Source organism: Poeciliopsis prolifica, unplaced genomic scaffold, assembly GCF_027474105.1.
Source record: "Poeciliopsis prolifica strain line A6 unplaced genomic scaffold, Auburn_PproV2 SCAFFOLD026, whole genome shotgun sequence".
Taxonomy (NCBI): domain Eukaryota; kingdom Metazoa; phylum Chordata; class Actinopteri; order Cyprinodontiformes; family Poeciliidae; genus Poeciliopsis; species Poeciliopsis prolifica.
The window spans coordinates 2,622,501-2,675,356 of record NW_026562401.1 but is presented as its reverse complement, the minus strand read 5'-3'; the positions used below and the strand labels follow the sequence as shown (position 1 = coordinate 2,675,356).

The 52,856-nt window shown below is 40.6% G+C and overlaps 2 protein-coding genes across 3 annotated transcripts; both read right to left on the bottom strand.

Moving 5' to 3' along the window:
• Positions 1–1,063: 1,063 nt before the first annotated feature.
• Positions 1,064–25,484, bottom strand: nr4a3 (nuclear receptor subfamily 4, group A, member 3). 2 transcript variants are annotated; one of them, XM_055047804.1, is made up of 8 exons: positions 25,064–25,484; positions 24,209–24,379; positions 18,654–19,489; positions 12,059–12,188; positions 10,771–10,934; positions 10,472–10,671; positions 6,036–6,214; positions 1,064–2,878 (listed from the first exon to the last, which is right to left on the bottom strand). In XM_055047804.1, exons 1-8 carry the CDS (start codon positions 25,152–25,154, stop codon positions 2,616–2,618), a joined length of 2,034 nt encoding a protein of 677 aa, XP_054903779.1. In that variant the 5' UTR covers positions 25,155–25,484; the 3' UTR covers positions 1,064–2,615. The 2 variants fall into 2 exon arrangements, with proteins under 2 accessions (XP_054903779.1, XP_054903780.1); XM_055047805.1 differs by lacking the exon at positions 25,064–25,484 and adding an exon at positions 23,380–23,461 and having other exon boundaries at positions 24,209–24,375.
• A 12,317-nt stretch (positions 25,485–37,801) lies between these two features.
• Positions 37,802–42,016, bottom strand: LOC129371275 (uncharacterized). Its single transcript, XM_055047806.1, has 11 exons — positions 41,990–42,016; positions 41,176–41,264; positions 40,804–40,953; positions 40,345–40,490; positions 39,868–40,004; positions 39,666–39,759; positions 39,259–39,376; positions 38,919–39,142; positions 38,641–38,812; positions 38,340–38,467; positions 37,802–38,123 (listed from the first exon to the last, which is right to left on the bottom strand). The coding sequence occupies exons 2-11, from the start codon at positions 41,261–41,263 to the stop codon at positions 37,806–37,808; spliced, it is 1,575 nt and encodes a 524-aa protein (XP_054903781.1). The 5' UTR covers position 41,264; positions 41,990–42,016; the 3' UTR covers positions 37,802–37,805.
• Between the last annotated feature and the right edge of the window lie 10,840 nt (positions 42,017–52,856).

The following is a 52,856-nucleotide window of genomic DNA, read 5'->3' as shown; positions in this document are numbered from 1 at the left end:
AGAAAATTGGAGCTGATTTATCAGTGCACTACACTGATGTTTTTATTTTTCTTCTGTACAGCACAGATTTGTAATCTGTCTTGAAATGTGCTTCATAAATAATAATTCTATTTTTTTTCACTAATATCCCTAAACTTCAATCTAACAAGACACAGCCTTCAACGTTAAAGCAAGGAGGGCATTACAAGAGACCCATGGAGAACTTTGGAGGAGCTGCACAGATTTACAATTAAGTTTGGAAAATTTATTGACAGGACAACCATTCAGTCTAAAAATGGAGAAGTGGTGAAAAGAAATCTATTATGAATTGAAAGCCAATAAAGTCTGCAGGGGAGGAAGTTACTGTGGTCAAATAGGACCAAAAACATTTGGCCAATCTGCAAAATGCCACAAGATGGACATTCTGAATAAACTATCCCAAGGGTGAAACATGGAGGTGGCAGCATAATGCTGTGGAGTTCTTCTCCCTCAACAGAGGCAAGGAAGCCAGTCAGAACTGAATACAGGATGATCTTGCTGGAAGAAAGGACTTTTACAAATTATTGTCTCAGGTGGCCAGTTACAATCACATGCCACAATTTTGTGATAGACTGAACCTCTGTTCCCAAATTAGTTTGTATTTTGCACTGCATCGTTGGGCATTAAGTCTTTTTACACATTGGATCTGGTTTCACCTGGAATAAAGACCTCTGATATTAAAAACACAACAAAGTGCTACTAGAGGGTATATACACTCTTTGAGAAGAAAACAAGTTTGCATTTGTGCCTTGAAATGCAAATGTTAAAATGTTTTTGTATTTCATGAGAAGTTAACAATAAAGAATCACAACACAGGACGCAACAGGTCAGAATAATCAGAACTAGTTTATGATTTCAAAGTGCTGAACAGAAAATCCAGTGAACAAAAGAGAGAGAAAAAAAATTATATATATATATATATATATATATATATATATATATATATATATATATATATATATATATATATATATATATATATATATATATATATATATATATATATATATATATATATATATATATATATATGTAGAACAGGAAACTCAAACCAAAGAATACATTGAAAAAACAGCAAGTTGTTTTCTTTTTCATTTCTCTTCTTTTTAAGAAAAAAGAAAATGCACAAGTTGTACCACAATGTTTGAAAAAGCTAAAAACACTTCAAAATATTAGTTTTTATTTATATATATATACGTATATATATATATATTTATATTATATTTATATATCTATAATTTGCTTCGTTCCTTTTAAAACTGCTGCTGTGAGGGTGTGAGTGGGCGGTGGAGGCCTGGGGAGATCCCCGCGCAGCAAACGCAGCCGGAGCCGTTGTTTTGAAATGCGATGGCAGCTCTCGGCAGCTTGCACCACGATCCTGACCTCTCTCTCAGGCTCAGGGACTCCTGCGCAGCATCCACGACAGAAATGTAAAGAAACAAAAAAAAGAGCACAAACGTGGAATGTTTAACCCGCAACCCCCCCAAAAAACTCCTCTCTCCTCCCTCTGTCCCTCCTGGATCTGTCGAACGCCCCGCGGCCCGGGGGGCCCGGGCGTGTGTCTGCACTCGTAGCCCTTCCTTCTTTGTAAGTGCTTTACAAGCCAATCTGTGACCATGTGCAAACGCTCCTCCACATGTTCAACCCCAACCTGTGATTTTAAAATGAGATAATAATAGAAAACAAGAAAACAAACAAGCAAACAAACAAACAAAAAAAAAAAAAGACAGATGAGAGAGTTCAAGTCTGGGTGACTCAGTCATGGATCGTTTAGTGCACAGTTTGTCCTTTGCTGCGTAAAAAGCCACACGCAGAAACAAAGTCTTTGTATTAAAATAATTTAGAGTTTGAAATTAGACCTTCCCTCCTCCGTGTCTTCCTTTTTGTGGTGAAATTGCACTTTGTAATTAAGAGGCTGCCTCCTTCGCCACTTCCACGTGTTTATGAAATATTTGTATGTGTTTCTGCCCTTCATGTCTGACCTCTGACATTTCTCTACACTTCAGTATGAAAACACGACGCTTCCTCTTATCGACAGGCACAAACTTGAGTCTCACAGGGGCACGAACAGCTCAGCAAACCTTCTGCCCCACAGAGACTTGATCTTTTCTGAAAAGAAGAAGTTCTTGGACAGAATGAGCGAGGCCAAACACAGATTAAAACAGTACTCATAAACCCTTCTTCCTCTTTTTGTTTTTGCAAAAGTGAGCTGCCACCCAGATGGAGAAAGGACAGGAACAAGTCATTCTGATGTGCAACTCAGCTTCATCATCCTCCCCCACAAGACAAAGAGTGGAGGATCAAATAAAAGGTTGCAAAGCGTCTTTGAGTTATTGTCTATTTTTCTTTCTTTCTTTTTATTTTTTTTACAGAAGAAAAGCATTTTTGTTGGTTGTCCGTTTGGTTTTCCTCCCCCACACTGAGCGAGAAGCCTTGGATTTGCTCTCTCAGCTCTGCATCGGCCAGAACAGAGAATCTCTCTTTCTCTCTCTCTCTTTCTCTCTCTGTCTCTCTCTCCCCCTTTTGGGAGTCGTGGGGTCAAAAGGCCTGAACAGGAGGTTGACGTGGGTTTCTTTCACCGCGCTCAGCCCGAGTCCTCAGTAGGGCAGGGTGTCCAGGAATCTGTCGATTGACGGCGGCGGCGGTACGAGGTCCTCCAGCTTCAGGTAGAAGATCCGCTGCAGGCCCTGGGTCCTCTGCGAGCGGAGCTCTGCCCTCAGGCCCAGCACACGGCTCAGAGGAGGCGTGGTCTTGGTGGAGGAGGAGGACGCCCCGCAGCCCAGGTGGTCCCTGAGACAGCAGATGACTTTGTTCTGCAGCTCCTCCACGCGCTTGGAGTCCTTCAGACCCGGGACTTGATCTGCAGTAAGAAAACAGAAAACATTAGAGCTCCAATTTAAACCGCAGAAGCAAACTTTTTCAGTTTTTTGCCTGCAACTTGCAAATATTTTATTAGATTTTTCATGAAGATGCGTTGTTGTGATGCATGGTTTTCTAAGATCTTTTGGAAATAATAATCAACACACTAATAAAGATATGATACAGACATACAGAAAATATAATACAGAGGAAGCTTTATCTCATTAGGAAACTTTGAAGCTGTTTTGTACTGCAGATTTGTTTCGGTCAGGTCATTACCAACTTTTGCAGAAGAGATCAACCGCAGCATCTCGCAAAAGTATCCATTCCCTTGAGCGTCGCTGTTTTCTTTTTTTTCTTTTTTTTACCCGGGTTGAACCACAACGAGCCTCTACATCCAGCCTTTAACACCTACAGGCTTGCCATGCCTGTCACTCTCTCTATTTCCCATCAAGCATCTTCTGCAGAACAGTAAGTATTCCCGCATTATGAATACTACCCTGCTTCAATGTGGAGGCAGTTTGCTCGCTGTCAAAAAGTTTAGTTTTGGTCTCATTTTCCACATGTTTTTTGTGTCCTCCTGTGCCACACTTTCCAGATTTTTATTTGTAGATGGATGTTGAAAAGCATCTATATATTTTTTCCTCCTCATAATTTTGAACTACTCTCTGATGGTCCTTTACAAACAGCCATTTTTATTCCTAAAGTCACTTTCTGTTTCTGTAAAAGAGTTAAAATGGTACAAAGAAACTGTATTTTGAATGACAAAAACAAAACCCACACATGTATACATCAGAGCTCATTCAGGTAAAACAGCATTAGCCTCATTTTGTTTTATATTGAATTGTACCTCATTAGCCTGTATGGCTCATGTTCTTAACAGCTTTACGTTGTCTCATTCACTGCAGATCAATACGTCGTCTAATCTAATAAGCCTCCTCCACATTGTGTAGACAAACACACACACATGGTGACATGGCATAGAAAAATAGCACAAACATGGAAATAAACGCATGCTGCGCATTTACCGCTCATAAATATTTCAAATGAACGCATACAGATGCTCAAATAGGCCCTGCAGTTTGGCAATTTAAGACACAACAATGCTCAACAATTAGCTGATTATTTGGCCTTGTGAACAGCCAAATTCAATTAGGGATACACATAAACACACACACACGCACACGGGCTGCAGACTGCTGCCCATAGCAACTCCAGTGGCACTCGTATCAGACTTAATGTGACACTAACTCATTCTGCTGAGAACAGGGTGTCCACCCCCCCACCAACATACACACTCACACACACACACACACACACACACACACACACACACACACACACACACACACACACACACACACACACACACACACAAGACAGTGTATGCTGCGGGGAGGCTGCCTCTGAGACCAGTCTCACTTTGAGGTATCCATTATTGGAAGTGTATTTATTGTTTGTTTATGTGACCCTTTTGTTTGCAGTGTTTGCGGCTGCAGAGTTACTCCAGCCCTCCTTCCACTGTGCCTTTCAGACCTCTTGCACTCCTTTTTTCTCTCTTTATTTTGCTTCTCTGCTTTTCTCCCTGCTCTCTTTCCCCCATTCCTTGTTTCTCTCTGTGCGGCACTTCCTGGGGAGAAATCGATGAGGGCCCTTTCTGCACTGGCCACTCTGAAGCGGTCGATCGGCTGGTGGCCCCGGTGGCTCTGCCGCGGCCGTGCGCTGTGTGCTTTGCCGAGGTGGCGGAGTGCCACTGCGAGAGCCGCGGACGCCGTTCCAGAGCCTTGCCCCATGGCGGGCGGGTCGATGGAGAACAGAGTTAAGTGCTCCCCCAGAGAGAGAGAGAAGGAGTGAGGGAGGACGGGGTTGTAAGGTGGAGGTGGAGGGGGGGCTTTTACCCGCTGCACATTAATGTCTCACTGCAAAATTGAGCTTTAAAGAATAAAAACTCAGTATATAATTTCGCTGCATCGTTTGTTGAATGAAGCTACATTTCTAATGCATTCTGCAGACGGCACGACTGCTGCATCTTCCCGAAGTCCGCCCGTGGATAAAGTGTCGATTTTTCAGCCATGGCTACTGATTAAAGGGGCCAGGTGTGTGGCAGGTGCAGCAGGTGCTTCTGGGTATCGGGTTCTTGTTTCAAGCAGAGGTGCGTGACAAGACGCGCTGACGTGTGTCTCTGAACGTTCGTGTGACATCAACGGATGTAAAAAAAACCCCAAAAAACCCACAACCAAAGCTTCTAACAAATTGAAAAAAATATATTTAGATATACATATAAACAAGCACTTTCGTGGTGGATATAAAAAGATTTAGCACCCCTGTTTAAATGTCAGATGTTTTAGATTTAAAAAAAGGAAAACATTTAACCAGCCTAGTTTAACTGAAAAGCACAAATCTGTTCGCACAATGAATGTAAAATTAAAATGTATAATAAACTGGATTTATATGTGTAAAATAATTAATTACAGAACTTTGTGACTAAATTTCCACATAAAAGTTTATTATTTGGAAATCTATCAACATCCCACTTCTTAACTTGCAAATATTACTTTGGTAAAGTTCTCCATATCAATCAGATTTTGCCCAAAGTCTTTTTCAGCTGAACCCACAAGTTTACCATCAAGTCTATTTTGAAAAGTCTGTTTTGCTTTTTAATCGGATGTGTACTTGGACTCGCTGTGATGTAGAAAAATTTAACTCCTATTCATTATTCAACTTCATTTTAATTTCATTCACCAAGAGAAAAAGTCCAGTTCTGAAGAAAAGTATCCCCAGAGTATGATGTTGCCAGCACCATGCATGAAAATGAGGTTTATTTTATTTCTTGAACCCAAGTCTAGATGTCTTCTTAAAGAGAAAAAAAAAACTTCCCTCTCTCTAACTCCTACTTTTTACTCCAGACATATGGCAAATACAGATATTTTATGACACCTTTTATTATAGATTTATGTCCAGGTGAGTTTGTTTTGTAGGATTTGCTCTAGATAAACCTGATTTAAAGTGAGAAACTATTAAAAAATTATTTCTAAATGTCTTACTTGTTACATCACTAAATGTAATCTTCGAGATCCTGAGCGATTGATAGGAAGTTGTATGGATCAGGTAACTGTTTACGTATTTGTTCCTGCAGATGATTCGGGGGTTTTGGTTACCTGTGAGCAGAACGAGGGCAGACAGGCAAGCGAAGGCAGACGCATCGAGGTTGAGGGTCTGAAGGTGAGAAGAGAAATCCCGGATGGAGTCCAGCCACTCTCCAAACCCACGAAGGCACTGGAATCTGTGCAGCACCAAGCCGTTGCAGAACACCAGCTTGTCCTCCGACAGCATAGACCTGAGAGACAAAAAAAATATATAATAATTATTAAATTTTTCATAAAAATGCTGTATTTTTCTCTGATGCATTCAGACATACGAAGAAGGAAACAATTACACCAGCAAGCCAGAAACAAGACACACATCAAACAGAGGCATGAAGCTGATTAAGCTTGTGTGTTTTTTAAATTACAGCATTTAAAACCACTCTTGCATTTCCTTGTGGCAGGGTGGGGTGAAGGGTTAGGGCAGAGGCCTGCTCTGTGTATGTGTGTGTGCAGATAGGTAAACTGTTACAGCTTTAATGCTCCCAGGCTGTGGAGTGCAGTGGAAACACAAAGCTTTAATGAGGAAATGAAAAGGCCTCTCGGATGCATTTAACCATCAGTTACTCACGGCACACAACATCCCGCTTTTATTTTTTTTTAACTATCCAGCAGAGCAGGGAAAGGGGGGGAGCAGACAATGAATGACGCATAGGACAGATGGGAGGTTGGAGGAGAAAAAAAAAGAGCGAGAGGAAAACAAATAATTGTGCAGATAGAAAGAAAAAAAATGAGGATTAGGGAAAAGACCTGGAAGCCACTAATTACAGTCTATACAAACATTGGTTTAAAAGTTATGAGACTAAGAAGCAGCAACATTTGTGTCTAATTATCCTCACTACAGATTAAAAGATTTACCCCCTCAAAGTTTTAGCCCAATGCACATAATTCAGGCTTTTAAACATGCATTAAAAAAATGTTTTATCACTTTGCAAGCTTTGCAAAACATGGATGTATGGATTCAAGAAACAGCATGTGAAAAACAGTTTGCGTTGTTTCCAAACATTGTTTTTCTGTGTTAGCATTGCACTTTCACCCTTATCCCTCCACTCACTGTAATAATATTTTGTTTTTTTAATTCTTTTAAAACAGTGTGCATTTTCAACAAAAACTTGCAAGTCACCAAATAAATACAGGTATCAAGAGATGCGACGCGAGGAGCTTTCAGCTTGTTTTTGACTTCATCCCTTCTCACCATCTAGTCGAGATGAAAGATCTCAACAGGAAACTTCAATTAGAAACCTTGAGAGGAACCTTTGAAAAGCATTTCATAGCTTTCATTCCTCCTGGTGGTTTCTAAAATACAGAGTGCTCAGAAGGACTAACACCTGCTTTTGGATCATAATTAAGCACCGGCCAGTCATCAGGTTAAGCTGATGTTCTATAAAAGTTACTGCTTTTAAAATCACATTTTAAAAGTGATCCTGGAGAAGCGCAGCTTCACTTTGTACTCACTGCAATGAGCACAAAGTGACCCACTTCTCCCCCTTTCCAAATTGTTGCTGCACAACAATTTTCCTCATTTACAAGAAAAAACAAATTTGGCTGACAAATAAACAACAAAATAATCACGGCTTGTTAAAATCGTGTTGCGTTATTCAAAATTTACAAAATCGCAACTGGCTTTGCAATACCATGATGTGCAACATCACAGTTGCAAAAGGACTGACTGGATGCTGGGATGACATTTTAACTTTTAGAGTTTCATTCAAACTCTATATTCTAGGCTGTCCTTTATGTCCACAGCTAGTTTAAATCTTGGAGACCAAGCTGTTAAAGATCAGGGATGATCAATGTTGTAATTGCAACACCTGCTGCTCTAAAAGATAAAATATCCTGCACAATAAGATTTCTAAAACTAACCTGGATAAGTAATATATTTTTGTTCTTTTTTCCAAAAACTCCCAAAACTTGCTTGTCTGTTTTAAAACCAGACAAGCAAGTGACAAATGGAAACAAGCTAAGAATAATTCAAAGAAAATGAAGTCTGTTCTTCTTTCTGATCTGATTATTAAGTCGATGCCCCTCAGCTAAATGCTCAGCTTCATTTCATAACACCGCTTGGCCTTCGTCTGGTAGTGGCACATGATCAGCACTACACCGACGGGCTGGCAGACAAGCAGCCGGGCAGATGCACACTCACGCTCACGCCTACACACACACGTACACACACGTACACGCACGCAACGCCGCTGGATGTCTGCCACACATTCCACTCCCCCCTGACTACGCTGTCACCATGGTTATCAGCCAATAACCACAGAAACTGTTTGGTGACGGAGGGGATCACAGGGATGTGGATCTCACAAGAGCGAAGCAAATTTGCTCTGTGCACGCTGAACACACACACACACACACACACACACACACACACACCCACATGCACTCAGGGTTTAGACACACGCTTGTGAGTGCAGGAAAGCGTTTTGGTTCAGCACAGGGTCAAGCAGAGCTGAAGCGATGGGATCTCAGTGTAGCACGGAAAGTTAGACAGGGCCAGATTTGTGTGGTTTCCTCTATGTTGTGGGAGTTAGGTTGATAGGAACATGAGAAGCGCATGCATGGGTGTGTGCGTGCGTGTCTGTGTCCGCCCTTTGACGTGACTCAGAGTCACCCGTCCTGCTGGGACTGTGATGCCACCATCCATCCTCTTCCCACCCTGCACCTGGACCTCCATCGGGAGGAGAGAAACTTCGACATCGTCAGAGAGTCTGAGTAAGCGCTCCTGTGTTGCCTGACTGTGTTGGTCCTCTGCCCTAGACGACAGCTCAGACAAAAGGACGAGCTTGTAGCGCCATCTCCCCTCCTCCTCCCGTCCATAAATTTAACCAGCAGCATGCCTCGCAGGAGTGGACCGGTAACCCAGGATAACTGAGGCTGAGTCGGGCCGGGCCAGCAGTAAAGGCATGGCGTAGTGTTTCTGCGCGTTCTCTATCTTGCAAAGGTATTCTGCACCTTTTTTTCCACATTACAATCACAAATTTCTGTGTATTTTGTATTGATTTCACATGATAGGACAGCACTGGATTTGGGTGCACTTCTATTGTTCCCTCCTGTTGCAAAGTAGAACCAACTTTCACTGCAAGTACAGCTTGGGTTTAGGTCTGGGCTTTGACTGGGCCTTTCTAGCAGATGGATATTGTTTGATCTAAGCCACATGTGTCAAACTCAAAACGCTCCATAGCTTTTTATGTGGCCCTCATGGCTCTGGAGGGCCACATAAAAACACAACCTTCAAGATAAGAGCTGTGTGCTTGACTTTTATTCTGTTGAGAAAATCAAATCTGTTTTTATTTATATTCTGCAAAATTAACTCATTGTGAAAAGACACTTGTACAAGAAGTACTCATGAATTGCAGGTGAATCTAGAAAAGCATCCCTCCATCATGATGCTTCCATCGCAGTTTTTAAAGTTGGGATGTCTTTGGAGTGATTTGCAGTGTCACACTTCGTCCACACTCAATGTTCTGTTTATGCGTCAATTTTGGACTCTTCTGACCAAATCACTTTCTTCCCCACACTGCAAACCACAAAATCTTACCAAGTATTTGTTTCTAGTTTCCAGTTAAACTTGGTACATTTGAATTAAGAGAAAATTAGCTCAAAAGTGCTTTTGAGTTAATTTTTAAATAAATAATTTCTTAATATTGATGGAAAAGTTCTAGTTAAAAGTGAAATACGGTGGAACTATCACTTTTTAATAAATATGAAGGAATGATAGACCTAAAACAAGCTCCTGTCTTGTTGAAAAATAAGTTAGTTTTGTCTTATTTCGAGTGTCGTGATTTACTTGCACAAGAAACAAAACGAAAATACTAGTTTGCTATTTTGTTCTTTATTGCCATTCTTCAACAAAGCCAGATTTTCGCCCCCCTATAATTATCTTGTCAACAGGTCCTTCCACCTGAGCTGTGGATCTGTGCAGCTCCTCCAGCTACCTCTGCTAACCCTCCAAAAACTCATTGAAGTTTTTGGTTGTAATGTTACCAATGGTGGTAAAAAATTCCAGCGGTATGAGCCCTTGTACAAGACTCTTTGTGATCCAGCTCTTTCCTTTCAGTCAGCTGATCTCAACACGCATTTCCTCCCATAGCAACCCTCTCCAGCCTCTCAGCTGACCAGCGTTTCGATGGAATCAATGCTGTCAGTTCATAGCGTTTACACAGTTTTAGCCTGCAGAACACACACACACACGCGCGCACACAGGGCTCTCTGTGCGTCAGATATCAGACGAGCGGAGAGGAACTCTGTGGGCGTCGCCACTGTCATAGCTAAAGTCTCCATTCATAATTCGCTTCATATGGTGACTACTCAGCTGCACTCCTCCTACTCTGGAGATACACCAACACAGCGGCGCACCGGCTTTACAAGAACATTTGCTCACTATAATCCATTATGTTTATAAAATGATGAAAGATTTTTAAAATTAAAAACACATACATCTGTCTTACCTGTATGCAAGTCGCAGGACAAACAGCTCCAAAAAGGCTGAGTCTATGAGCAGGTTCTGATCGTCACGCTGGAGCTCAGTGAAGCCCGGCAGCCGCTCGGCCCAGCACCTGGTGGTCTCCATCGAGATTGTGAGCAGCCTGTAGAAGAGCTGGATGTGTTCCGCGTCTGAGGTGGAGGTCGGAGGGTCGGCGGCGCTGAACTGTTTGGGTGCAGGGAGAGGAAAGAAGTTGTAAAACAAGACCCAGCGCGAAACAGACTGAGCTTTTCGGTCCGATGGGGACAGCTGGGAGTGGGGTACCTGGCTGTAGTCAAGGTCTCGCGGTGTGCAGTGGGAGTAAGCCCTGAGCAGAGCAGAGAGCAGGCTGAGCGGGGGCGACGGAGGGGAAGCCTCTGTCTGCAGGGGGCTCTTTGGTTTGGAGGGCAGCCGTCCTCTGCGGCCCTTCAAGCTGTCAGTACGGACCACTGTGAAGCAAAGAAAGACGAGGAGAAAATTAGAATCTTTTTTTTTCCTCCAACTTAGTGACCCGAACTCATCAGGAGCTGTCCAGCGTTCCCACCTTTCCCACACAGCAGGCCAGCAGGTGGCAGCGGAGCTGCTCTGCTGGCACATGCATTAGTGTGGCAGGGGAACATGAGCGCTCTGGGTGTATTTGCATTGATGTGCTGTGTGTATGTGGGTGGGGGTATTACAGGACGTCTGAGACAGGTGAGAAACCTCAGGGGAACGAGGACAGTATGAGTGTCACACCGATTTTTCACATTAGAGAAACATAGCGCAAAGAAAAACAGAAAGGATGCATGATTCTGATGGCCAGACTTAACGCTGTTGTGGTTTATTTTGTAAGGTTGGATTTTGTCCACAGCGTGAATATGTGTGGTTTGGGTCATCACTGGCCTCCTGAACACCAGCAGGAGGGGAAAATCACAAAAATTGTTACATTGTTGGACATTTTTCACATTTTGTGACAATTTAAACACAAACTTTAATATATTTTCTAGGCATTTTATGTGTTCATTACAGTTCATTTATATCTTTTGTGAAGGCCTTGAAGGTTTAGTGAACAAACAGAATCACAGCTCAGGATGGAGAATCTGTCGCCACAACAACTATCAGTGGACCAGTTAAAACTGGACTTAAAGAAGAAAACCATGAGAAAACCACCATCTTTACCCTAACCTACTTTTCTTGCAACGGGTAAGGGAAGCTGATTAAATCAAAGCCTATACTGGTGAGAATGGCCTAGACAAAGTCCAGATCTAAATCCAATTGAGAATCTGGGAAAAGACTAAAAACGTATGCTCACAGATGCTTTCTGTCCATTATCCCGAAAAAACTAGCAGCTGCTGCAACAAAGCACTGACCCAGGAGGGGTAAATGCAAATGCATGCCACACTTTTCAGATTTTAAATAGTAATAAATCTCAATCCATTTATTTCCATTTTACAATCATGCACCACTTTGTTGGTCTACCACACAAAATCCCATTGAAACCCACCGACAACTGGGGAAAAGAAAGTTGTGAACACTTTAGAAATCAGGATGATGTTTTATGTGAGCAGTTTCTTTCATGTGGGATGCTCCTTACCTTCTTTCACCATGCCCACGCTTAGGCACTTCTGAAAGCGGCAATACTGGCAGCGGTTGCGCCTCCTTTTGTCCACAGGACAGTTCTTGCTGGCCAGACACACATACTTGGCGTTTTTCTGCACGGTGCGCTGGAATAACAATAAAAAAAAAAACAAGACATGCCGATGATCAGCCTCCAAACACAATCAGCACCTAATATTTGATTTGTTTAATTCAATTTTTCCTCCCCTATCGAAGAGCAGGAAGCAGAAGCTCGCAGGTCAGATTTTAATTACGCGCTGAAAGGCGACGGTGACATCAGTATAATTAGATCAAATTAATTTCCCAACAAGCGTCGCCTGCAGCAGGGACAATTTTATTACAGCCGGAGCCGACAATGGGGGGCCGGAGCGCGTGGCGTAAGGACCCAGGTCCCGCGAGAGGAGGCTGGGAGGGTGCGCGCGGGGAGGGGGTGGGGGGGAGTTTTTGTGTGTGTGTGGGGGGGGGGGCGGGGAGCGGGGAGTGGGGGGATCTGCGTCATCAGATTGTCCGTGAAGGCTCCCGGGTCAGCTCCTTTTCGGAGCAACGCGCATAGCTTCGCGCTTCTCTCAGTGGGCCCCGTGGGTGCCGTGTTCTCCTCTGCTGCGTGGCCCGCGCTGCTATCGCTGACCTTATTAAAATGAAAAGCAAAACCAGCCACATGGGAGAACCGAATGAACCCGGAGTTTTCATGAATCAAAGGCAATTTATAATATCTGAGAAGACAACAGGCATGCGCCAGCTTCTAATATCAGGAACAGGTGGCAGGTTCTGAGGTACGTGGCTCCCCGCCCAGGGTGCTTTTGTTTTACAGAGCGGCAGTTTTCTGAGGCTTATTTCATGTCCAGTGTGAGTATGTGTTCACAATTTGATAATAGTTATTGGAGACTATGCAGCAATACTTACAATGACGGGTAGGCTGATGTCACACCCTCTTAGCAGAGGTGCAAGTAATAGCAAAGTAGTTAAAAGTAGCTGGAAGGTTGGACATTCAGTCCTTTTTTTATTATTATTAGTTCAAACAAAGGATGGTGGAGGTGGAGTGAGAAAGCCAAGTTTACTGACTGTTTTTCCATTTAGATTTTTACAGAGCAGAGTGACAATTTGAAGCACTTTTGTTTAAAGTGCTCAGTAATTATTTGTTGGTGCAAACAAGCCACAAAGCAACATGAGATTGTTAACTTTCAGTAAAACCTTCAGGGGGGGATCTTTACAGAAGTCTTTGACACATGGGATTAAAACTCATTAAACTCCCTTTTGAGTTTTTCTTTCTTTCTTTTTTCTTTGGCCTGAGGTGCAGATATGATAGAGCAAAGAGGTTCCATTGAGAAAAAATAAAAAAATAAGGGCAGGATCAGACCAGCCCCGATCATCAGCATGCCCGACTGTGAAGAGCAGCCCTCGTTTCTAACCGAGAGCTTTAACTCTTTTCTTCATTCTGATGTTAAACGCACACATGTGTTTAGTACAGGCATCAAGCAATTACCAGAGACACTCAAAACATCCCCTGTGGTAATTCCTGACTTCACATGATCGCAGAGGCGCTTGTTAAGTGCAAATGCTTTTATTTGCAGACTGTTTACATTTTACACGTTGTCAAGCTGTGCCTCCAGAACAAGCCGTAAATTAAACAAACGGAACACACGGAAAGTGCCGCAGCCTCCCATTCTTCTCTCAAACGCCTCGAGAATGTATCAAAACAAATAAATCCAATTAGGAGACCCTCGCGCCACACATGCCCGCGTCCCCAGAGAGACCAATCACGCACCAATTACACCGGTGCGCTGCGCTGCGCGCGGCTGCGGAGCCGCGGCGCGTCCAAGGAGCCGCCGCGGCCGGATGAGAGCGGTCGCCATGGCACCGCGGCGGATCACGGTCTCAATGGCCGCTGACCTCGTGTGCGTCGGGGATGAGGTAGTTATGGCTATTAACGGAGCTTATAGGGAAATCAGCATCCGCTCAGTGAGGAGGAAGAGCGGCCGGGGTGACGCAGGAAGCCTCTGCGTGTCAACATGGGTTCACACCCCTAACAGGTTGCACCGCAGGGTCAGCGGGAAACGGTGGCGCCACCGAAACGGGTTTGGAGGTGGGGCTTGGGAGTGTCATGCGTTTTTATTGCATAAATATTTATTATTTTGGTACTCTTGCCTCAGTACATATACGTTTTGAGTTGCTTTGTTATTGTTAATAATAATAATAATAATAATAATAATAATAATAATAATAATAATAATAATAATAATAATAATAATAATAATAATAATAAAGTACTGAACGTCCAGCCTTCCAGCTACTATTAACTACTTTCCTGTTATTTCACCTCTGCTAAGAGGGTGTGACATCAGCGCATTTTGATTCATGTCTGTCACTCACTGAAACCTCCTGATCACTGAGGAGAAAGGCTGTGGGATGCACTCACAGTATTCCTGCTGCGGGAAATGACATCACTGAGATTCAGGGCTGCTCGACTTAAGATATGTGTGGATTTGATTTGTTTCCCTGCAGTGGATTGAGAGCAACAGGTTTAAAGAGGCGCCTTAAAGGCTGAGTTAAGTCTGGCTGTTTGACAATAAAGTCTGCAATGTTTGACTGCAAAGTTTAATGTATAAAACTTCGAAGAAAATCTTGAGTTTGTCGAAATCTCAATAAATTAACATCTTGTAACACAGGTCTGGTCTGTCTTTAACCTGTGATATGCGTTGCAGATCAGCATATCTGCAACGCATATCACCTTGTTTCCTATACTTGCAGGTTAATGCTCACCAGACCAGTAGGGGGCTCTCAAAAGCAGAATTTGTTTTGTTGTTTGTTTTCAACTTCATCAAGAATGAACAAACTTTTGAATTTCTTCCATAGTTTTCAACAGAGTAGGAAAAACACCACTTAGTTAAATTATTTAACATTTAAATTCCTGGGACAAGTTCACAACCTGTGACTGGCTTAACAGCAATGTTTGGTGGGAGGTAATTTATGCTGCTGCTTTAGTTTCATATTGCGTTTGAGTCACAATTTATGCACACTGCAGGTGTCAGACAATAAGTTTCTACAAGTACTTGAAAAAAGATGTAAATCCAAGCACAACTAATTAAACCTGCCTGCCAGTACAGACTGTGTAGTCTGCATTAAAGTGTTGTACAAATAAAGAAGAAAAGAGGAGAAAAAAAGTCCTCATTTTAGAGATTTAACCAATTTAACCAATTTGCTGCTTCTATCTTTAGATTTATTCAGTAAATATTCTCTAAGGTGAGTGACAAACTGTGAATGTGGGAAAAAAATTAGTCAGTTCACTAGTTAGAGAGTGTGCATGAAAACAAAGAGGGTGAATCTGTGGGGGCTCTTAACTGCCCTCACAAATCAAATTCTGGTCGAAGCCTCATTCAAGCTGGGGACGGCCCTGACTCTGTTTTCCATTTATGTGACCAAGAGGATGATGCCATGCAAACTGTAGGTTACATTCAATCTGCCATGTTTTACTCAAATTCCAACTAAGTTCTAGTGAATTCACACTCTGAACCTTTGTAGCCCCAAATCGTCTCTGGGAACTAAACGCGCTTCAAGCTGAAAACGGTTCAGGTGAAAAATCAACCTCTCAAATGAGCACAAATGTAAAAAAAAAACAGCACACTGTGGGTGTTGTGGGCCCTTGATGGAGCAAGCAGAGGCAGATTCTTGACATGTAACATATTTGGTTTAAATTAAAGCCCTGTAGGGACTTTTTTTTTTTTTGCCACTCTCAACTTAAATTCTTATTAGTGTCTTTGTGGATGAACAAACAACGTTGATCTAAACTTACAAAACAGCAGCTTATTCCTGTGCATGTTGACTAACTTGTATTTCGCATTAATGCATTTAAAAACACACTTTTACGCAGCTGCTTTGTCCCATTCGGCCACATAACTAGGTCTGACTAACTTGCTTTCCAAAAGATGGAACATGCAATTTCTGTGCAGGAAGCTCAGCTGATGAGCAGAGCAACACCGTTGTGCATAAAAACATATTTTTAATGCGCTGCTCCTTGCAACAAAATGCGTTACAAAAACAGGTGAGATGGAGTCAAATTTTAAAAACACAAGCTGAATAGATTCACTTCATTACTGAAAACACACACACACACACACACACACACACCCATACACACCCACACATACACACACAGTGAATGGCACACATTATTCAGCCAAAAATAATAGAATGAGGGACAGAAAAAGTTGCTTAACATCTGAAATTAATTCATGAGGAAATGTGCTCCGAATTGCATTAATAAACTAGCAATAATTTACAGCTTGCCTGCTCTGTGGATTAATGTGTCATAACTACTCGGAGATAATTAAATATAATCAGGGAAGTATTTCAGGGTACAATAAAACCATCACGATAATGGAGGTAATGTGCATAAAAATATGTAAAAAAAAATACATGTATATATACACACACACACACACACACACACACACACACACACACACACACACACACACACACACACACAATATATATATATATATATATATATATAATATATATATATATATATATATATATAAATAAAATGTATTATATATACATTATATCACAATATGAAAACCTCCTGTTTTTCTTGCATATGAAGAAAAACAGGAGGTTTTTCTTATTAGTGCTACAACCTAGAGTCAAAGTGAACAAAGGAATTTTAACATATATGTTTCTCTTTAAATGTGGTTGCATGCATGTCGCTTGCACATGTTTGCATCTGCATGTGTGTGTGTAGAGGAAGCACAGCGAACGTAGACAGACTCTGTGGGTGCTGAGTTCTTTAACAAGCACACACACACACACACACGCATGCATGCACGCACACAGACACCGACACAAACCCTGCAGCCTGCTGCCGTCAGACACTGTTTTCATTAATTACTAAATAAAAACAAATTGTCAACCTAATTGAAAAGAAGGATAATTCATTTCCACCTACCAGAGGCATTATTCAATTACCTCTGCACCCTCTGTCTTGCTGCCACTTCATTTTTGCTCCTGCAGAAAGCCCTAACAAAGTGTGCTGGGATTTTTTTAATGCAGAGATATATAAATTAAAAATACATATAATGCAAAAGAATTACACTACCTGAATTTAATGTCTTTCTACTTGGAGCTCTTGTGCCACTCACTTATTTAAAGAAAACCCACCTCGCAACTAATAGAAAAATGTAAAGGTCTGGTGCATTTTTATCACTTGCGCGTTGGACTTGAAACCGTATCTTGCATTAGCACGTGTGCGGTGATTTGTGATGTCTGGCAGCCAGAGCGAAACGCGCACGACTGAATCATTTGCGGAGCCCGAATTTCAACCTGACTCATGTTGGACGTGGTATTGTGTCAGTGAAATGTGGTCAATTTCACTGCTGCAATCCTGACAAGCAGAAAGGAAACTTTGATTTCAAGTAGGAGACCTTTTTCCACTGCACACTCGCTGCGCTGTGTTGCAGACAGAGAATAAGGGCTGTTATCATCCTGTGTTCTCAAATAAGACAAGCCACCACACACTCCTGGGGAAATGCAGACACTTTGCCCACTTGGTTGCTGGGAGAGATGACCCCCTGTGGGTGTGCTGAGCTTTCACTATGACTGTGAGGATGATTTAGAGAGCGGAGAGGAAGGTGTGAGAGTGGGAGCAAGGCAAGAGCAAGAAAATAGTTTCAAGAGAAACACGTCAGTTTGATGTAAGTTTGGAGGAGGTGACTGTGCGCGTTTGGTGGGATGGGGTCAAAGACGATGGCAACAGGAGAGGATAATGAGAAAGAGAACAATTCAAAACACAGAAAAGCTAAGGTGATCAGAGATTTTCTGTAGCGTTATCCCTACATTTAAAGTAATATTTTTGATATATGCTGCTTCTTCCCCTCTTGTTGTTACACACTGCCTGTCAGCTGGCTGCAAGACAGCTGCTGCACTTTTGCTTTTCTTGAAAAAAAAAAAAAACATCAACAAACTAATTTCTTTGAAAAAATACCCAATTTTTAAAAACAATTAGTGCAATAACAATTGAGGCAACTCCATCGATGGCTTTTAGGAAGGTAAATCAGTGGATTTAGTTAGCTTTGTGTAAAATGTGCAAAAAGAAGGACATAAAAGAAACAAGGCAAGGTCAAATATGTTCATACTTCTTCTTATCTCCTTTTCACACAAATAGTTACCTAAATACATATCATTGTAATGTGAATATGTTTGAAATAAATAACTAAATTAACTAACTTGCTGCTGCATGGTGCCAGTCAAAAACTCTGGTTTTTATATTAGCTTTTAATACCATCTGAGACTTTAATGGATTTTTAATGTATCTTTATCACAGCTTTTAATTTGGGCTTATTGTTTTGTTATTTATCTATTTTATCACAGCAGTGACTCACTTCGGCTGTTTTTACATGTTCTTTATAAATAAACCAAGCAGTAATGCTTGGTTTATTTATGTCTGTGTGATTGAGGGCTTACAGATAGGACATATATGTCCCACATCCATGACATGCAGCAGTGAAATTGACCACATTTCACTCCCACACTGTTGACTCACAGGTTGTATTTAAAAACTTTAGAGTTTTTACCTTGAAGAAGCCCTTGCAGCCCTCGCAGGTGCGTACGCCGTAGTGCTGGCATGCTGCGTTGTCCCCACACACCGCGCAGGTCCCCTCCCCCTGTGGACCCCGAGGGGGCGGCGAGGGCAGGCTGTCCCCTAGCAGGGGGCCACATGGTCCCAGAGCCAGAGAGCGGAAGGCGAGGCTGCTGCCCCCAGCCCCGCGGTGCAGCTGGTACATGGGTTGCTCCAGATGCTGGCCGTGCGGGTGGGACACTGACGAAGAAGATGAGGACGAAGAGGATGAGGTGCGAACTAGCCCCCCTCCGAGGCTCTCGTAGCCGCCAACGCTGCCGCCGCTGTGAGGCGGAGAGTGCTGGTAAAAGTGCGAAAAGCGAGGGGACTTGAGGGGTCCCGACTCGAGGCCCGACCCCATGGAGTGAGGGTGAGACTGTGGGCCCAAGGAGTGTTCATCCCACATGAAGGAGGTCCCAGGCTGCTGTGTCATGGATGGGGTGGTGGGGGTGGATGGAGGGGACTGCTTAAAGTACATGGTGGTGGAGGTCATGGCCTCCATGGGCGGGGCAGTTGGGTAACTGTCCTCCTCCTTCTTAATGGTAGGCCTGTGGGGGGGCATCTGGTAGAGGCAGGAGGACTTGGGCTCGTAGCTGCCCTCCACAAAGACGTTGAAGCTCGGGAGGGAGGTGGTGGCAGCAGCAGAGATCTCACCCCCACCCAGGTCCAGCTTGGTGTAGTCCGGGGTCATAAGGTCAGAACTGTAGCTGTCACCCTGGTAGCCAAAGGACTGGCCGGAGTAAGCAGAGCCTGGAGGGGCCGGCCCGTACTGAGCCTGCACACAGGGCATGTCTGCGGGGGGGCAAAGGGCATACAGACAGGTTAGAGCTACATGATACAACTCAGTCACGGGATTTTTATTCAAAAAGCATATTATTGGGTTAGTGGAGTACAGTAGAAGCCTATAGCAACAATTGTTAAATAGATATGCAACATAGGGGTGGGATTTTGAGACAGATGCTACAATAAGTCTAGAGGAAAGAGCAGAATCTATTAGAGGCTCGTGCACATCAGCCTACCAGTCAAACAATGACTGAAAAAAACTTCTGCACAGCTCTATTGGAACAGGCAGTTTTTAACTGGATGCACCTTTTCCCTGCCTACATCCTGCCACGCAGTGTCATTCATTTCATGTCATGCTTTTACACGCCTTGCACTTGTGTTGAACAATTATTCAGCAGGAATATGTGAAGCCCCAATAGGCGCAACTTCAAACCTAAGTGATTTGATCCACGCGGTTAGTCAAGTAAGGAAGGGGGAAGAAGCAGCTAGATTCAGATCCAGTTATTTGTGTGTGTGTGTGGGGTGTGTGTGTGTGTGTTTTGTAGGTTGGGTGAGCACACTCTGGTTAGTCAGATGGCAAAGCAGATGAGATAACATTAAATAATAATGGAACCCTATGGTGGTGTTGGAGAAGTCCCACATACACATTCACACACATGGATACACTGATAAACACAGACAAAAACAGATATTTGCCCTAACTGAGGCAGACGCCAGCCGGCAGGTCTTGAGTTATCCTCTGATTTAATTCAGCTGCTGTCACAAAAACAGGCCACCTTTTGAACTTGGGTTGGCCATCACATTTATCACTGCCACTCTGGCTGTGCGATTCTGTTGACATTGATATCTATTGATATTAGAGTTACTGCCATCACTATCTACAATAACTCTTTAAAGAATTTGAACATTCAATTTACCTTTGAGATCGATAAAGGATTTTTGAATTGAATTAAAATGAATAGCACGCATGTTGCGCTGTTCAGCCTGGGAAATGTACAAACTCTGAAATGAAATGTTAAATGTTCAATTTTTGTATATAAGAAAATAACCAATAAAAAAAACTCGCTAAAAAAATGATTTCAGTTTATTTCACAACAAATATTGTCTCGAGGCACATCCACAAAAAAAAAAAAAAGAAAAGAAAAATTAATTTCAATTAAATCACATAATCCAGTTGATTCTAGGTGCATCAAGTTCAGCTCGTGATTCAAATAAGTAGTTTTTGTACTCTGATGTCAAATTTTCCACGTTTCTAGTTGGAAGTACAGAAAGAACTCAAAATCTCTCTAATTTACCCAACTGGGAAACCTCAGTGCTCACTGACTCGTAGCATGTCTCATATGACTGAGCGTAAAATGGAAAGTATACACCATGTATCTCATTCAGCCAGTGGCACAAGGAGAGCTGAGAAACATTCTTGTGAACACGTTCCTTTTGTTTGTGAACAGATCTGGAGAAAAACACTATTTGTTGTCTGACATTGCGAATGCTAGTGTGAAATTCCTGCTGGCAAAGCTGGAGGCTGTAAGGGAAGCCATCCAATATGGCTGCCATACTTATTAAAATATAGTCTTTTTTTTTAATGAGCTCTTATGACTGTTTGGACGCTGTTAAACCAGTGGCACACTTTAGCAGGCCACTGAGCATCTATTTGCAGACATGTTTCTTTATCTGCTGTTGTCTTGTGCTGCTGGCACAGAATCTGTTTGCAAACCTGACGTGACGTGATTCTCCGATCTTAAAACAAATGGAAAGCGACACGAGGACGCGCTCAGCTCGGGGGTGACGTCATTTCCAGGTCCCAAAGCGCAGCTTTTGCTTTCAGTCCTGGAATGTGGAATCTGTTCTGGTGGGTTTAAATAAAGGCGCCGCCATCAAATCAGTGTCAGCTATTTAACTCCACTGCTCAGACACTGAATAATTCGGAATATTCACACAAATCGCATTGTCTTCTTTCCATAAATAATGTAAAAAATTAGGAAATAATTTTTCTTCTTTACTTTTTATTTCAAACTAAGGCTCTCCAAGGACGCCTGTGGAACTGATTCCCACTAACTCCTCTGTTGTGCGAAAGGAAAAACTGAGACGGCCAACCCCGATCGACCCCCTTTTTTTCTTCTTTTTTTTTTTTTTTTTTTTTTTTTTTAATCAAAAGACGTAGTATTCAGAGTTCATTTTCCGTCCTGTCGGGACTGAATGCCAGCTCAGCCGGAGGCTTGTTGCGTTCGCTCCTTTTGTCAACACATCGGCTGCTCCCAATTGACGCCCAGCGCGCACGGACGCACGCACTCTGCCGTAATCACCACGGTTCCCCGCGCGTCACTCTTCCACCCAGTCAGGCGCGGGACACGCAGGTCCGAGGGCGCTAAACCAACCCCCCATCTCCTCCCCACCTCTTCCAGTCCGTCCGAGCGGCATCCTTACTCCGACTCGGTCTGGGGAATTAAAGCCAATTAACTTCATTTGCAGCAAAAACTGAAAGTCCGGTAACTCCATAAAAACAACAACAACAACAACAACAACAACAACAACAACAACAACAACAACAACAACAAAACACTGTTTCTTCTCATCAGGTGGCTGCAGACTTCGCCAGAAAGTAATAATAAGACAATCTGAAAGCCGCCTGAGTGTTTAAATTTGCGGTCGTAAAAGCTCATATAAACCGCTGACGACAGACAGACTGACAGACAGACAGACAGACAGACAGACAGACAGACAGACAGACAGACTGATTGATTTAGAGGCTCTGGCGCAATTAAAATGTACCTGAAGGGTTCTGCCTGAAAGACGGATATAAAGGATTAATTAAGAAAGATCCATACATGTATTTATTTACTCTGCGTTTTATATTAAAAATAAGAATTTGAATATTTAGCAGGATTTTACATTTCTTTTTAAAACTTTTTTTTTATCTCAAGTTATTTAAGTATCTACACACAAAGCGCTAAGGCAAGCCTATAAACCAATATAACAGGCTTTTATATATACATATATATCCAGGATATGAGTCAAGCTCTATGCCTACGTGTCCCTGACGTCATCGTTTTTTTTTCTTCTACGCCACGAGTGACCATCTCTCCAACCCACGTGGAAAACCACGCTTTGAGCAATAAGGGCGTCACGGGGCCTTTCGGTGCAAAACCTACAAAGTTTTATTTCTCTCTGCTGCATCAGAGGAAGAGTGAGGGGCGGTAAAGTCTGAGGCTGTGCTGTGTCAGTAGGTCAAACCCCAGATAAGTGGTGTGAGTGCAAGTGTGTGTGAAAGACTCCCAGCACCTGCCATGTCCTGACACACCTTGCAGCAGCTCATTAGGCTGTCAGGAGTGTTTAAGTTGAAAGGTTTTGTCGAGCTGACTTTGCCTCAGGTGAGCTCCAGAAGAAGTGAGAAATATTAAAGATGAAACATTTTCACGTTTGTCTCTGTGAGTCATATTAGTAGCTAATGCTTTGGAGGAGCATTGATTATTATTATTATTGTTGTTGTTATTATTATTGTTATTTCTTTTCAAATAAAGGCATGCACCCACATTTTTCTTTTCTCCACCATTGACGTTCAGGATGTCTGTGTGAGCTCATTGTGATAATAACACGGTTCTCCTCATCCTGAGCAGAACCTGTAGAACCACTTCTGTCAAAACTCAACCCTCACCAACACACACCCAGCTTCACAGACTGAGATCCTCCTCCAGACACATGAGATTTTTTTTCATAGGTGAAATTTAGATTTTCTGTAGACTTCATCAAATCTCCCTCCACTTCATAAAATACACCCGTGTGCGTGTGTGTGTGTGTGTGTGTGTGCGTGTGCATATGCAAGCAAAAGGACAGACAACCCAAGCAGAATCAGACAAAAGGGGGTGCAGCGTACAGTGAGGCAAAGGGAAACAGTCTCTAACCTCGAGATGTGCATTTCAACTGGACAAACTGCAGCTGTTCCAATAACTGAGCGCGCCTGTTCATTGTCAGAATGCCATAGATCTAACAAATAAAAACATGAAGTTGCACACATCAATTAGAAAGCATTTTTTTCTTCTTCTTCTTCTTAATACTGTCAAATAAATAAAACAAAATCAAATTCAGAGGCCTCTTTACACACACGGAGAATAAAGTTATAGATGTGTTGTGAAAATACACAAAAGCAGACAGACGCATTTACATGACAAGCCTTCAGTTTGAGGGGCTCATTGTAAAGTGCTGAAACGAGAGTGTGTGAGGTTCTCAAAAGAATACTGAAACACACCACAGAGCACCAATGTCTCATCTTAATGACTGAAATGTCACTGACAGCAATCCTCCAACGCACACACACACACACACACACACACACACACACACACACACACACACACACACACACACACACACACACACACACACACACACACACACACACAAATCTTACAACTCTTAATTCTTTATTTGAAGGGGGGAAAAAACCAGGAGAATTTACTCAAGTCGTGTTTGATTAAATTCAGATTTAAATTATGATAAAGCTTCTGAAATGTGAAATTCACTATATCTGCCATCAAACACACCGCAAAAAAGGGCGCAGGGAGAGCTGTCACTGCAGAAAGCATCAACTGAAAGAGAGAAAGAAAGAAAAAGAAAGAGAAAGACAGAGAGAAAGACAGAGAGAAAGGAAGAAAAGAAAGAGAAAGAGAGAGAGAGAGAAAGGAAGGAGGATAAAGAGAGAAATAGAAAGAAAGACGAGTCCAAGTCTTGTACCTGGTGAAAGAGCTTCGCGCTGAATGGTGCTGGGTGTCCGGGGTTTAGGGGTGTCGTGGCTGCGGCCGGGGCAAGGCTGCTGGAGCGGGGAGGACTCGGCGGACGTGGCACAGGAGGGATCCGAAAGCCGGGGCTCCGAGCTCGGCTGGGCGCGCTCTTCCGAACCTGTGCCTGCAGGACCACATGTGTGGGTTAGAAGAAGGGAACTGAAAGAAAAGGTGGGTGATGAGTCCCCTGTGCAAGCAGCGATCAACAAAATCCAAACACACACATACAAACAAGGATTGATACTATTATTGCCACAATTTTTGTAAACTTGCAAAAGTCTGTTTAGCAAATTCCAAGAACCCAATTAACTCTCTTAAAATGTAAACTGGGAAAATCTGCATATCAAAAACTATAATAAAAAAAAATCAACTCAGTTAATCGTTGATTACGAAATTATTTTTGAAAAATCAATTCCAGCAGATAAAGTGCAACAAATCACCTAAAAAGACGCGGAGAGACATAATAGAGCATGAAAGGAGCTGCAAGGTAATAAAACAATAAATTACAACCGGAATAAATGGAAATCCTCTTGGATGTGATGGCAGACAAATATTCACATCCCATTATCAAACACTGATTGATTTTAAGACTAAAATCTATGCTGCAAAGTAAATATTAGGAACCACAACTAAGGTCTATCGGCTCATTTCAGAAGTTGCACTTACGTGGGCGACAGGTTTCATTCTAACGCACAAAAAAAGAAGAAGAAAAAAAAAGAGCCCTCAAGAGTTATTATAAGATAACCAGAATGTGCGCACCAAAGAATTAATTCAACAAGAATAAGTTGTAAAAGGAACATCTACACACCTATACAGGTGAATATTTTTAAAAACAGCGCGTCCGGGCCATCAGTTCTGCTGCCTCTGATCTCGGCTGTACCGGTCCGCTCAAGGTTCATCCAGAGCGGCAGACTTAATAAACTGGAAGCGCTGGGAGAGTCGGACCTGAAACCTTCTCAACCAGCGGGGCTCCTGTGTGCTGTGCGCCTCCAGCTCCCTGTCAACTGCAAGAGGACGCTCGGATGCCGGCGGATTTCAAGACCCAGAGCGCCCCCTTTCTGTCAAACACTGTCCTGTATGCACTGTCCTGTCTCTCTCTCTCTCTCTCTCTCTCTCTCTCTCTCTCTCTCTCTCTCTCTCTCTCTCTCTCTCTCTCTCTCTCTCTGTCTCTCTCTCCACAAGCAGAGGAAATCAGTGGCACGGTTTAAGTTGTAAGACCACTTACTGTCGTCCAGCGGCTTTATTTGCGCAAGTCACAACAATCGTGACAGGGGGCAATAATCGGACCATCATTCGGGTATTAGTGTCAGCAATATTAATAATCTCCGTGACAACCGTTCTTTTTTTTTTACTAGCACTTTCTCCCAAACTAATTCCAGTTTTTATTAAAAAAAAAAAAAAAAAAACATCACAAATTTGCAACTATTTTGTGCTTCTGTTGGTCAAGATGTTCTTTTTATAGTCCAGAAACCTAATGCATCGTATCAAATTATACAGAAACAAACAAAAATAGTTGTATAACGTTTATTTGATTAGAGCTGATGTGGAACAATTAAGTCATTATTCAATTAGGCGTATAGCCATTTGAGTGGGCTTTGGGGGGAAAGAGAGAGAAAAAAACCCATTCATGTTTGATAAGAGCAGGAAAAAGATGCTGCTGTTCTTACATAACTTCTTGAGGTAAAGATGGAAAAGTGCGTAATTTACGCTCTTATCTCGGGCTTTTAAATGTTCATCAGCACATTTTCGAAACTACGACAGGGTCTGTTTCTCAAACTCGTCTCCTCTCGCTTGTGCCTCGTCCTCAAAAGAACACCGCGAAGGAGGGGATCTGGCCCCAATAACGCGCTCACCCACCAGTAACCAAGAGAACGACACAAGAGCCGCAAAACACGCGCCCCGGAGCGCCGGTGTAGGCCCCGGTAGCCCCTCACACCAATAACCCCGGACAGACAGGGGGCAAGAGAAGGCTTCCAGCAAACAGAGGGAATATAAAGGCGAAAGAGAGAGAGAGAGGAGAAATATATGAGTACTGTAAATCAGCCCTGAGAGGGGAGGCTGTCAGAAGTGGCTGCCTCTGTGCGTAAAGTGTGCTCAAGCTTGGTGAGTTTTGCCCAGAAATGTCCCAAAAGCGCAGAAGATATAGATTACAACGTGCTGTCAACACATGTCTTCAAGGGAAATATTACTTCAGGAGCCAGAAATGTAGAAATGCCCGTGGCTGTGTGTTTTTTTCTTTTTCTTCCCTCTTAGACCATTTGGAATAATGTGACTGAATCCTACTTTAAATCATTTGACCGAATTAGAAAGTCTTCATGTTTTTTCCATGTACAAAGATAAAATAGATACATAGACAAAACTAATACGGCAACATTATTTTCCACGAGAAACCAGCATCCACTCACACTACAGCCAGATTAATAATAATGATAAATAATAATAAAAACACCATTAGCGACACATTTCCTTCATAAAACCCTGAGAGTCTAATCTAAAAATGGAGAAGGGGATGAAATCAAAGAGTATTAAGTCTACTCTCCCAGACCCTGCGTGAATGCAGGCTGGACTATTCTCCACTCAGACCCATTTGTGCGTCTGACTCCTCTCCTCATTGTGCCAGTGAGTGAGAGGCATCTCATTTCCATGACAACCAGAAAGGATATGATACCTTCCCGGCGCAAATTAAAATCGAGTTGAGCCTCACTTGGAAACAACACACAAAGACAGAGAGAGCCTGGCTGCAGCGGGGCGCGTTCATATAGCAACAGGTCAGCGGCGCAGCGCACGAAAAGTTGAGGGAAAGCAAAACAGGATGCTGGGGTTTAAGTTTAGTGTGACATGTGGTCGAGTTAATGTGCAAACAGCTGCTGGGGGTTTGTTATCTGTCAGCCTAATAGTCCATAGAAGTCAGAATACGAGACGATTCATTCATTCATTCATTCATTCATTCATTCATTCATTCATTCATTCATTCATTCATTCATTCATTCATTCACTTACTGGTTTGCTGTAGCGGTTCCGTCTTTACATGTGGTTATAACCTCGCATGAAGTATCCCCGTTTCCATCCAGGATAATCACAAGAAGTTACAATAAAGTGGGAGGAAAAAAAGGTTTGAAAAATAAAAAAAAAACAATATTCAGAAGAGGCGCAAAGTCACCGGAGGTGAACTTTCGCGATCGTCTCAATTTTCCGAAGCACGCAAAAGAAGTTTGTACTAAAAACAATAAAAAAAATAGGCTAATAATAAAAACAAAAAACAAAAACCAGAATCAATAATAATTAAAAAAATAATAAATAAAAGCTCAAACTCTTGCGTCCGCTCCTGGCAGCTGCGTGTTGTCGGAGCTGCTGCTGGGAGCTTTTCGGAGTTGTAACGCGGCTTTGTTTATGTGCGCCGTCTGAGGGGAGAAAGTCAAATACTGCATTTATGAGCGCTCTGCCTCCACATTAGAGCTCCTGGTATGCGCTACGTCAATGTGACGCCATGGGAGAGGTGACGTCACTCCCTCTCGCGCTCTCCGTACTGTACGAGACACATAAGCCCCGAGCGCGTGTGCCAGAGAGAGAGAGGGAGAGAGAGAGAGGGTGGAGAGAGGATCAGTCAGACAGAGAGAGAGCTACACACAGGCGCTGTTGGTTTGATGGTTAGAGGACAGGAAACTGAGGGGGATCCGCTGGGTGAGCTGCACTCAAAGCTCTTTTAAACCTATCTACATTTTTTTTTCTTTTCGCTCTTTTTTTTTTTTGAAATATGAAAAAAAAATGTTTCGAAAGGTCACCTTGAATCTGTCAAACAACCAGGACTTTCAGCTAATTATACTGTTACACTTTAAGACGGTTGCTCATGTTTCCCGTTTGCCACATAAGAGAAGTTAAGAGAGGTCAGCTCAGACTGGAAACCAGCGAGAGCCCTGGCTGAAGGAGCGACTTCACGTATAAAATAATTGACTTTCATTTTAAATAAATGCATTTAAAATGATTCAATAAATTAACATGAAAATAAAAGTTTCGAAAAAGTTCAAAAGTTCATAATTAAAGAAGTTTACAAACCAGAATGAAAGAAGAAAATAGACAAAAACCATAAAGTCGAGCCTCAAAGGAAAACCAAATATCTTATAAAAGAGGGTTAATTCATTATGATAGCTATTCAGCTATCTTTCTTTTTTCTTCTGAAAATCAAGACAAGCCATGAACCATATGACCTATTTATTAATTCACAGTGTGTGTGCCAGCATATGGCAGAGATAAATAACATTTGAGGTGTTATGATAGTGTTTTAACATAACAAACGGTAGAAATGTATGGAAACAACTGGAAGATTGCATAAATAATGTTTGCATATATTGTGGCCACCCAGTGTTAAGCCACCAAAGCAGATGAGTCAAACTGAACTGAAATTTTACAGCAAGTAAAAGTAGTTTCAGCTTAATCACTTACTAAACTGTATTCTGATGACTAAATAATAGAATTACATGTTGAAAGTAAGGACGCTGGGCAGTTATCTAACACAAAGGTTCACACAGCAAAGGGGATTTTAATCAAGATAAAGCGCAGAACTTTCTTTTTTGCAATCTGTTGAGTAAAGGAACATCAGTGGTGGAAGAAGCAGTGAGATCACAGATGTGAAAAAACAGGCCCCCATGGTCACAGACGTGCAGAGGGGCCCCCGCCCACAGAGGAACAAGACAGACAAACAGAAAGAGACGCAACGCAACCACAAACCAGGCAGGTACCGTTCTCTTTGCTTTGTGCTTATTATTGGGGCAGCTCAGAGTTTTGCAGATTTAACGTTTCGGTGTTGTCATTTGTCGTCTTTCTACGAGTTTCCTTTTATTTTGTTGCACATTTCTGCAACTGCCTGTAATTAAATGTGTTTAAGAGCCAGTATTTTGTCCGCAGCAATGGGTCAGTGTGATCTTTTATCTGATAAATATTGCTGACTTGTTGGTATAAATGTTGCCATCTTTAAAGTACAGTGATATAAAAGTACACAACGTGTTTAGCTGTTTGGAAACGAATTTTGAAAAGATCCTCTGCATTTAAACGTTGGTGACTACCTCAACTCAGCATTTCGAATCTTTAAATATTTAACATTTAGATTCAATTTGATCACAATTGTTTAACACGTCACTTCGTGAGGTTTTTTTCTCATGATCCGAAATGATGATCTCACTCTATTTTCTGCTACGAAACTCCTCACAATAGGATAATCTTCTGGAATCAGGCTGCAGTGCATACCACCTCACTCTGCCAAAGCACGTGCCAAATTAAAATTCTTGAAATTATGAAACAGCTTTAGGAGAAAAAGGGATTATCTCGGGCTGATTTTAGAAACGCTGACGTTTAAATCGGATGATGGCTCAGTCTTGACATTTCTCATGATTTATATATAGCATTTACTAAATTCTCACTAGTTTAATACCTTTCTAATAGTCTTTGGTTACCTGGTGAGAGTGCCAACACATCAGAAAGAGGAACAGGCTAATTTTAACTTGGTGAAAATGACCTTAGTTGGGATTACATTTCGAAAACATCATAGAATGCATTGAAACCTCATCACTTTTTTTTTGTTGATTTAAAAAAATATGACTTTTTAAAAAATGTTATTAAAAAATTTCATACAAAAATATTTTGTAATATTTTTCAATATTTTAATTTTTTATTTTATTTTATTCGTGAGTTTATTTTTTTTATTATTTTTAAAAACCAATTGTTTTATTTTTTGCTACATTTCTCTGAATAAATGTATTTTTAAACAGATTCACTGCATTACTTTCATTTCAGTTTCTGAACAGCTTTATAATATTCTCAATGTATTTTTAAAGTTGATAAGTGACTTTACAAGCTTCACTTATATGTTCGAATACATAATTATCGTTATTTCATTTCCGTTTTAATCTTTTTCTGTCACTGATTTTAATTGTCTGTATGTGCTTAAACATGTTTAAGATTCTGCGGCTGGGCCACATGTTTAGAAAATGCCATACATTTGATGGCCGATATGAAGAGAGCAGCGTGCTCAACAACCACAAAATTAAAACAGTCCTCCGGAGAGTCTCAACTGTAATTCTCAACCGCCAATCACGAGGCGCGTATTCTCGGGTCAACGTCCTTCTTCTGACCAATGATGAGCCCCCAGGGGCGGGGCGGTTCTTGACGCACTGAGGTTCCTGATTGACGCAGGCCTGGTTGCTAATTTTAGCTCCTGCATGTCCGACGGAGGCAGGGTGAGACTGCAGAGAGCCCATTCATTGTACCGGGGCGGGACCGACTATTTTAACGCCGCGATTGTGATCCTGCCAAGCCAAATATAGTCGTAGACAGGTATTTTTAGGCACAGAGCGCGTCCCGTTTTCTCATCTGGCAAAAGCGCGGCGTATATTGTCGTGTCTGAAATAAGCCGCGGCTCTGAAAGTGTAAAGCTGTTTTTCGGCTGGATAGTTTTACAGTCAGCTGATGGCAGCCATTCCCCAGAGAGAGAGACAGAGAGAGAGAAAGAGGGGGTGGGCGAGGAGCTGACAGGGGTAAATCCCAGTAACCACACAGGTTTCCCCTCACTCCGGGGGAAACCGTGGAAAAGAGCCTAGATCCGAAGATAAATAGCCGGCAAGTCTTCATACTGACAGTCAACAGGTTTGTGAACGTGACGGCTTTCAGCTTCGCCTCTCTTCTCCACACTGCCAGCCGCTCTGCACCGCTGCTGCAGGAGAAGCCGCTTGCTCTAACACACTTTAACACACTTTGCCAAATTGTCCCCCCTCCTCTGATGTTCCCTGAAAACAAGCATGTTTCTAAGTCTTAGTCACAGCTCTGATATCTGAGATATCAACGACTTCACCAAATAGTCGTTTTGTTTCCTCTTTAAACGTGATGCTTCACTTCAATAAAAAGACAAAGTATTCATTATCTCTATGAAACTGGATCCTTTTAATGATTTCCACTGGCTCTATCAGCAGCAGATACACTGCTTGTTGGCTAACCCTTTAGTACTACCTCGCTATATTCTGCTTATGAATACATTATTCTTGCAAATGAATATTTATGCTTTTAATTTTTCTCACCCCATCAACATTTTATCAGTTCTTTCTTCGGAGATCAGTAGACAGTCCCACAGCATAATGGCACCATCTCCACTTTTGAACCGTAGATGTAGAAGTTACAGTGGGCTTTACTTAATGGTTTATTACTAAAGGACTGTGTATTTGTGCAACAGTTTTTTGGGGAAAAAATGTAGAAAATGATGTATAGTTGTCCTTAGCAATCAATTGTCTCCAACTCCCTGTTGACTGTACAAAAAAAGCAATTGAAAGCTTTCTTCAGGAACAACTGGATAGCTGCTCAAAAACCACTACTGATGGGATGGGATGTTACACTTTAACACTAACCAAAACTGAGCAGAAACAAATACTCCACACAAGCATCTAAGCACTCATACTGACCCAGATGCCTCCACCTGCTTAGTGCCGCGGCTGCCATGAAGCGTGCAGGAAATCCCACATTCCTCTTCTTCAGCCAAGTTTGTTTGTGATACGGTCACAGGGTGCAGGGACTAATACGCTGGTCAACAACAGCCATTCATCCCCATGTGCCATAATTAGCCGTTGGGCGTGCAGATCACATGCAGCCAGACGTAAGGTATCCAGAGGGCTCATTCAGTTATGATTTATGTTCGACCACTGCCTCCCACGTTACTCTAAACTTGATTTCACCTCAGTTTGCAGAAATGTCTCCTCTGGTCATGGCTGGTTTGGACGTTAAACGGGGCTGGGGGAGGTGGTGTTGCTCCTGTGGTGGATCCATGTTTTCAAGCTCTGGTGTTTGTCTTGGTGCAGTCTTTATCACTAGCAGCCTTCAGTAAATTATAAATTGACCTAATTTTCATCAGCATGATTTATAGAGCAGAACGTATCCTATAGGCATAGATCACAAGTTCCTCTGCATGTCCCATGTCCACCCTCTGTCCTAGAATTATAAACTGATTCTTGGGTCAGGGCGAACTCTGGTTTATTTACAAAAGAGTCCTTCATTTGTTGCATTCCTGCTTTTGAATGGTAGTTCCCTTTTTTCCATATCTGTCATGATCTAAGAGTTTGCAAACAGATAATTCATCTCACAGAGGCCTTTATTGGCCTTGTTATCCGTTTTCTCGTCATCCCCTCCATGTTTTGGTTTGTTTTCACCTGGCTTCTTCCTGCCCCTCTGACCGGTCAGATGGCCCGTTTGTGACTTCACCACGGTGACGTGTAATCCAGATTAACCTGCTCTCTTATTCCGCCAGACATGGAAGTGATTACAGATTATGACCGCGTCGCTTTTATTAGAATCCGATGTGTTGGTAATCAGCTGTGTCCGCAGGCATCACGTGTCAGGTGACTCACTTCGCACAACTCTTTCCCTTTTCACACAAACGGCCACTTTATTTTGGCCTGATCTTGGCATTAATTAGCATTAATTCCCTGAAAAGTCAGCGCACTCTGAAATTTAAATATTGCTGGCTTATCCGCAATATTAACTGGAGCTAAGTCCAAAGTTATGAACTTACAATAGATTTATTTACTCTCGAGAAGCTGGCCTTTGTTTTCTGATTATTTGAACAAAAAAAAGAGGAAATATAAGCCTTAAAACTCATCTGTTGTCGTGGAAAAGCTTTCATGCTCTGCTGCAAATCACTGTCTTTTTCATGGAGATTTATCTTAAAAATCTCACTTTTTCCTGGAATCACATCTCTGTTCCCTCATCAGTACAATTTAGATCAGAGCAAGAAAATCATGATTTCATGGTGGAAAAATATTGCTTTCAGTTGCAGCTTTATACTCACTCAATGCACTTTGTGTCGCAGTGTTCCCATTCCGCTTTCTGGATCATCTTCTCTTTGTATCTGTGTCCGATGGTCCTGCTATTCAGAGTAAAACACCAGAGTGAAATCCTGCAGCTTCTGTGGCGATCTGTTTAACATATGCAGGCTTGTCATTGTTGTCTGATTAATGACAGAGGAAGTTGAGCTTTAGTTTAAAGCCTGCCTCAGGTGGTGCATGTTAAACTTGTTTATCTGCAGTAATACACCGCTATAGTTCCTTGCAAAAGTACCAACACAAAATAGATGGAGGGTAAGATGTTTTACAAATAAAACACAGCATCTATAGACGTGCATAGATGGAGATTGAGTTAGCCTATAAAACAAAACACTATGCTAAGAGTTATGCATTTCTCCTACGTGCAACTTGCGTTACTTTCTCACAATAAAACATGGTGATGGTAGCATTATGCTGTGGTGGCTCTATGACAGGATAGGAAAGCTGCTTAGAGTTGATATAAGAAGAAACTGTTAGAACAGAGATAAATCCAGTTTTTGATAGCTTTTGTCCTGCAATCTTTAAATAATCCCTGCTCAATCAAATGTCTAATTTACCATTTTTAAAAGAAATTCTGCTGTCAATTATTTTTTAAAAGATTTTTTTTTTTTTGGCATGAATGGAGTTTAGTTCACAATAATTCACCAGGAAGTGGGGAAAGACGTGACAAAGAAGCAGAGGATGAGAGTCAAACTCAGCCTGTTTGAGGTTTATATCCTCTGTATAGGGGCATCCTGCCAATCATTTGATTTAGGTATCTTGGACAAGGTATGCAAATAAAAATTGCAGAATAGCAGCTATTGAGGACTAGAGTTGGAGTAACCGTGGTTTAGACGGTGAAATAGTTGGGATTTGCCTTCCTGAATCCTGGTGACCTGAAATGTGTAGCCAGATGTAGTGCAGCATGAGAGATGAGAGTTCTGTCAAGACATGAAGATGGATATCCAGAGAAAATGCTCCCCATGCAGTCAGAATGAGCCTCAGTCTCTAGATATGCAAAATCGTCAAAAGTCTTGTAATGCAAATTGTAGTAAATAGTGATTCTACAACTTTTCAAATAATTGGGCAAATATTTTAAAACCAATGCATCATTTTACATCTACTTTGTGATTATGCATTACTTTGTGTTGCTCCATCAGAAAACATGTTTGTGGTTGTAACATGACCAAATGCAAAAAAAAAAAAAAGTTGAAGAGCTCCGAACAGTTTTTGCAAGGCACGGTCTCATGTGCAGAGCTTCTGGTGAAAATGTTGCACCAAGACACTGTGAACTCTTGTCTTGTCCCCAAGCAGCAGCAAAAAGTGATTGTGTCAGTTTGAATGAGGCCTCTATGTCTGCGGCCGAGGCACCGGCACTAAAGCACTCTGGTGACACTGGAGAAAGAGGAAGCACAGAAACAGTGGAAGGCTTTTATCTTTGTGTCACCAAATCTGCTCCAACTGTACGTCAGAGTGCAAGCGCGGCTGGGGAGGAGGTGTGGGTGCGGGGGAGAGGCTTGCTGGCGCAATGGCAGGGCGCTTCAATGGCGGCATTCTTCCTTTTCTTGTGGGGACGTACACACTCACACACACAGATACACAAAGCTTCGCCAGGGGATTCCCCCCAGGAGTAATACAACCCATCACTACCTTATCACACCAGTGCCCAAAGACAGGAGAGGCAAGTGTAGCAAAGGAGGTTGCTAAAAGACTCTGGGTACACAGTAAAATTTACAGAGTAAAATTTACTCAATTTGAAAAAAATTTTACTCTAAAAAAGACAACATTTGGTCCCAGTCTAAATAGAGTAAAATTTACTCTCCTGAAAGAGTTGAAATTACAGATTAAAATCAACTCAATTTAGTGCAAAAATTTTAATCAATGCCAAGAGAATTTACTCCAAGTTGTTTAAACCAGAAAATACTCTATCTTATTTTAACTCCAAGTGGAATATAATTTACTCTAAAGAGAATTGCATTCCATTATAAGCAGAGATACATTTTAGTCTAACTAAAAAGGAAATTTTACTCATAACAGAATAACATTTTATTCCATATAGTATAAATTGTGCTCTTAATACTATAAAATTTTACTCCTAATTTAATTTAATATTGCACAGTTAAAAATTTAATTAAATTCTAAAATAGTACCGAATTTAACTTTATTTCACTCACTAAGCAATTGTTTTACAGCTATAATACACAGCTGAGTTTGTAAGAGTACAATGCAGACCATAAATCAGTATTTGAACAGCCATTTTTATTGTTCACAGGAAACAGTATGGAACAATATAAACATTTGCATCTTCATGACTGCATGACACCTGTAAATCAAAAGCTCTGGAACAGTAAAGCTCTTCTACATCAATAACATGAGGTCCGTCTCTTGTACACAAAACTTGAAAAGCACTGAAATGCTCATTCAGGCACACTGTTTGCAGAGCAAATGTAACAAACAGTAACCTCTCATCTTTCACAACAACATTGTAGATCTTATGGAAAACTGGCATTTCACAAAACACTTCTTTACAAACAACTAAACCTGCACGATACACATTTCCATGATGTTTGGCCCATTTAACATTTAATACCTTGGTGTTGATTGGTAACTGAAGAGTCTCTGCTATCTCACAACCCCAAGCCAGTGCATTTAAAGGCACCATTTTACCTGGTCCAATGTTCAGTCTCTTGGGGTCAAATGTATGCCAACTGAAAGCAATGTGACTTTGATGCTTCAATGCCAGGGTTTTTGTAACATTTTTGAAACTTTTCAACTGTTTTTTAAAGAAATTGTGTTTAGCTTCGTATCGCATGCACCAGCTATGTAGAATTGGGCCTGTTTTTGAGAATACATGTAGGATAATGCACCATGAAATGATGCTTCGGTAGCAGCTTCTTTTGTGGAAACAAATGTTTGAATAACCTGTGATGTTCGGCAATCAGGTGTTTTAAGAAAATAGTAATACCTTTTGATAACACTGGTGAAAAAACAATATTTACTATTTGAAGCAACAGCTGCAGCAAATACCAGTGCTGATCATCTGGACAAACTAAGTCTCCAAAGATGGAAGGTTGCGCAGTAGACACCAGGACTGGATGGCATTTAACCCCAAGTCATTTGAGTCCTCTAACAACTTTACTGTAGGTGGTTTGTTGGTTTGTTCCATGTACCCATAGTTAAAGCTCCTTATTCTCCTGTCTACATCGTTTAATGTTGTGTACTGGTCAATTACATGCAATAAAATCAGCTTCATTTCATATTGTGCCACTCCTTCCAAGATATCATGCATAATATCAACTGAGAAGTTTTCACATGTTCTGAAGTACTGCAATGAATTTAGAATGCATGACTTTTTAACACCCATAACATATGGAAGTCTGGGATTTGCCTCCATTTTCTGACAATATTCAGCATGAAGTGCCTGAGTTCGCATAACAATCTTGGGTGAGTCCTCTGTAAACTCTGTCTGAAAGTCCTCTTTCTCAATGAGACAAAAGCGGCAACAGTATCTGGCACTAAATGACTCTACAAAACCAAACAGACAGTGAAGACCAAGGTTGTCACCAGTAACTTGGACAATAGTGCCACGTACTGGCTTATCATATAGAGGAACAGTAATTCCATCCCTCTCCAGGATTTTAACATCCTCCACAATCGGATCAAGTATCTTAGAGAAGCCATAAGTTTTAATGTCCTGTGCATGAAACAGAGAGACTAAGTGAATATTGTGTAGCGCAGAATTGTACTTAGGAGAAAAATTTCGCAGTGTGAAATATATAGCTCCCAATTTATGTATTCCCCTTTTTGATCCCAAAGGATTAGCTGTTTCGAAATCATCATAGAAAAGTTGAATTTGTAGGGCATGATTTTGTTTTGAAAACAGAGCATGGCTCTTAAAAAGTTCTCCATCAGACAAGTCTGTAAGAGTTTCACTTGAATTTGACTTGGCCATCATCTCCTCTACATAAGGGTGCCTGAAAATGAACTTCAATGTTTCCAAAATTGGGATGTAAACAAATTTATCTGTAACAACAACCTGATCATAGCCCCCTGTGGTTCGATTGCGCAGTGTCTCAAATCTGGAACCAAGGACATATTCTACTGGGTCTACACGTCCCCAATTCTCTGCCAAAAAACGAGTTCTTTTACTTTCAGAATTTAATGCCATGAAAGGATTTTCCATTTTCTCAAAACATTGATCAATTTTGCACTCAATGTCATGTTTGACAGGTTCTTGTAAGGAAAGACTGTTTTTCACAGATTCTTTTGCTTGATTTTGAATATCATTAACTATTTCTTCCAGGGAAATGACCAAAGAGTTAATTGCTCTTTCACTTACACCTGCTACTTTAAGTTCAGCAACTGTTGTTGCGCAACTATGCACAAGCGATTTTTGAAGCAGGACTGAATCAGAAGTGGCACTCATAGAGGGCAAATCTTGATTTTCAAATGTCTCTTCAGTTGTAGATGGGCCTTCACCAGGATTAGAAGTGTGTTTATTATGTGCTTTATTGAGATGCTTTCTGAACCCAGAAAATGTGCCATAAACTTGAGCACAACCTCCCTGACCACATTTAAGACGAAGTGTCTTACCAGAGCAAAGTCCGTGGATAACTTTTAAGTGCTTGGTCAGAGAATTAGCATTTGTCTGGTACTTCTTACAAATGAAACAGAACATTCCAACTTGATATTGAAACAATCAGAATTGACAACTACTTAACGCAGCATCCGAGCCCTCAACTCTGCAACCCTAGGATTCACTTTGGTTGTCTCAACATCTATCTCATAAATGGCGGTCTGCAGAAAGTTGTACACATTGACCAGATCATGATCATATGAAGTGCCGAACACAAAGTGAGCTTTAAAAAGCTCATCAAAACAGGCAAGAGAACCTTGTGATTTACAAGGTATGGCATGTTTGTCAATCACAATGAAGTACTTGTGAATCACGCTCCTCTGAGTCCCTACTGCAAGCAGGTATGGTTGACGGCTTTCTGCGATGCCATCAAGGTGCTCCTGGATGCTGGTTCCTGTCTGGCAAAAACAGAATAAAACATGATTAGTCTTGGGTTTCAAAAACAGGGTTCGAATAGTAAGGCAAATTACTTTTCAGGACCTCTTAAATGTCACTTGAAATGAAATTTAAGACCAACTTCACAAGAAATACTAATAAACAATTAAATAAATATATATAAAAGGGGAAGAATAGAATTTTGATAAACATAAATGTTCCCTTTTCTGTAACCTTACCTTGACAAACTTCACAAGATGTTCACTGGCTTGTCTGGCTGAGAGTTTTCCTGGTCTCTTGCGCCCATGAGGTGACGGTGGCAGGAGGTGGACTAGGATCAAAATGGATGACATGTCACTGTCCCATCCTAGAAGAAAAAGTAAAAATAAACACAAGCTACCAAAACTTCTTATTTGCAACCGTGTGAATACTTCCAGAGTAATCTTACCAAACACTGACAGCAGGAGGAGGTGTACTTATATTGAACCAATTCATATAAAATTCTGTTAAACACTTTCTTTATAAGTCATTGCAACTTACCATTTTCCACTTCTGTTGTGCCTTCAGCATTGTGAAGAAGGTTCTCAAGGTCATCAGACTGTGTGAGACCACGGCTTTGTTTGAGGACTTTCTGCTTGTAGACAGTGGGCCACTTCTCCAGGAACTTTGCAGAGATGGCTTCCCCAAACATCAATGTAAAATCTTGCTCAACCTGGAGAATGGGTGAAGTGAAGGTTTTAAAAATAATTTTGTTAAACTTTCTCACATCCACCTTAATTTAAACTTTGTTGGTTAAACTGAAGTGAAGATAAGCATACCAATCCTCCTATGTCCAGGAATCTTGGGAAGTCCAAAAAGATGCTAGATGACTTCATTGGGTCATAAATCATCTTCTGGCGATAGTTGAAAGTCTGTTCCATCTTCCTCATAACAGTTCCTTCGTCAGCGGTGTGCTTCATCAGCGCAATGGCCTCAGAACACAAGCTATCTGTCAGAAGATAGTCTTCTTCTCTCAAACAGTCCCTATCAGTTGTTGGTCCCCCTAAAAAAAGTGATATGAATGTGAGACTCCATCTTAGGATTTAATAAATAAGGCTTTGGAACTTATTGTGCAGTTTGGTTGCGGGATGAAATGTGTACAAGTATAAATACATATACCTGTTTGGGTTTGTGACAATCTGGGGACCTTCTTTTGTCCATTAGAAGCTTCCCTCTGGACAAACTTCAGTCTCCAAGCCAGATACCCACTTCCATCTTCTGCATTGTAATAATGCTCCTAAAAGTAGGTGAATGATAATGTTTTTAAAGCTGTCAAAGTAAAGACAACAATGAATGCAAGTAGTTTTGAATTACAAATCACATTGTTTGAATTACATAGATAAAATCTCTTCACAATGTTTATTCTTCAAGCACCAGTAGCCCAACACTGGAACAATGTACTCTACAAAGGTTTAAAAATTGGAAAGTTAAAAACAAGTGGCACAGATTCAGGGCATGCAAAAGAAAAACATTTTCAGTTCTACTCAAACCATACCCAAGAGGTTGAACTTCTGTTTTGAACTTACATAGCCAAATCTGCTCTTAGGATCAGCCAGGTAAGGGAACAAGGTAATAATACCCTTTGCATAGTCTTCTTTTACATGTCTGGAAGGACTTGTCCTAGAAAGACACAGAAAAAACTATGAGCATTGTTAAAGGTGTAAAGAACACCTTCAATAAAGGTAATTGTCAGAGGTCCATGGAAAAAAAATTATAATTTCAGCATACCCATGTTCACTTGTCATTTGCGCAACCAGTATCTTGACCATGTCACGCCGTCTGCTGTCTGTTAGGCTTTTAGTCCGTGCATATTCATTTATGATCCTGTCTCCTCCTGGTTTGTTCTTTAAAACATTTTCAATCATCTAAGTGATGGCAAAATTTAACAAAATATATATCAATACATAACAAAAACAACATACACAAGACAATTACAAATCCTATTTTATTTAACAAAAGAGATAGTATAAGAAGAGATATAATAGTTATTAGTAGAATAGTAAGTTATCTTTAAAAAGCACAAATAACTTCAAGACTTTAAATTTTTGGTGAAGACCAGAGCCTTCTATGGTAAGGATCTAGATTAAATGTCCAAAGATATGCTGAAGGAAAGAAGACAGTGTTTTAAGAGAGTAATTTATATAATATATTCAAATTTGCAAAAACTCTACGGAAGTCTGCCGCACAGTAATCTGCATAGCTTACGTGGGCAAGAGAGGTGTCTTTAGCTCTCTGTCTTGTTGCAGGACTATGTTGCAATATAATGGTGTCATCTGAGTCCACTTCAGTTTCTCCACTGGAACTCGTAAAGGAGCTGCTTGCTGCACAATTTAGCTGATCCATAGGATTACCTAAACATTTTGTTGGTAGTGTAAACAGTAGTCAACACACTAAAATTGAGAAAATGGTTTCTCAAACCACATAATTACACTATCAAGTAACCTGATGAGCTATTCTCACACAAAACAGTATGACATAAACACAGCTAACTCATGCATTATTTTTCAGTGTTCATTGTAATTAATCACTGAAACACCAGAAATAGGTGAAATTGTCTGTACTGCTCTAGAAAGCAATTTCTATCCCTATTATCCAGTCAAACCCGTAAGAATGACCAAAAAATAGTTCACAAAAATAAATAAATCACACCTCAAAACAACTTACCTTCTGGATCGAGATCTTGTGCTTCACAAATCTCTAGCACACCAAGGTTCGGACCTTTCAAAAGGAGCTCAAAAACTTCCTCATCCACTTCAGTCTTTGAATCATCAAAGACTTTTAATTCCAAGGTTGGGATGCAGAACTTTTTGGCAGCTGTGAACATAGAAAATTATTTATTTATTATATTTTTGAACATGTGTAAATGGCAATTAAAATGGGACATAAAAAGTAAAATTAAGTAAAACAAAATTATAAATTGAATAGGTGCTTATACCATAATGGGTGCATTTCCTCAAAAACGGTTTGTATTCCTCAAAATGTTTTTGAGGAATACAATATATGAAAATGTTGGAAACTTGTTTTGTTAGCACTCACCACATTCCAAAAACGAACAGTAAGTCAGTTGGCCTTCAAAACAGACGTATTTCTGTCGATCTCTGTATTTCACACGCACAGCTTGCATCCTTCATGATAAGAAAATAATTTTTTTCTATAATCAAAGAACATACTTAAACATCAAAGTGAATAAAAAATTAAGGTAAAAGGTTGAAATCATCATGAGGAAGAAGCACTGGGTGGCTAACAACTATCTATAATGGGCAAGGCTCTTTACTTGAATTTAGCCAATTACCACAACTAAAACGGAAGAAAAAAACATATCAGCTCCATACAACTCGATGTAAACGGGATTTATGGACAAAATATTAAATGAAAAATGTTCTACGGACAACTTACACAGATTGCATACAAAGCACAACTTTAATTCTGTTTTTATCGTTGCTCTACGTTCAAGAAACGTTACTAGCATAGTCCTCTCGCGCCATTTTCTGGGCGGAATACAGACTCCACATATGCTAGCAGAGCTAGCATGTGTACAGCTCCCGCCTCTTTTCAACTCCGTCTCTCAGCTTAAAAATAGCGACAGCCTTTACTTGAGAAAATAGAATAATGGACGCAGCATTGTACAACACTGATGTGTTTTTTTTTTTTTTGCTTACATTGTTGTAAATGGCTAAATTAAGTTAGCTGAAGCACACATGCTAACTAGTTAGCCAACCTTGTTAATTCCTTGCTGCACCCCTCCTTCCCCACAACCATACAGCATCACGTCATCATAATTAGTCTTAATAATTTAAAAAAATCATAAAGCCCAACGTAAAATATATTTACAACCCATTTGGGGACTTACCTCGCACACAGCTAACCGTCCCTCGCCTCCGTTTCCACTGCGCGATAACAAGATGGTGGAAGAAACGAAACTTAAGGAACTTCAGTGGGCGTGGTCTTGTTTTACTCCGATATGATTTCCTCTATTTTTACTCCGATTCTATTGACCAATTGAAATGATTTCACTCTCTAATGTATAAACTTGACTCTTTCAGAGGAAAATAATGTTAACTCCGAAAAATTTACTCTCCTATTTTTCCTGTGTAGGAAGTGAAAATGCAACTTTCAGTGTATTTTTTATTTTTTGGCTTTGGATTAATTTGAGTTTGTTTACGTGAATGTTGCCAGCTGGGACATTTTGTAGCATCTATGTGCATTCTTTAACTTTTGATCATCTTTGCAAAATCTGAGCAAACAGATTCAGTGGGATGACTGTAAATACCGACTCTGACAGCCAAATTACCCCAGTGGTAGCATGAGAGGAAGTGGAGGCTTGTTCCGACAGTGGAGGGATTTCAAAGGGTCCGTGACGAGGCTCGACCAGATTATCCCATCAAATCAGTTCTGATGTCTTTCCTCAAGCACACAGGCTTCCTTTAAACGCCATGTTGATGGATCATAAACTTTTTACACATGCACTGATGAGTAGCAGGTAGGTGTCAGGCAGGATCTGGCGTGCCATGACACAAGGGTGCACTTTGTATCAAAACTGCTCAAATAGCCACTTATGTCTAAAATGCTGGCGCAGAATCTTGTGTTTGGCTTTGAGACACATATGTGCCTAAACTTCTAAACCAAAATAAGGTGAGGGATATAAAAAAAAATACCATTTAGTCCTGGAGAGGTACTGTTCTGCTACCTTTAGATGAATCCTTGGAACAGTTGCTCAGCATAGCCCAACAATAACACCATTGATGATTTGATTACTTCCTTCAAGCCTGGGCAATCTTACCGGAATAGTAGATATCTGAGTAGTATCCAGTCTGAATATGCATTGACATGTGAGTCCAAGAGAAGCAGTCACACTGCAGATGATCATCTTAAACGAGGATCCGAGGCATCTCTCGGATCCAGTGTAAAGTTCTCCCTACTTTCCTGTTTCTTAAGCCTGCCACCTTTTAATTTGGCAAAAATTTCTTCACTATCTTAAACACAAACTTCACAGCTGAGCAGAGAATCAGGAAAGAAAACAGCTAAGATCCAAAGAAAGCCTTTAAAAACTAGATGCTCTTGTAATACAAGAATGTTTGGTTCCTTGAAGGCGAAGTGAGTAAATAGAGCTGTATTGTCAATGCAACATCATTGTGTGCAATCTCACAATCAAAAACGATTGCTTTGACACGATATTGAGCTTGCCATTCTGCCCACACCTTGTTTATGTCTTTATGACAGAAGTGATGAAACTGTAAGAAAAAGAATCACGGGGGAAACACTGGTCATCATTTGATGTCACAGTGACAGTCAAGCATATGATCCCAGTTTTATATTGATCTAACACCGATCAACCTCAGTACTCCCAGGCTTACAGCCCCTCACCGGTGAGCTCCGCCCAGGCCTTGCTCTGGGAAGATATTCCAGTCTCTCTAATAAGATTCACTTATCCCTGGATTTCCCTCAATTGGGTCTTCGTCCAAAGTCAATTTGACTTTTCAAACTGACTTTTGTTTTGCAAAGTGAGAGGAATACTCCAACTCATCCACCATTTTAAGGTGGTGATAGTGGTTGTCATATTTGTCCAGTCCACTGAAGCTGAATTCTGACCTTAACCTGGGGTAGTGACCTCATGTGATTTTTTGTGTGACCTCTTGTGTGACCTCTTGGATGAGTCGTTGATGATCTGTTGGAGCAATTTTGTCCATTTCTGTCAATGTTCACCACTGTCTCATGTTTTTTCATTTATGAATAATGGCTTTCTCTGTGGTTTACTGGATTAATAAAGTCTTAGAAAAACTTTATTAAGCCTTTACTGACTGATCGATATCAGTGACCTTTTCTAATCTGGTTGTTAATTTCTCTAGATTGAGGTATGATGTGTTAGCGTTTGGGATTTTTCAGCCTTCCTCATGTTATCTATTTGAATGGTTTCACAGGTCCATTTCTGATTAGGAATAACTTATAAACATATGCTTAAATACAGTTAATTTAGGATTTAACAAGAAGGCCAATATTTTTTTTTTCAGACACGCTTTAATCTGGATAGTTGTTTTTCTCCTCATAAATGAAATAATAATCTGAAAACGTCATTTTGTATTTAAGCAGATTATCTTTGTCAGGTAAGAAAATCTGTTTGGTGACAAAAATGTAAAAAAACCCAAAAAACAACAACACAGAAGTAATCTTTGAAAACCAAATACTCAGTAATATAGAAATAAAAACTCTGATATTTGAAACAAAAACATAGGTAAATGACGACTTATGGTATGAAACATTTGGCTTATCGATGCTCATAGTTTTATTATTAAATAATCCGCTTTTCTGTTCTGGTTCAGCCCGCAGGCCCTTGATATAGTCTGTGTTTCAAACCAAAACACAACCAGTCACTTCCTGTTGATCTGGACTTGTTCAACCACCAGTCAGACAATTGCTGCGTTCCTGTGCCATGTACCAAAATCATAAAAAAAACAACAAACTCTGTCATTGCTGTTGTTATTAAGTGTACAACCCAACGGTGGTGAATTTTAGGGTGTGTGGGTGTAATTTGTAAGATAGAGTCTGGAAATATGTGAACATTGGGCGTATGAGTCAGCTGGCGTAGGCAGTTATTTAAAAAGATATTTTCTTGAAGATTTGCAGAAACAGGAACATACATTTGTATCTATATATGTATTCGGCTAGCACGGCTCGTGTGATGTGGTTTCGTCATTAGAGTTGAAACGCTACAGGACTCCCCCTCTGTGGGATTTTTTTTAGATCTGCAGATTAGAGAAAGTGACTGACAGAATCCCCGTCTGTCTCAGATGCAGTCCTTGTCCACCTCAAAGCAGACAGCGGTGAAGAAAGTGACGAAGGAGAAAATGCTTGCTTGAAATCAGTAGATAATTCCTGCAGCTACAGATTGCTGGTGTGTTTTTGAACTGTGTGAAGCTTTGGCTGCATATTTGTTCTTGTGACAATCATTGGCTCTTCAAATCATTCGTCCATCCAAATGCTCTTGCACACCTTTGTTAATTTCAGCCGTACTCTCTCTATCCACACCCGCTCCATCAGCCCAGGTATCCGCTTTGTGTTCTCTTTCTTCCATCTCAGCAAAAACTATGCAGTGGCCGATTGGTGCTTCGCTCTCGTCACTCAGGCCAATGTCAATCTAGGTCACACGTTGACCACGTGGGTTTGTGTGCGGGCAAACACACAGTCTCGCACACAGCGGAGATAAACAAGTGGTTGCATTTCTGCATGAGTCACAGCAGTCGTGGGCAGAGGTGGAAATTTTCCTTGTTTGGGCTAATCCCCCTGCTGACACTTTTGATACTTTTATTGAGTGTATCATGTGTCTTTGGCCCCCTGTCAGCTTGGTTTGTTTACCCATTTAAATGACTTTTTCTTCTGGATTTTGCTGATGAAGATGAGTATTTTATCATACCAGTTTGGATTAGGTGAAAGTTTGGCATTTTGCTGAAAGGATGAGAAAATGAATTAAGTCATCGTTGCAAAGGTTACTTGAAATTGAGAACGCTTTCATATTTAGTTCTTGATGAGATACATCTATAAGCTAAGTTCACTTGACACAGAGAGACGACTTCACTTACTGCTTAGCTTCAGCTGTTTAGATCAGATAGCTCAGGCTGTGGTGGTTTTTGTAAGAAACTGCATTTTAAGCGTTTCTCTTTCCTTCTGAATGGCACATTTCTAATACAAACTACCGTTTTCAGTCCTGCTTACGGAAAACCACGTTTGTTCATTTACAATGTGGCAGAAGTCTGTAGAGTCTTCAAAACATCATCAAGAGACAATGTTGGATAATTTCATTAGGCAAAACAGCTACTGTACTCAGGTTACTTTTGCTGATTTACATTTGTTTTACACCTGAGATTATAAAGTTAATTGCAATTCTATACATGTGAAACATAATTTGCATGCTGCATAATACCCTATAATTAATCTCAGAGAGCTGGGTGGATTACTTTGTCTGGTGAGCTCAATTAAAAGAAATCTATTTAAGAAGGATGTTCCAAATTATTAAGCAGGCCACATGTTTCAAGCAATATGGGGAAGAGAAAGAAACCCTGCTGATAAAAATCATCGGATAGTGTAGCGCCGTATGACAAGGTATGGAAACATGAGATATTTAACAAAACTGAGGCGTTCGTAGCTCAGTTTGTTAAGATGTTTTTGATTGAAATAGATTTTGATTTTAGTCCATGTGACCACTTAATGCAGCACATTCAAAGAATGACCGTTTCCAGTTCTTCATAATCCATAAACTTATACTGACCATCATTTGCATTGACCATTTAAGAAAATCTGAGAAAATATCACCTGCATAATAATCTGGAACACGGTGCAGAGTGGCATTTAGTGCAAGCTGGTGAAGAATCCTTTTTGGGTTTTTCCAGCAAAGCTGAAGGCAGTTCTTCAACACAAATCACATTATTAATGTTTTTTTTTTCTGCAAATCCCATTTGAAGTTTATTCAGAAATGAACTTTAAATACTTCTGTTTTATAATCACTCAAACAGCAACTGCTTCCCATTGTTTCCCAACAGTTTTCTCTTATCTCAACCTGCGTTTCTGGTTTCTGAACTGTATGTATGCTGATCAAAACTGAAAGATCACGCAACGCTTCATATTGTATAAGCAAAGTTGTGTTTGAAGTTTGCCATTTTAAAGGTGAAACTAAGTTAGGATTTGAAAGAAAAACAGCATGTATTTCTTAATATTTTAATTGTAGGTTTTCATTCTCACCTCTTGAACTAAGCTGTTTAATTTCATATGTAATATGTTTAATCTAAATCTAAGAATCATCAGTTTTGCTGATGGCAGGATTCAAGGAGATCCAACCCCAAAGCAGCAGATATCATTCAAATTTATCGTATTTCTGGTTCAGTTACATATCCAATCATAATTAAGCTGGATGGCATGTTTGACAGCAGGCAGCACCTTCTCTAAATGATGCACAATATGTTTATATTGCATATATGAACAGTTTAGCTGAAAGAGGAGGAACAGCAAATAAGCTTTTGCCTGATCACGAGTCGACTTGTGGCCGTCTATAATTACACTCACTGCTTTTTATTTTTACATGTCGATTCATTTTATTTGTAAGTTGACTCATTACAGGTCATTGGTCGGATTCACACTTCCTTTTGATTTACTGAGTGCTCAAAAGAGTCACTTTCAAGTCTGTTTTACAGAACAGCTGATTTTTTTCCTTCCGTCAAACTTAATGCCAAAAGGTTAAACTGTTTCAAACTAACAAAAAACAAAAAGTAAGTTTAATACCTGCCTAAAAAATATTTCAAAATCTGCCAAATGAGCTTTATTCATCACTAATTTATTACATATGACTATAGTTTTGTCTATATCTACATTAAAGACACATAAAATACATAACTTTATCACTATAACTTTATAATCTATGTCTTCTTTTTAAAATGAATTTAATGCCATGTTTCACGACCAGGGATCCAAAATTAAGCCTCTTGTCGGCGATGAAGCTGGTGATGCATTTCATACTCTTCAAACCACAAGAAGCATTTTTACAGAATTACGGACTTAAAACAAGCTCCTCTATCAGGCTGAGAAGTCACTTGTAAATTAGTTTTGTATTATTACAAATGCACTAAGCTATTTTCATTAACTGTGTGAAACTGTGGGACGCATTAGAAACTAGATAAACATTGGTAAGAGTTTGTGTTTTTGTGGGAAATCCAGTTCTTGTATTGCCTTTGAGTTAGCCGAAGGTTTTTTTTTTTTGTTCTTTTTAACCGTTTATGATTGCATTTCAGACTTCATCTCCTCACATTTGACACCTGGTGTTAAACGAAAACCATGGTGCGGAAATATCTGCGTGATGGCACGCTATGACTGCTATGTAGGGGCCGGTTCAAGCATTGTTCTCTCAGCAGTGCAGGGTGAGGCACTCCCATTCATTTTTACGTGAAAGATTTCCTCCAGTGAAAGAGAAACGTTGGAACACCTCCTGTGACGTTCACTGAGCTGCATAGCAGAGGAGCAAGTATGTGCGCTTGCTGTTCCTCCTAACTGGAATTGCTGACTTGGAGAGTGAGAAAGAAGCCTGAAAGTGTTGACACAACTCGATGCTGATGTAAGACGTCTAAAGGGTGTCACTGAGTCACGCATTATCTTCTTGAAAGTTGCAAATAAGAGTGATTTTTTTATTTTTTTTTTTGTCGGCCAGTGTGGCTTGGATTGTTACAAAAAAGATATCAAACCAAGCATGCTGTGTTTGTTGAGTGTTTTTTTTTTTTCTGTCCTCCCACAGACGCTTGAAAATAACCACATTACAGATCGCCAGCTGCACTTGGGCTTTCCGAGCCTCATTGCAAGTCTGAAGAAGATAAATAAGGTAATTATCCCTGGAAACATTTAAAGAAGAAGCTCAATTATGTTTTTGGATTTAGGATTTAGAAAAAACCAAAAGGAGCTAAATAACGCTAACAGAGATAGCTCTGTTCTTTCTGACGTACAAAGAAACGCTACTATAGAGCTGAGTCGATATTTTGTTGTGCTAGATGTGATTTTCTGCAGTAATTTTTAGAGAAACTTAAATTTTTCATGATACAGTTGAATTCAAGACAAGTGTTTGATAACTCAGCAGACTGAAGTGCAGTTTATCATTTGTTTATCAATGCTTAGCATTTTAACATCTTTAGAATTTTACATTTTTCACATATTAATTAGCAACACAATTGTAATTTCTGTTTATCAGACGAAGGTTTGAACTTATTTTCTTTATTTTTACTGTTGCTATCTATAAGAAACTTATTTATGAGTTACTTCATTTGTTTTACAAAAGGGATTTTTCTAAATTTACTCAACAAGTCAGCAGTTTCCAATACACATATGAGGAAAATGAGGGTGTAATGTCCAACTGCCTTTTGATTTTATACTGAACAAGAAAGACCTGCCTCAGTACTTGTGCCAGTCTTTCATTTCTTTTTTCCGTCTCACTTTCTCCTGGTACGCACTCTTGCAGCCAATCATCATCAGACTAAGTTCACTGTAGTAGCCGACTGACTGCAGACTGTGTGGTAAAGAGGCTACACTCTACTGCAGCCAATGTCAAATTGATTTTTGATCAAATGTAAAGATCAAAACAAACATGATAACAAATGGAATAGTACCCATTTAGTTGGAAAGGCAACATTTGCATTTTAACAATTGTTTATTATTATTTACACTTTTTCCATCCACTCAACTTTCTATGAATATGCTTAAATAAAGTACTCTGTAAACAACCAGCTTTTTTTAGCAGCTACCTTTTCTGGCTTGCTGCCTGCTAGCAGGATGTCAATGACTATTTCCTGGAAATCGGTCAAGTTAGTAGTCACATTGTGTCATAATTATGTCAATTACACAACAATTTTAGATAAAAACATTTCCTCCAGGCAAATGTTCCTCTCTTGAAGAACATTTGCCTGGTTTTCCTTAATATTTTGGACACAAGCTGTTCCGCCACATCATTGTTTTTGGCTCAACTCCTTTTGAAGCAGCAGCAGTTTCAGGGAGCTGCACCTTGCTGCTCCCCATTCCTTCCATGTGTACTTGTGAAGTTTCAGCGTTCATGATTGTACGCTATTGATCCTGTGGTGATAGTGGGAGTGAAAATTAGAGCAGCTTTAGCTCTGTCACTGGGCCGATGAAGACAACACTCCTTCCCTCCCTTCCCAGCTGAATAATCTTCTTACTCACCGGATGTGATTCACCTATCTCACTCTGTTGGGAGAGCGCTGTGTTGTCTAAATGTTTGCCTGATATCGTTGTGTAGTGTTTGGAAAGTTCTGTGCCTGCTAGATAAATAACTTGATGTGAGTTTCAGCCTTCTGTGCTGTCCTGACTGAATGTGAGCAGAAATAGTAATTTTCGTGTTTAAACACTGACTGAAGATCCGACTTTCAGAAGTAAAAAATCACTGCAGTTTGGAGTGTTTTGCACATAATTTTTCATACTTTTAAGACAAATTGAATGGATTGCATTGAAATTCACCGACACAACATAATAGTTTCATCAGAATTGGTAACGTTTGAACATTGAGAAAAACTCCTCAACTCCAACATAAGTCACCCTTTGATACGTTTGATTCATATCGTATTCCTTATGATCTCATTCATGTCGCAGATGCTCCAATATTTAAAACAAACTGTTCATGACCTGAGCTGCTTTGGAAAAGTTACATGATAATAATGTCTTGTAAATGTTGAAACACACGAAGCTTTAAAATGACCAAAGCATCAGGTTGTGATTGGCTGTAAAGGTTGAATGTGGCTGATTCTCTTCAGAATTTACAAACGTTTTAGCCAATACTTTTGCTGAACAATGATATTCAAACCAAACAGGAAGCGAAGCCTCAATAGTAACCACTGCAAAGGGAACAATAAGTTTGCCATTTTCTCTGTGTACTTCAGTGTCCCACTGATGCAGAGAGGCTTTCTGAGCAGGCTTTGTTTAGCGAGACACGATGGGCTTACACTAACCCACTTAGCTGATGTTTGGAGCCCCCCTCCCACATCACAGTTTCTGTTCCACTCTTTACTCTTCATTCTTCTCATGCTGCCTTGATGTCACTGGTAAATTATCCTCTCCCTCTGCTGCCCTCTCTTCAAACTCCCCCTCTCATATCTTCCCTTGCTCTCTCTTTCCCTCTTCACGCTCCTTCGCTCCATGAGAGGGGAACTTCCATTCTCGCTTCTACCCAGGAACAGGCTTCCACTGTGGAAAAACAGCCACATTATACGACCGGGATGGGATGTCTCTTCAAAAATAGTCCTAATAAAAGGATATTTTCTTTTTTAAAGGGGTAGCATTATGCAATATGGATTTTTTTTTAGCTTTACATCTTGTAATATTATTTGCTCATCAAGGACATACCTGGGGTGTGGCTTTGACTCTTTGGATTGAGGGAAGTAAGCGCTGCTTACTAGTCCTTCAGACTAGTGGCAGCAGCAATTAGCAAACAGCTTGTGGAACTGCACATCTGCTGAGCTCATAATATGAGCTACATCTTGGTCCAGTGCTCTGACAAATGTTTGTAAACGCTTGATAGAGGAATGTTTGGAGTGTCGAAAGAGCAGGGACTTCTTAAAGCGACAGAGGCCCAAATTTCTCTTCAGTCATGTTTGATATGAATAGCATTTTTATAACAACTAAACTGAAGGTAACACAATTGCTTGATTGTGCTATAAATTGATACTATGTGGCTGGAAAACATAACACCGTCCCTTTAAGTGAAGTTTCTAGCGATGTATGCTGCATTTTTCAGCTTGCATGGGGTTGTTTTGACAACTGAAAACTACCAACCGGGTATCAATTTACCAAAAACCTATTCACAGCGCAGCATGCCTATTTTTAAACGTGATTTCCAAATAAATGTAAAATTATCATTTCCTACAGTCAGGCACCCACATTCAACAGTCCATATAAATGTCTCCGACACAGAAAGCTAATGTGCATATCGGTCCGAATCTTCCTCTCATCTGCTCCTGAAAGACGGCAGCTGTAATTGGCCACCTATCAGCCTTAATGGACAGACAACACACGTAGGCTGGAGCTCAGTCACACACTTGAATACACGCACACACTCTCAGGAAACACAGCACGAGTCATCATATTCAAAGCAGATAGAAATAGACACAGACTAGATGAGGTAACCACAGTGGCGTAAGCAATACCATTACCTCAACAAAGATCTTGACCAGTAACCTGTTATTGTGTGTGTGGCTGTGGGAGCCTCCATGAAGGGCCAAAGATGTTCGTTTTTTCCAGGAAACGGACTCAGGCTTTTCATGAGGTATGCCTGGAACTTACACAATCCTCGCAGAGTCCTTCCTCTCCTCCTTTTTTTGTTGAGGAGTTTTATGTGTCTCTGTGAAAACTTGGGAGCGCTCCTGGCCCGCAGCTGTGGAAATGCTTCGCTGGCCCACTGCACACAGTGGGGACAGCGGTGGAGACCCTGCGTAAATGAGTGTTTGGGTGGAGGGCCGAAACGGTTTAGCTGAGAAAAAATGAGAAAAAAAAAGAAGAAAAAAAAAGGAGAAAGTGGTGTTGCTTAATATTAATGCAAGCTGTTCTTGCTATTTACTTTAGTTTAATGAACGCTCTCCTGGTCAAAATATTCTCATTTAGTGCTGATGGATCACAATTAGTTGGCAGAACCTTAAAATGCAGAAAGAAGAAACAGGAGCGAGTGGGAAATAAAATCTTAAACCAAGCAAGCTATTAAACAGCCAAGCAAAAGTTGGAGGCCTTATGGTTCTGAATCTGTGCAGAAATTTGTCTTTCCTGTCATTTTTCATGCTTTCTACCTTTGAACCTGGCAAAATTTTTGAGCTGCACAAGCAAGACCACTTGCGAGGTGCTTTCACAGAAACAGTTGGAGTAGTTTCCAAATATATCTTGAGAGCAACTAAAAAGAAAAAAAAATATATATATGTATATATATATAAAGATTGTATAAAATTGAAATTGATGTGCGGTTGTCAATAATCTTCTCACAATCTGGATACTAACCATTATCACTAGAAACCAGTATTTGTAATTTTCTTTCCAGTTTAAAAATTTTGATGAGCCCAGTAAAATCAGGGAAAGTGATTCAAGTTTTAAACTCTGGTTACTCGAATTGCTGTAACATATGTGGCAGACTTGACTCTTGCTCTGAAGTCTGAAGCTACATTAACACAGCAGATGATGCGACGCAAATCAGATTTTTCTTT

Excerpts from the sequence above, each read along its gene's own strand:
- nr4a3 (XM_055047804.1), bottom strand. The coding sequence starts at position 25,154 with ATGAACCTTGAGCGGACCGGTACAGCCGAGATCAGAGGCAGCAGAACT. Across the intron at positions 10,935-12,058 it reads CGTGGGCATGGTGAAAGAAG|TGGTCCGTACTGACAGCTTG; the intron begins GTAAGGAGCATC and ends TTTGCTTCACAG. Across the intron at positions 2,879-6,035 it reads TGCCCTCGTTCTGCTCACAG|ATCAAGTCCCGGGTCTGAAG; the intron begins GTAACCAAAACC and ends TTCTTACTGCAG.
- LOC129371275 (XM_055047806.1), bottom strand. The coding sequence starts at position 41,263 with ATGCAAGCTGTGCGTGTGAAATACAGAGATCGACAGAAATACGTCTGT. Across the intron at positions 40,491-40,803 it reads ACAAGATCTCGATCCAGAAG|GTAATCCTATGGATCAGCTA; the intron begins GTAAGTTGTTTT and ends CAAAATGTTTAG. Across the intron at positions 38,813-38,918 it reads TCCTGGACATAGGAGGATTG|GTTGAGCAAGATTTTACATT; the intron begins GTATGCTTATCT and ends CCCATTCTCCAG.